This window comes from Uloborus diversus, chromosome 3, assembly GCF_026930045.1.
Source record: "Uloborus diversus isolate 005 chromosome 3, Udiv.v.3.1, whole genome shotgun sequence".
NCBI classification, from domain to species: domain Eukaryota; kingdom Metazoa; phylum Arthropoda; class Arachnida; order Araneae; family Uloboridae; genus Uloborus; species Uloborus diversus.
The window spans coordinates 170738689-170810777 of NC_072733.1; the positions used below are offsets into that span (position 1 = coordinate 170738689).

The 72089-nt window shown below is 33.1% G+C and overlaps 1 protein-coding gene across 2 annotated transcripts; it reads right to left on the minus strand.

Moving 5' to 3' along the window:
• Positions 1–2156: 2156 nt before the first annotated feature.
• On the minus strand, positions 2157–48938 carry LOC129219284 (inositol-trisphosphate 3-kinase B-like). Of its 2 annotated transcripts, XM_054853618.1 has the most exons (8): positions 48493–48938; positions 44373–44475; positions 32105–32245; positions 28567–28694; positions 17623–17772; positions 13337–13438; positions 6302–6373; positions 2157–2747 (listed from the first exon to the last, which is right to left on the minus strand). In XM_054853618.1, exons 1-8 carry the CDS (start codon positions 48631–48633, stop codon positions 2541–2543), a joined length of 1044 nt encoding a protein of 347 aa, XP_054709593.1. In that variant the 5' UTR covers positions 48634–48938; the 3' UTR covers positions 2157–2540. The 2 variants fall into 2 exon arrangements, with proteins under 2 accessions (XP_054709593.1, XP_054709594.1); XM_054853619.1 differs by lacking the exon at positions 6302–6373.
• Positions 48939–72089: the final 23151 nt, after the last annotated feature.

A 72089-nucleotide genomic window follows, 5' to 3' on the forward strand; every position in this document is an offset into this window, starting at 1 on the left:
AATATTGAAGGTTAAAGGTCCTTAGACCCCTTAAACAAGTACAGTCGATTTGATCTACAATGCGATTCAACTAAATAGCTATAACACAAGTTTTCCTGAGTAACGAACTTCAAGCAAATGCGAGTTCCTTGCCCTCAACACTAAAATATTTTAAAGAAGTGGCAATGCATATCAGCTTCGCTATTGGCTACTAAATATTGATTTTAAGAATGGAGTCGCCCCTTTAGAGTCACTGATAGTTGAAGTTCCCACACCATACTAGTCCTAACATTAATTTGTTAGTCTATTAAATAACCACTAAGCATTTTTTACTTCTTTTTTCATTCCAAACATGAAAGTTGATAAAATACAATGGGCACCTTAGTGCGCCGTTTTGTTTGCTGTTTGTGAAGATGGAAAGAAAAAGTTTCTGTCAGTTAAAAATGTGTGTCAATGGTAGCATGACCATTAGGTATGAGTGAATCTTCTATGGGTACAATTAAAATTTAAGCAAAGGAAATCCATAAAAAATCAAAATTAGTATCAATATTGAAGTTTGTAGAGTAAGGTCTAAGCTAAGTGTAAATGTTATGAAAATGGAAGCTGCTCTTGTATTGTGGATTAAAGAGACCAGGAAAAGGAGCATTACCATAAATGGAAATGCAATGAAAAAAAGGGTGATGCAACTGTATGTAAAAATACATAGTCCGATCTAAAAGTAATGAGTCTCCCGTTATATTCACACATGCACACCCGGTAGCTCACTCCGATTGACAGCGACGGTGGTGGTTGTTGTTGTTGGCTTTACAGCGTCATGCAGGTCAGTTGCTTCCCAGCTTTTGGGGCAGTACCATCAGCTTTAACAGTAACCCCATTATGGTGGTGCATGACAGAGCGATATGGAAAGTTTGTCAGAGCAATGCAAAGAGATCAAATTTTGCTTTCTGTTTCTTTCCCAAACGTTTGCAATGCTTCAACAAGCGTTTGGGTCTGAGTGTGTCCTATTCAGAAGTTGATTAGTGGCACGAGGCCTTTCATAAAGCAGGGAAGTGGTGACCAACGAACCCCAGTCTGGACGCTCGTCCTCGACTCGTATTGACGTGAATGTGAAACGAGCATTTGAATTTTTTAACACGGACTGGTGTTTGAGTCTCTACCAAGTAGCAAAAGCCCTTTACTAATTGGAAACAACGGTGCAACACACTATTACAGAGAAGTTGCACATGCAGAAAGTCTGAGCAAAACTTGTGCCGAGAGTTCCGATTGAAGAAAGTCCGAGTCAACTCGCATGGTGCCCTATTTTTCCTACAGTCTAGGCTTGTGGCCATCTCACTTATTCTTGTTTCCACTACTAAAATCAGAGCTGAAAAGAAAACATTTTGACTCTATCAAAGACATCCAAGCACATGTCAAGGCAGCCCTTGCAGATATCTCGAAACAAGACTTCAGGGATGCCTTTGAGTCATGGAAAAGCTGCCTGCAGAAGTACATTGTTGCAGGAGGTGCCTATTTTTAAGACTATTAGGCAATTGTACTGATCAGCTCAATAAATCTGTCTTTTTAAACCAAGTCTCACTACTTTTGGATTGTACCACAGTAATATTCGAGTGCAGCAAATTATTATACTACATGTTGTACGTATCATACTGTTTTATGTCTCTCCCTCCCATTGATCATTTGATTTGATTTTGTGCATCTGGACAGTATTTAAATTTAAATAAAACTTTTTTTTTAATACAGCAAAAATTCAGCTCCATATGCAAAAAATGGTAATGCTTAGTTGAGGAATCTTTTATGGCAGTTTAAGGGATGTTTATAAGCATCAAAAAGAATTGGGAATGTTTCTAAACAATTCGTATACATAACCTTTTCTACAATGTGAAATTCCAACTTACACGAGGGAGCTTTGAATGCATCCCTCATGCAAGTCGAGACTCGACTGCATGTGGAGCTATCTTTGTAAGAAAGAGATGTTCCATTGACAATCATATTAAACCCTTAATGCACCCATTGAACCAATACCCAAACCTGTTTCTTTGCACTAGTTTCAAATTAAGGTTTCTACTTTTCTCTTTTTTAAGGAATTTTTCAGAAGAACACAATGCCTCCCCAGACAGACATAAAAAGAAACAATTTCTTCTTATGTATCACAAATGAAAGACACAACTACTGGCACTTAAATATTTTTTTATTTGAAATGTTATGCTGCACAATGCTGCAAAATTTGTACTGCAGAAGTTTATATAGACAGTTTTGTAGAAGAAAATAATCTTCCTGCAGCAAAAAAAAAAAAAAAAAAAAAAAAAAAAAATCAGTGAAAATATACATCTTAATATAAATTATGCCCATATACATGGAATAAAATTAGTATACAAGATGTGTCAAAAATACTTTTCAATATATATAAATATATATAGATGTGTATAACAAGTTTAAATACTTTTCATAGGATAACAAAAACAATATTACAAAGTTAATATAGGCAAAATACATGAAGACTTGTTCAGCATTCAAAATTGGTTCGTTCTAAACAAATGATCATATACAAGATGAAACAATATTTAGACAGCTTTCTCATTCAAAGTTTTAAAAATGCTTAACAAATTTGAAATTCCAATCAAGTAACCATCTTCATGATTACCCACTTTCCATGGATCTTGATGAGAAATGTGTAAATGCAAAGGTAGAGGTACAGTTTTTGCAAAGTCAATCAACCATATATTTGCATTCTGTTTATCATGAACAAACAAAAGTGAACTTCCAATAAACTAAAATAAAGTTCAAAGTAATTGTTAAACAACAATAATTTAAAACAAATTGTTAGAATTAATGTAGATAGTCTAAGAATTTGACAAAAAGAGTAGGAAACATACATTATGCTTATTATTTTGCTAGTTTTATGCAGGCCAGCTTTAGTTTAGTTTAGACTAGAACACTCGTTTTCGCAGAGCTTTGAAATATTGCTGTACAGTGGTTTAAGTTAATGAAACCACTAACCTATTAAAGGTTTACCTTTAAGCTTTTAGGATAGGGGTGCACAACTTTTTTCAATAAAGGGCCAGGCACACTAGTAGAGAGCTGCAAACACCTGATGTTCATTTATGAAAAATAAATCTATATATTTGAACTATTTAATTCCTTTTCTTAAGCGAATTTGTTGAAGATGATGAAAAAATAACTTGATTAAAACATGAAACTGCAAAAATATTGCATATACACACAATTCAGAGTAAAAAAATAAACCTTTTTCAATGCAGAAAACATTTTGAACTTCTGATGCTAAGCAGCCTTTTTTCTGCCTACTATCAGAGGCTCAAAATTTTGCATGCACCAAAAAGGAGATTATGTTAATGCAATATTTCTGTAATTTTGAGCTTTTTGTTTCATTTTATCACTTATTTTTCATACATAAAAGTAAAAAATTTCTTCCAACAGTAATATTTTCATTTTAATTTAAGTACACACTAAAACATTATCAAACCCAATGATGCAAGACTAAACTGCTATTTAAAAAAAAATCCCATCTTATTGAAAGACATTTTTAGAATTGATGTAAAATAAATCATTTTGTATATGACTATAACACCTTCCTGTATAACATAAAACTAAAAAAATGCAGTAATAAAACAAATTTATAATTATAAAAAGGAAGACCTGTAAAAATCTCAAACATTTAGACAGCAAAACTGAAAAAAAAATTCAAACATTTTATTCAATACAATTTAACGAAACTAGTTCTAGCAAAATATTGAGTTAAAAGGTAATCCAAGAAAACTCACTGAACTGCAAAGACAAAATTCTATTATTAACTAGATACTACACCAATATTTAACAAAATGAAGAGTTGGCAAAAAAGGAATCATGCTGCTAAAAATGACAAACCTTTTACAGTTAAACCTCGTTTCAACAAACTCAGGGACCTTTAAACTGAATTTTTCTTAACGGTAGTTCATCTTCTCCGAATAATAATAAATAGCGTTATATGTAAATACATAAGGATGGGAATCGCAAATGTACTGTAATTTTTGTAAGAAACACAGCATCCTCCAAAAAAAAGTGCATTGGGAGGAAAAATCTCAGAAGCATTGCATTGCCATAATTGTTGCAACTAGGTTTGCAGTGAACCATGATATGTTAGGGAATGACTGTAAAAAATTGACAACCTACCCTTTTCCCATAAGTTAATAACAACTAAGAAAGGAAAAACTGTCTGAAAAAATTGATGAAATTTCGGAAAAGAGAAACATTTATTAGTACAAAAAAAAAATCATTGGTGTCAAAGTCTGATTCTATCAGTTACGAAAAGATAATTGCATAAGAGTTTGTAATTTGTATCGCAGTCATCCATACCCCAGTCAGTTTCATCACAATTCTAATCTCGAATATTTGAAGGGCTGGGAGCAATAAAATGGCATTGCATGAAGGCCTGGGTTACCATGTTATTGCTCCCAGCCCTTCATTTGAAGATAAGCTTCCCATTGATTTCTTATTTTCACTTTGAAAGATTTATTGACCCATGTTCAGCAGTTGCAGTGTTTTGGTCGATATTTCTGGTTTCATTGCCAAAGTGGTTGCAGGTCTTCGAAGCAATTCTTGACCACACTTACCCCATGGGAGTGCATTGAGTACATGATGAGCAACCCCCTTGGATTGAAAAACAAACCTTTTCGATGCTGGTAGAACTGTCTCCAGCCAGTCATGCATAACATCCTCAAACATCCACCCTTTCTGGCTAACACAAATGACGATGCATTTAAGGAAATTCCCTTTTTTGGAATGGTCTTCTGTTTGAAGATGAGTGACTGTTTAAGCTTTTCACCATTAGTCTCACAAGCTATTATGCATATGAAGGGGGGTTTTTTGTGGCCAGTAGTTATAATGAACACTGTTTGTACACCTGTGTGATCAAATCTGATCAAATGTACAGTCAAATGTGAGCGGAACTTTATCCATGTTCAAAATTTGTGAGGGAAGAAATTTATTTTCAATTTTTTCTTTTTTATAACTGTAGGAATGTTTCCTTTCTTCCTTCCAAATCACTCAACAGTTTCTGCTCAACTGTAATTTTCATTCACTGAAATTCTTTTCCATCTCATATATCTAGCACTGTTGCACGCCCCTATTTTAAGATAAGCAACCTACATAGAGCATGTACATGGCACAATTCATCCATAAACGACTTTATCACTGATCATATTACTGGCTGTGTACCTATTAAATTTGTTTAAAAAAATCTTTATATGCTCCCGATTAGCCACAAAATAAGGTGGCATACTAACCGCAGATAACTGAATTCACGGTTAATCGGCAAAGTACGTAAAAAATAATACTACTATATGCAATAGTTTCAGAAAGATGAATAAAACTAATATATTTAAACTGCAGCTAAATGATAATATTGTAAAAAATGTATGTAAAAGCTAAAAAAGATAACTTATCATTGCAAATGAATAAGCACAAATGCAAACAAATGGTGCTAACAGATTAACTGAACAGATTGAGCCAGGTTACATTTAAAATGCAAATGGAATAGGAGGGGAATTGTGTTGAACAAGACTGGTCCGGTCACTCGATTACAAGAGCAAGATGTGTAGATCTAAAAATTAGTGAGTAGTGTAGATTTAAAGCAGTTAATAGTGTTGATGCAACACTCAGGTTTCAAGTATTCATGTTTTGGTGACCATGGAAGGTTTGATGCCATTGGAACAAAAGAGGAAGAAAGAAATATAAGAATGTCAAGAAAATAACTTTGCACATGTAGATAAAATGTGTGCATTTATTTACATTCAGTTAATCATCGCTGAAGTTTTCTGAATGTGTGAAAGGATGTGGATAATCAGGAGTTTACTGTACTAGTAGAGTACACTTATTTGCAGATACTAACGAAAACTTCAAATTCTTAGGCATCAGGAGAATATTTTAGATCAAAAATTTTTATCAGTGTTTATAAGAAAATGTTGTAGCATGGATTCTGAACCAACTAGTCACTGAAGTATTTTTCAGTCACCCAGGTGGTCAATTGCCTAGAATTTGTGTGACCCTGTTCCTTAAAATTAGTCTTAAACATTTTATATTAACCATAACTTTCTCATGAAATAATTCAAAAATTCTAATTAATGTTAGAAGTTTGTAAAGCTCAAGTTTTCAAAAAACTTTCAAAGATAGAAATAAAGATGGGATCTGATTAGTAATGTAAGAAACTGTTCTTAATATTAAAACATATTACATTATATTACGGAAAACATGTGTTATGCTTTACATCAAAAATTATAACTTTTTTTAATTCAATACAAAACAAAAAAATCAGTAAGGAATTGTTCACCTCATGTGATGAAAAAAATTCCGACTTTGCTAATGCATCATAAATATTCTGCATGCGTAGATAATATTTATTCTGAAAGAAAAAGAAAACGAGTTAGAAGAAAAAAATAAATTGCTTTTACAATCCAGTCATATTCATCACAACATTTCCTTTGCAAACTGTAAAAAGGAAAAAACTGTTGATGGCATGCATGCAGAAATTAGCTCATAGTTTTAAAAAGCGAATGCAAAAAGGATACAAAAAGGAAATTTTACTGATAGCAATTCAGAGCAAAAGAAACACGCAACAAAAATCATAACTTGTGAAAATTAATCCTTAGACAGTTATTGGTATTCCCATGCAATCATGGAGCACACATGCCTAGGTATGAAAAGGGGTTTAAATTGTAGGAGGAAAGTCTCATTTTCAAAGTTCCCAACTTGGGAAACTCTCTATAAAAATACATGCAGTCTGGATTATAAATACATAAATCAAGCTTAAAATATTCTATTTACTACATGTAACATCTTGCACATTAAGTTTTCAAAACACTTTGTATTTTTTACAAGCATTATTGATTTTTTTTTTTTTTTTTTTGGTCACTCTAAACATTTTTTTAACAATTACCAGACAAACATTATTCTATGCTGTCTCCCCCCCCCCCAAAAAAAATCAGCAATATATTTTGAGCTATATTTCATAGTTACAGCACCTGATATAATTGTCAAAACTTTAAAAGCTGAAAATAAGACTTGCATTAAGAAACTTGAATTGTTTCTTAGTCATCAAATCGTTTTCTTAAAAATATTTTATTTCTTACACAAGAAAGTGGCATAACATCAGAAACATATTGCTATCCTAAAGATTTTTAATAATTAGATAAAATTAAATTTCATTAAAATTATTCTGAACTATATCTTTAAAAAGACTGGAAAACATTAGGGATAAATTTTACATATGAGGCAGTGAGAAGAATAGGGATGTAAGTGGAAATTTTCAAGTTTTGAGTAAAACAACTATAAAGATAATGTCCTAGGTTGGCTTTCACAGATTTTTTTTTCTAAATCATACTGTACAGCAGCACCTACTAGGACTAATATCTTGCCCAAAGACAGAGGAGGGGTCCATCTCCCATTTGTACTGGTTATTTCCAAACTTTTAATTTTGCCACTACATCCCTTTGCTTCTCACTGCCTCACATGGCTTTAATTAGCCCAGATGCAACTTGATAGAAATTTTGAATAGAGCACGGCAAAAAGATGAAAGTGCAAATCCTCAGCAAAAAATAGAAAATGAGTTGAAGATAATAGTTAACACCAGGGCTAGAAAAAGCATTAAAATTTTGCATGCCCTACTGGGCATGTTTGTCTAAAGGCCAATTCATATTTTGACTGTCACGTCTGCACACTATGTGTTGACGACGTGATAGACGGGGGAGAAAAGTTGCAGTTTTCATACTAGCTCCGTTCGATATTTATGTGATGGTGTTCACCCGCTAGGGGTGAAGAGCGCGCATCTAATGCGAGCTAATGAAATCGCATATTTATCCCGGGTTTTTGTTACTAGTTTTCTGTTTTTTTGTCGTTCTCCTAATAAAAATGGATTTACAACAAGCTATGAGTACTGTTGCTCTGATTGCAATAAACCTTTTGAAAAGACATTGTTTGCTTGTCACGAACGTCATGCCAGCAGTTTGTTTTAAACCTTCGGAAGAATTAGGGGCAGTAGGAATTAAAATGGCCGAACAGTACCGGTAAGCAAGAGGCGTAACAGAAAATTTATGAAATTTCTGCCTACAACATTTCTGTCAAAAACATTTTTTCCCTTGATCGTTTATAGAATTTATAAAAGAAAGATTAAATGTTCTTTTTAAAATAAAAAAGAAAAACTTGCTGGTTGAAGTTTTAGCAAAAATGTAATGAGAGTTATACATAAAAAAATTATATTTAGTCTGATAGGAATCTAGGCACGCAACAGATGCGAATTTGACACGATACTACTACAATAGTGTTGATATTTCATATAAGTTCAAGTTTGAGTACTCTTCATCTCTTAAAACATTAAAAAAAAAAATTTTTTTGGCCTAGTGTTTCAATCATTTAGTAATAACTGAGAGTTATGATTAGATCCCCAATTTTGATAACCTAAAAAATATTTAACAATGTGCTTCAGAACTAATTTTTTTTTTAAACAGCAAAAAATGCCCTTAAATATATAAACATTGCTCTTTAAACAAAGGAGTTTATCTTGTATTTAAACATGGATTTTCCCTTAAAACACCATTTATTTCTTAAATTTACATACAGTTGTCTTAAAATATTTATATTAAGAAATTTTGATACAATTTTTATTGAAGTTGGAAATAACTGATAAAACAACCCTTATTGTAATTCCATAAGGAAGTCCTTCCCCATGTTTTAGCACTGTTTTAGCCCCATTTTTTTGTAATTCTGGAAAAGGGGGGGGGGAATTAACATCAGTGAACTGAGGAAGAAGTGTCAAGGAAGGGACAACCTCATTCTTCCCAAATAAAACAGTTCTAAAAAGGTGAATGAAAACTCCTTTTGTCTCATCCTCTCACGAAGTCGCTTTTAAGTTATTTCTGCTAGCTTTTGTTATGTTATCAACATCTTCTATAATGATGGACAGCGATAATCTTTTACTCGAAAACTAAATGGTGCAACTCCGTTGAAATGCTTTAAGAATGAGTAAGTTCTATTGAATTTATGTATGATGGTGCTAATAATTAGAATGTAGGGTAGAATCAATTTTTTTCCTTATGTTTTTTTGCATATGCCTTTTTTTATGAGAAATAGTTATAATATTTTTGTCTTATTTTAAAACTCCCAACACGTCCTAAAGAGTTTTAAAAAAAAGGTAACGTTATTAAATTTCAGGCCTTAGATATGATTATTTTATAGCCTTAATAGGCTATATGATGCAGTATAGCCTATTAAAGCTCTTGCACCAATAAATTTAATACAACCAACCTACGATATTGATATTTACTTACAGCTTAAATTTGAAAATTACACTATCGGAAACATGAGCATCAAGCATGTGTTTTCAGTTTCAATCGACATTTCTAGAAAAACACCAGGAATACATTATCGTGCATTATCATTTAGTATTCAAAGCTCAAAATATCTTCCGAACAGAAAACGGATTCTTTCAAATATCAAAAATACTTATGCAATATTTTTACTCAATTTATCATGCCATTTAAATATACATTTTACAAATTATAGAAATCATTAGCTTCTTTCCTCTTTTAACTATTTAGGATGATCGAAAAAAACTTTTAGCTTCTACAATTTGTTGTTAAAGCTGACCGAAAGCCCTGGGCTTGCCTTCTGGATGATGAACAGCGTACGTGCCTTTCTCTCCTTCCCAGAGCCCTGGGAGTTGCCTCTTTCCGAACCATTACTGGACATGACTATCTACAGGCCCATTTACATAAAATCAACCTGGCAGATACATCTCTCTGTGTGCTCTGTGAGGGGACTTCTCCAATGACAGGGGAGCATCTTTATAGTTGCTCCTCTTTTCATGATATTCATAATGGTGATGACTTCCAGGCCCTAACACCCTGTGAAGCCACTTCATTGTTATACTGGACAGCAAGACGCTTTATTTTTGAAAAAACAATGGTGGGCGTAATTAAAAAAAAAAAACAATTTGTTGTTGGTCTCCTATAAATTGCATAACTAAATTTGTTACAAAATAATTTGATTATTTTATTTATCGAGAAGTTCGAAAAATATGACAATTTTTGAAAGTGTCAGGATATTTCTGGCAAAATAGTACACATTACATTCATGAACAGATGCATGGCAAAGCCTATTTCAGACTTGCCAACCTTATGAAAAGAAAAAACAGGAGATCCAGTCAAAGCTTTAAGGGAGAAAAAGGGATATTTTAAACGATGCTATAATAAGTAAAAAAATACTGTTATAACAAGTATTTATTTGATTTTTTCATGAAAGAGAATTCACTCGTATAATCGCTCTTTTTGTTTGTAGATATTTCTATTTTTTCAGACATCGCTAAAGATGAATGTTAAACTACAACGCACGCTGTAGATCAAGATGAAAACATGCGCCGCAGTTAGCATGCGTCTGAAAACTGAACGATACCGCGAAACGGCAACGGCGCATGCGTGAGATAGAAGTGGAAGTGTGAACGTAGAGTTAAATCAAAACACCATCTACGGAAGCATTTCGGTCAACACTCCGAACGCACCCATCGGATGTTTGCCGCTCACCTTGCGTTCGACGAACCTCACCGGTCGATCGGTAAGTAACCGGTTACTAACCGCAGCATTCTATGATCAACCGGTTACCGCATCTGTTACCATTCTAAGCAGTTGATTGGAGCACGTGATCATTAGCTGTCACGTGATTAACTGACCGGTCGTGCTCGTCGAACGTGAGCTTGCTCTGCTAGCCACGCCATTTATTAGGGCTGTGAGTAGCTATTTTAAGGAAGAAAATTAAGTTCAATTTTAAAAAAAATAAAAAAAACCCGAAAAGAATTTAAAAAAATGGGAGAAATGGATACTCAAACGTACAACCGGGAGAATGGAGTAAAAAACGGGAGTCTCACGTGAAAAACGGGAGAGTTGGCAGGTCTGCTATTTATTCAAATCCTTGAAAAGTCCAGCAAATCTTTAAGGTAATTCAAAATCACTAGGATTTGACAACTTTTGAAACTAAGTGCCATAATATAGAAGGATAGAACTTGTTTTGAATGCATGACCATGATAGATTTAACTTGTATGTACAAAAAAACACAAATTTCGTGCGAAACTAGCAGTAAACAAAATGAGAAACAACCCTGCAAAAGTAAAAACAGCGTCTCTCCTGTGATTGGAAGTCACATTCGCTCCTCGAATCAGAGGGCCGTCAAAACGTGACCGCAGCCGTGCAATTAGGTATGCTGTCATGGCAACGGATTCTGAAAACCAGTCTGGCAGCAAAAAAAATGGGACGGACAGAAAGGTCAAAATGTGAATACGCCATAAATAATACATGCCTGAATAAAATTCATATGCCCAGTTTGTTTTTATTGTATATTAATAAAAACATTTAAATTTGTCATATAGCATTAATCACACAAAAAAATAATTTAATATATTTATATCTGTGTGTGAGTGAATTAAGTATTATATTTACATAAGTTCTAAAAAAATTAGTTTAAATAAATAGTACATAATGAGTCATTGTTAAAATGTACAAAATTTAAATTACATTTCCAACGCAATTGTTGATATGCATGTCTATCAACATGTCTTGTTTCATTGGTGGTTAACAACCAGTGTTTGACTGCTATCAATAGCTCGAAACTCTCATACTCCACACCATGAATTGCTAAACTGTTAATAGGTTATAAGGCAATCCCTGTAGCGGTAAACGAAAGTACAGTAGAATCTCGATAACTCCAAGTTTATAACTCGAATATTCCTTTATCTCGAAGTTTTCATCGGGTCCCAAACTCTTCAGACTGTTGTGAAAACTTCCCATAACTAGAAAGTTTTAGATGGTCCCTTGGAACTTCGAGTTATCGAGAGTGACTGTATTCTCTTCACATTCGATTTAAGGAAGATCACTTGCTGACTTTGCCAAAGATTCCCAGTGATTTTAATGGGACTGCTGGAAATAAATTTTGAGCTAGTGTAAGGATGTGGTAATTTTTTAATAAAATAATAAAAAATAAGGTTTTGCGAATAAATATTTGATTAAAAGAATACATGCCCAGGTATGTAAGGGTAAAAGATTTCTGCCTAATCCAAATTTTTACATGCCCGGGCATGTCAGGCAATATAATTTTCAAGCCTGCTCAATACAAATTTGCAAAAGTAGTAGAATTGCATGACAAATAAGAATTAGCAAATAATACAGAAGCAATTTGAGATTGCCACCCAAAATCAAAACAATAATGTATAATACTTTAACCCTACACATAAAAGTTAGCAGGAAAAATTAGCCCAGATTTTAGCAGGGGATTTTCTAAATTTAAGAGATAAATTTCTAAATTTTTATTATTGCACAAAAAATAAAGAGGCAAGTGAGAGAAAGAACTATCACAAGACAGCAGTCGTATTTTAAAGGTTAAAATGTTTTCTGTTTATTTTAATATTTGTATTTTGATCAGAATCCACTACGAGTTTAATGTCATCATCATAATTTTGCCAGACACATGAAGCTGCAAAGTGAGTAAAAAATTTTTACTATTTCTCTTTACTCCACTATAATCCATATCTTCTTACATCAGGTTAAATTTTAAAATAATAATAATAAATTAATAATATAATATATAATTAAAACATTAGTGCTAACTAAATAAGTGCACTATTGGCAATGCAAATAATGTAATATTGGCAATGCAACTAATAGCCAACTAAGATCACAAGGAATAAAAATAAAAGAATGCAGTTGGGGATACATGTGAGACAGAACTAAACTCATAACTATCAGAAAAGAAATTTTGCAACCTGAATTTTACTACTGTCAAAGTAAGTCAGGAGGTGTATCTTCAGGGTTACTCAGCTGTGCTATTAAAAAAGAAGTTTTTTACTCTCTCTATCCTTTTTTTAAATTAGTTTTTACTGTTCTGAGACCTGAAGCATTTATTTTTCACAACTCATAGGTTGCCTGCAAATACCATGACTGGTCGGTTGAGCACATAACAGCTAATGACATCAGTGGTTATTCATCAACCAATGCTTCATTAAACGCTTCCAGTTGATAACCGGTTACTAGCGCAGACAAATAACGCACAGGTGAAAAACACTCATTATTGGCCAAAAGTGTCACAGGTTTCAATCAACTAGCTTAAATTGCGATCAACCGGTGAATCTACCAGTGAAGCTACAGAAAAACATCAGTAACAATCAGTTTAACTGGCAGCTCTCATAGAACGCTAGTTAGTCACTGGTTGACCGGTTGCATTATGAAAACGCAACCACACACTCATCATAGATTCAGCTAGAAGGGAAAAAAAGGAGAGGGAAGTTGAAGTTGAATTTGAAATTATGAGAAAAGCATTAATGCTCACAATAGCTGAAGAAAATCCATCGGTGAAATCTAGAATAGCAGCCATGACTTGTTCTTTGGTTTTGGTTCTTTTAAAATCTCTACTGGTGGTTCCATCAGATTTCTAAAGTATGAATATTAAACTAATGATTAAAATATACATATATGACAGAAATAAATCCATAAAAAACTTGGAAATTTAAAGTAAAGCTAAGTTTTTTGCTTACTTATATTAAACAAACAATAGGTTGGGGTGAAAAAAAAATACCAAACTCAGATTATCGGAAATGATACTACCTACCAACAAATGAGGAGTTTACGTTCAAAACGGATTGTATCCCCTTTTGAAAAAAACATTTATTTTTCGTTTTCAGAATCTCTCATATAAGCCCTATCGACCTATGAATTTCTTCTCAAAGTGGTTTATATTTACCGTTAAAAAATGCATAAACATTGGTTTTTCCTCCTAAACGGTGTATATCCATCCCCTTATTTTCCACCAGCTCTTTTGCAACAAAGTAGAACTAATGCCTTTATTGCCGGTACCCACTCATTCACTTTCATAACAAAAGGGCACATATCCAAATTTGAATTTGCTACTTTTAACTCAAAAAAAAAAAAAAAACTGACAAACAAAAGAGCGGAGCGAAGCACTGGCTGAGCATTTCAAATCAAGCGTGATACCTGTCCGTATTAAGAGATCGCAGCACCTTGTGCAAGTCTTATCAGTTAGGCAAGCACAACTTCAAATTGTGATTACAGAATTAATATTAAACAATGAATATTACTATTAAATTAGTATTAATTAATCTTTGATTTGGGATACTTTAATACCTAAAACGTTGTTATTTGAATCTGCTCGGGTAGTTTTATTGTTCATACTTAATTGGATGGAAGGTCCCTTTATTTTTGAAATGTACAACGAAAAGAATAAAGTAAGTAGGAAGGAATAAAGTAAAGGAAACATATATATATGTATTAAAAAAATTGAATATTTTGTTTCAATCTGAAATTTATTTCTGAAGAAAATGCATTTTTTTTTTTGCAAAAGAAACTATTTACTGTTTTACATCAAAAAGGAATATATCCAAAATAAAACTGGCAATTTCGGTCTGGTAAAATTGAGGAAAAATTCCTAGACTTATGCCAATAGTCACTTGTTATTCTTTCAAAACACCGTGAGAAATTTGAGATTCTAAGCTAGTGTTTGTGCATAAAACGTTTTTTCGTTTTGTCAAAATCATAAAATTGGAAATAATCCGTTTTGAAAGTAAACTCTTCAAATGTGGGCTTGGTCAAATGAATATTTTTGGAAAATATCTTTTTTTTTTTTAAATTTCACTTTTTGGCCTGTAAAAACAGCAAAAATGTTCAAATAGCTGCAATATTTACCAAATCTGCAATATGTACGAATTGGGGTATGAATAGCGTTACTAGTTAAAAATAGATTTTATTCTTTAAGGTATTTTGATGCTCCTTTTTTAAGCATTTTTTTAATTTCTGAATTTTTTTTTTTTTTTTTTTTGGCATTTTCTCTTTTTTTCACTGAAGTTGATGAAACATCACACATAAAGGAAACTTCAAAGAATCTTACACTTTAAGAAGAATCAACATTTATTAGGTCTTGCTCCGGAAGAGCTTTAGACATTATCAAGTATATATTGGTTTACACATCTAAGAGAAACACTATAAAGACTACACTATAAGAACTAGTTCATATCAGTTGCAACAGCTCCTCTATGTCTATGGGGGAAAGATAATTGATTGATGCAAATTTGATGCTAAGTTATTACATATAGCTGGATATAATTTGTTCAGACAGGATAGAGTAGATAAAAGAGGTGGTGGGGTTTTATTTTATGTAAGAGAATTTTATTTGCAATGAATTGGTCATAAATGATAAGCCTACTGATATTGATATGGTTTGGCTGGAGTTGATGAGCAGTAAGGGCAAAAAGCTATGCTTTGGAAACATTTATAGGCCACCTAATTCAAACCAGGGACAAGATGAACAGATGTACTGTATTATTAGTGACATGTCCACTAAAGGATCCGTTATCATAATGGGGGATTTCAATTTTCCGGGTATTGATTGGAATAATTTTTATCTTGGTAATGGCAAAGAGGAGGAATTTTTAAAAGTAATTGGTCACTGTTTCTTAGATCAAGTTGTAACTCAGGAAACTCGAGAGGAGGTGATTTTGGATCTAGTTTTTTGTGACATAGGAAGTTTTGTTCAGGGGTTGTGTGCAGGGGATCATTTTGGAGATAGTGATCATAACAGCATTAGGTTCCGGATTAAACAAGAGCGCTTTTTTTTTCTTTTGCAAAATTAGCAGATTTTGTATAAGTTTAAACCTCTAAACTTCAAAAAAAGTTCCAAACATTATCGTTGGAAATATGCTGCGTTATTTTGATTTGAGATTTGCTCTTCCAATAAACAATTTGTGAAAGATCCGTTTTTGTTTATCAGAATTTTGTGAAGGGTCCGTTTTGGTTGGTCTGGATTTTGTGAAAGGTCCGTTTTGGTTGATCAGATTTTTGTGAAGGGTCTGTTAACGGACCCAAATTTCCTCTGGCCAGACCCCTGCCTCTATACTTCTTTTTTAAAAAATGTCTTTATTTCTCCCAGGTTTTCCTTTAAACCATTATTTTGCCATTAAAATTGCTTTGTTCAAGGTTCTATATCATATAAAATATTCCAGATACTATTTAAAAATTTAGTATGCTCAAAAACTTTCCATAAAAAGTTATAGACTTGCAAGTAGAATGATTATGCTTCCTTGCATACTTTTTAATATTATAACTGTAAGCAACATGAAGAAAAAAGTTATTATTGCAGTAAAAAAGTTATTTGTACCACTTTTTTGAAGGTTTTTTAGGAACATTTTAAAATATTTTAATTAAGATAGTTTTTTTGTTTGATAGTGACTTATTTTCTTCCATTTTAGGCTGTACATTATAGTGACGATATATTTTATTTGAGGCACTAAATATCATGTTGTAATCACAAAGATTACTCTTGCTGATGCTCAATGCGCAGAGATAATTCAATATTAAAAAATGTCGATTTGAGACAAACCCTAAGTCGGGACCAACTTTCGGAATTTTTGTGGATAACAAAAAAATTTTTGGAAAAAAAGAAAAAATATGTGTCTTCTACAATCAAAGAAACCACTGTAAAATTTTTAGCAAAATCAAAATGGCATGTATCTGACTTGCCTTGTTGGTTTTCTATGATTTTTTTAAAATGTGTCAAGGACTTTTCGGACACCCTGTATTATTTATTTTTGCTTTCATACAGTATATTGAATGCATGAACATACTGAATTTATAGTAAAATGCACATTTACTGCTTTTTGTACTTTAGCAAATTAGGATCCAATTCCAACATAGGGGGGGGGGGGGGCTAGAGATTCTTTGCAGTGACAATTCCAAGCATACTCGGCCATCTAAATAAACATAATAAGCCAACTAAAAGCAAAAAAAAACTTCGAACTTTTAAAATAATTGAAATAGTAACTGGATTCTAAAATATTGAAACTTCAAGCACAGCAAGCAATTTTTCTCGAAAACATATGTTTAACTTGACATGCTTCCAAAACATAGGGTTCAATTCATACAAGAGGAAATTTTTTAATTCAATTAGATATTATGGATTTTTCAAAAAAAAAATGATAAAAATAATTTTAGTCTACAAATAACCAAAAGGGGATCAAAGTTTCATAGACCGTTAATAAGGGAAGAAATTTCAAGAAAAAGTAAGTGCTTAATTCACTCAAAATTGCTTTTTAAATTCTAGTAGTTCATTTCTGAATTCATTTTACAGTTGGAAGAAATAAGAAGCAATGAGGAATAAAAAGCAAAGATATGTGGACGTTTTAAAAGTAATTGTCAAATTCTTCAATCTACTGAAAGATAAATTAGAAGAGAAAAGAATTGTGATTAATACAGCAGAGAGAATACAGCTTTTCTTAAAAAACAGGAGTTAATAAGGATTGTCCAAACCCTGTTATTAATTTATCATAAAAGGCAATTGGTAAAAGATATGCTTTTCCTTTTCTTTTTGGCTTTTAGAAGTAATGCATATGCTCTTTTTTTTTTTAACTTTTAGGCACTCTTCCTGCAGGCATTACGAAGAATGAGTTATACTCTTAAAATAAAATTATTCTTAGAAGTTTAAAGGGGTGACAACTAAATGCAAGTATTATTTAGCAGGAACAAATTAATTTTACTTTTTTTCTTATCCGATTCATTAACAGTATGTTTAATAGCTTAATTTCTAAGTAAAATATGTCTGTTTATTACCTTAATGCCTTCAATACGAAAGCCTAAACTAGAAGTTGAACTGATAGTTTCTCTCCAAACCATGTACCTGGGTTTAGTGATAGCTTTTAATCTGTGTTCTTCTTCAGTTGGTTCATTTGAGTCAATTTGAATCATCTTTTCATACATATCCTGAAAAAGAAAACAATTTAGAGCTCAACCATGCTTCAATAACAAATAAAGTTATCATGGTCATCACAAAAGGCACCAGGGTCCTGAAGAGGGGGGGGGGGGGGGGAGAAATAATGTATGTAAAACAGAAAATTGAAAACATTTAAAAGAATGTGCACAAAAGCGTTTAACTTCGTTTTAAATATGCAACACATTGATATAGGACCTGAAAGAAGGAACCTGAACAACTAAAAATATTTAGTAGAGCTAAATTAATTTGATATGTCAGGCTATCCAAGCAATGTAAGCTTAATAATGTTAACACTTTCAGGTCTGAGCTATTTCGACCGCATATCTCCCTCCAGACTGGGGTTTTGTAGCACTTTGCATGATTTTTTAAAAAAAAACTTGGAAGATGTATATTTTGGTAATTTTTTTTATTACATTATTTTGAGATGTTTTCTTTCGTAATGAAGGATCTATTTGAATGAAATAAAAATCAATTTTTAGTAAGAAATTAGCAAAAAAAGCATGTTTGAAACTAAAAAAAAAAGTTCCGCATAGGAAAGCATTTTTAACCAACAAAAAACCATTTTAAGTTAACATAGACTGAATTAAAAACATACCTAAATCTTGAACAAATATCTGAAAATAGGTTTAATTTGCAAATAAACAGTTTTGATAAAATTTGCTGTAGTATAGTACATTTCAAAGCACAAATTCGAATTTAAACCCCAATTTAATCACGTTTCATGTAGTTATTTCTGCCTGTTAGTGCCATCTATAATTTTTTTCTGAAAGTAAAAAGTTCGTAGATAATATATAAAAAGGCTAGAAATGTACATAACTCGTACTTTTATAGCTAAGAGAGTAAATATTGGGCCCCGAGAGAATCTCGGGCTTAGTTAACTTCACCAAAAACGGAAACCCGAGTGACGCTCGGGCATAGACCTCTAAGTGTTAAAGGTTCCGGTGCGACTTCCAACTTTCTTCAAAGGATGACACAGTTCTTGACAAAAGCACAGGAGATTTGTTTACACTATGTACAGGAAAGATCGTTAACTGCTAAATCAATTGTCAGCAATTAAGCAAATATCAATCAACACCATAAACTCAATGGTTACACACATATTTACGTCCAAATATGCAAAAATACAGCTCAAAAAGCTTCACAAAACAGAGCAATACATGCTCTCCAGCGTACCACTGCAACGATTCACCAGCAAAAACTAACTCGAGACTGACTTTTTATCATGCGGGACGGCTATTTATAGACATTGAAAGGGAACTCTCAAATATTCCACAAGATTATCGAAAATCGTAGACCGTTATCTTATTTCTTTCTATTCACAAACTTTATTATTCAGAAATGAGGGGACCGTATACTTCAGCCGAATGTACAGGGGTTGTATATTCATTACAAGAAACTATTTACAGGTTATGTCACTACAATAATTTTAGATGAAACATAATTTAATGAACGCCAAATTTAGCTAGATTACGAAAAATTAATCACAAAAAAAATTACTATTTACAGAATTTGTAACAATAACTTGAAAAAGCATAATGCATTAAGAATGGAAAAAATAGAGAACAAGACGTTTTATAAAAAATATTGAATGGAAAAGTGTGCTCCTCATTCAGGTGATAGAATAGCAAGATGCAACTGTATTTGCTTTTTACAAAGAAAAAAAGTCAAAAACAAACATGCATTCATTTGAGAAATCATTAAAAATAAAAGTCAAAGGGATTTTACTGCAGAGTGAATGGTAAAGTCTTTGAGTTGTGCTGATGTGAGTATTGCAGGCATGTAACCATACAAAGGCTAATTGCCCTATTTTGTAGAATATAAGTACTTTATACTTATGTAAAAGTTCAGTTCTACTCTGACTCTAGAGACTTATGTGATCATGCAGTTTATACAATGAGACAGAAAAAGCACGAAATAATTGTTAAATATAAGTTATGTTTTGTCAAAAATTAAAACAAATAATGAACCTACTGTTTACTAAAACAACTTTTCTCTCAATTTTAAAATACCTTTTTTTTTTTTTTTTTGAAACAATGAAAATAAAACTACTTTGCTTCAGTTTCTCCTTAACTATGAAAGTTAGTGGAGCAGAGTGACTGAAGATCTGTCATCAAGGGTTTGTTTAGCACAGTAAGTAGTTCTCATCAATACTAGCAATAAATGCAAGTCACTTTTCACCCATACAACTTGTTTTTGCTTCCCAACAAGCAGGGTTGCTATTTCGACCACTTTTTTGTAAAACATCCGGGACGCCGGAAAAAATTGTACAAAATAGACAAAATTGGACAAAATGAAAATCAACTTTCCACATATTTCATACATAAATTTATTGTTATGATGTAACAAATTTAGTAATAATTCTAATACATTATGTAGTCAAATTAAAATAGAATGATTGTATACTTTAGAATTTAATAAATCCAAAAAAAAAAAGTGTTACACATTGGTGTAGCTAATTTTAGATTATAATTTACTTAAAAGTAAAAAAAATTAACAAAGTGAATAAGCTATTGAATGTGATTACATTATTATGTATTACAATAATAGAAATTGAAGACCTCAATGGAACAGTCAAATTAAATGCTTAGAGACATACATACAAAGCAAAGATATTGTCTTGAAAATTATCAATGAACACGAGAATGAAATAGATATAGTATACATAAACATAATTAATAATATTTGGTTAAAAAAGAAGTGAGACATCTAATTGCTCTTTTGAAACCCATCAGTATTTCATAGGATATACTACAAAGAAATTTCTTAAGACAATTGCAGACGTAACTAATTGATTTTTGACACATTTGAAAGCTGCCAAACTTAAAATGCATAACAAGTTTTTACAGAAAAGATTTGATAACTGCATCACTCCAGCTCACATTGCATTAGAAATACATGGGTGAAAGACTTACTAGTGACCAAGAAGAAATAGCGAAAAATTGGCAGAATGACACTGATAAAACATGGGTTCCCACCTTGGGGGGGGGGGGGGTTCAGACTGTGACATTGGAATTTTTAGGGGGGTTGTTTTGAGGGGTATTTTTGCCACTTTTAGGGGGGCTCTTGCATTGGGGGAGGATTTTTGCAATATTAAGGAGGGTGCCCCCTTGCCCTTAGGAGAGGGGGCACCCCTGGATAAAAATCTTTTGCTGATGCTTATTACATTTTCTATTAAATCATCTCCGTTTCTAGTGACCAATGTATACTCACTCGTATTTTTCTGAGGCAATTATAAACATAATCAATCCCCAGCAGAATGGTGGGAATTACTAAAGAGAACAGATCTTTAGAAAATACTAGCTTACTAAATGGTGTTGCCTGGTGGTTTTCAATGCAACATACCTTTTGGATAATCAAATGAATGAATTCTATCTAAATGAGTATAAAAAAATTGCATTCACACCACTCTCAATGCTCAAATCTTCAAAAGACTTTAAATAGCACAGAAAATCAAGCATTTGGCGATAAAGTAGCATTAACTTAAAGCGAAAAAGTATGAGGCATGTTGTCTGGGCTCTGTAGTGTCAACTGTCTGAGGTTGAATCAGACGGGTGGTACATAAATTGTCTTAATGCAAAGATAAACTATTGTCTTTTGCAAATCTTGCGGGACAACCTTTTACGTGATGCTTTGAAAGAAAAGGGTTGTGCTGCCTTTGTAGGTTTTGCTTTCCCCAAGACATCAAAAAAAATGTAACAGTACTTTTCACATACATTTTATTTGGAAATAAATCATTGAATGTCTCCTTAGAAAGAGTTGTGATCTACCAAAAAATAAAAGTCAATACCTATTATCAGGCACAAATATATATACAAAATAGTCTTCTTGGACACAGTTAAAATATTTTCAGATTAGTTCAAAATCATACTCAATGTCCAAAAGCTAAACAGACAGTAAAGAAAATAAAGATTTCAATCAGTGTTGTTAATAGACTATAACACTCCGTTTCACGGATTATGTGGCGGTGCTTTTCGAATGAAGGTATCAAGTGTTAGGTTATTTTGTATGTTTTCAGGAAAGCACATTTCACAGAAAAAGTTTGCTTAGTATAAATAACTTTACAAAATGTGTCTGCTCTCTCTTTCCATGGTGATTTAGAGACATGCCATAGAGTAAAATTGGATAAGTGTAACATGCGTAAAAGGATACATGTCAGCTGCATTTTATTTTCTTTTATTGATGTCAAACTTCTATTTTTGTAGGTAAAAATGCCAGTCAGACAGTAATATTAATGTCTTGTAACGATTTGAAATTAGTCCAGATTTAAGTAACATCTTAAAATTTTAAAACCTAATACTTGCCATAAATGTTCTATGTAATATTTCACACTAATGCAAGTAGAGAGAGCATGTATTTAAGTTTGTTGCTCTAAACAGAGTCTACATTAGAGAAGGTCGAAATTTTAATTTATAGAGACACAGTCGTCATGAGAGGTGGGAGTAGGTCCACTGACTATATTACAGTTATTATTTTGAGTTATGTAAAACATTAAAAATGGAAGTAGGTGGACGCGTTCTTATGGAAAGAACTATTTTAAAACCGTCAATTAAACTGCGTTATAGAGAAAGAAGTAAGCGTGAGCATTTTGGTCACTATCCGTGTTAGATTTTGTTTTTAATTATTTGCAGGCCGGAAATTAAAAAAAAAAACTTCTTGTCTGTATTTACAACTATATAATAGACAAATATTTTGTTTTATTTTACAGAATCTTGTTGCATATTTTGTTCCCCTTATCCACAGTTTAAAAGCAAACGAAATGTATTTCACATTTTTAAACATAGTCTAAAAATTTAAACTAAAATGATTCAAATTTTGGTCAGTAGTCACTATCAGGGTGGCGACAGGAACTGGAAAAAAAAGTACCCTGACTTTTCCCTGATTTAGTTCACCAAATTTCCCTGATTTAAGTTATCAATGATAATGGCTTCCTTTCGTTGCCCTACCTGAAAAGCATTGCATATTAAATAAAATGCAGTGTTTAGAACAGTTTAAGCTGTTAAGTATAAATATATTTTTAAAAGATGCTCCTTTTTTTGGTAAAAATAGTGGTATTAAATTATCGACAGAGAAATATTGTAGGAAATCTTAAACAAATACTTTACTTCCAGGAACCAGTTAACATAAGAATTCTAAGAAATTATTAAAACCACTCTTAAAGAAATAGCTAATCATGATAAAACTAAAACATTTAAATGGAAATAATCTTGCACTGCATTTTCGAGCAGTATAATTGTTGCTGCAAAAATAACGAGTGATAGTTAAAGTATAGAAGTAATGTAGTTTTACTTACATAAATAATACTGCCCTGTGCTGGTAAACGGCAGTATTTGCAGAAATTAGTTTGAGATATTTGAAGAAATGTGTGGTGGATTCAATACTAACAATAGGAAAATGTTGGAATTAGACATTTTTTCGAACCTCTTTTCCAACGGAAACCAAATAAGCGAGTATGTACAATAAAGATATCGTACAATAGATGAAAAAAATGAAAAAAAAAGAAAAGAAAAATGTGCAGTTACTGCCCTTTACTTGCACATGGCAGAATAGATATATTTATGTAAAACAAACTGAAATCTTTCAACAACTAGTCATATTGAGCTATTCCCTAATCAAGAACTTAGGTTTTGATGATGAATACAGCATTTTAACTATTAAAAAATAATAAAAATATTTACTTATGTACACTACTCAATTTCAATTGTCGAAAAAAAAACTTTGTTACTAAAAAGTAATCTAACAACATTAAAATTCAAAAACAATTATTATTTCAAAATGAAGACAGTTTTAAAATAAAAGTTTTAAAGTCTGAAAAAAAAGAAAAAACTCTTTGTAATCTGAAGTGACAGTGAATTATACCATGGCAAAAAAAAAAAAAAAATTGATTTTCAATCGAAATTCAATTTTAGCAATTAAATTAAAAACTCCAAGTGATAACTTTTAAGATTTTTTCAGCATTAATTTAAAAAACAAAGGTTTTTTCTTGAAATCATGATAACAGTATACTAATTACTTCAAGACAATGGGTGAAGGCAAGGGAGCTGAGTCATTAATTACAGCTTCCTCTTTGCCTGTAGGGTTGTTTATTTTACGTAGCTTGGAATGCTTGGAAGGAAAATTCAAGCAAGGTAAAATAAACAACTTTACAGACACAGAAGCAATCTTAGGAAGCTCATTCTAAGATTGAATAATTTGACCTTGAGGAAAAATGATGTACAAATATGCGGCACTGTATAATCGCACCTCATTAATTTTACTTTTTTAAAATAAATAATTGGCGGAAGGGAATCAAAGTATTTCATTTTGCACAAAAAATTTTTTCTTTATTTGATCAATTTTCCCTGAATTTTAGTTATTTTTTCAAAATTCCCTGATATTTCCCTGATTTTTCCCTGAGTGAAAGTTCCCTGACTTTTTCCTGATCTGTCGCCACCCTGACTATCTGTGCTAGTTTTTTTTTTTTATTATTATTATTTGCAGATCATGAAATTAAAAAAAAAAAGTCTGGTTTGTACTTACAATTGTATAATAGACAAATCATTTGTTTATATTTTACAGAAGCTTGTTGCATATTTTGTTCCCCTTATCCACAGCTTAAAAGCAAACGAAATGTATTTAAACGTTTAGAAATGTAGTCTAAAAATGTAAAAGTTAAATGATTCAAAATTTTCTAATCCATAAATTTAACTCAAAACTTGCAAAAAAATATAATTACTAGGAGGATCACTAAAAAAATGACCAGACGGCAAAAAAACCTCTTAAAAGTTAAACTGTACTAAACGTTTCCTTGCCTAATATATACCAGAACATTAACAAATCATGGTAAACATACATTAAATGCAAAAAATTAAACACAGCAGGAATCTTTTGTTGTACAAGTTTCCTTGGCCAGATTTCCTCAAAGGGAAAAGAATTGCATTTGCACCAAAGCAGAGCTAGAAATTGAAAATTGATTTATAATATGATGATATTGGAACATGATTCAGAAACAAGATAACTGATGCTGATAGAAAAAGAAATAATTTATTCACTTTCTAAAAAGCAAGAGCAAACTGATTCTTTCTATAAAAATAAAAAAATTTACATCGCCCCTAAAACATGGATGGACAGAAGCACTATTCAAAGAGAACCCAAAAATTCCTTTAAATTAGAAATTCAGAAAGATTATTTTAGTAAAAAAGTTAACATAAAATTTCTCAGCATCGTTGTTACATCTGTGGTAGAACTACTATCTCCCAGAAAGTACAAGCGGATTCAGAGGAACTTAAAATTTGTAACAGGGTATCATTCAATTTCATGATAACAAAAACCAACATTTGGTACAGATAAATATCCATAATTATATTATTTTCATTCTCCCTTGAATTGATATTACAGGTTTATATCATACTAGCTTACTACCCGGCGTTGCCCGGGTGATTTTCAATGCAACATATCTTTTGGATAGTCAAATGAATGAATTCTATCTAAATGAGCTTAAAAAATTACATTCACATCGCTTTCTAGGTTCAAATCTTCAAAATACTTTAAATAACACAGAAAATCAATCATTTTCCGAAAAAGTAACATAAACTTAAAGCAAAAAAGTATGAGGAAAATTGTTTGGGCTCTGTAGTGTCCACTGGTACGTTGTTTGAGGTTGAATCAGACGGGCGGTACATAAATTGTCTTAATGAGCAAAGATTAAGATTTAATCTTTTGTTTATATTTTACAGAATCTTGTTGCATATTTTGTTCCTCTTATTCACAGCGTAAAAGCAAACAAAATGTATTACCCGTTTTGAAACTTAGTCTAAAAATTTAAAACTTAAATGACTCAAATTATTCTGATCCATAAATTAAACTCAAAACTTTCCCCTAAATATTGTTCTTAGTCCCCCTCCCAACAGCAAGAAGAATTACATTTGTAAGTGAAACCAACCGAGCAAGTAACATAAGCTATCTATATCGAAAATAGTTACATCTCAAATGCATTTACAGCACTTAATCAACAGCTCTTATGACTTGTTGTTCATGATAGGAAACGGAAGTCTCACTGAAGATTGCAATCTCTTGAAGTTTAAAAAAGGTCCATTGTGGTTACATGTGAGATACAAAGTGTTTCACCTTATCCCTATACTGTTAAAGAGAATTTAAGCTATTACAGTGATAATTTTCCATTCATATCTCATAGCACTTCTTCAATGACGGTTGAAATGCTTAGTGGTAACTACAAACTTCCAATATTTTTCGATTGTTTACAATAGCAGTTATCGAATTGAGCTTTGTAATTAGGAATGTAGCTCTGTTCAGCTTATTTCACGATGAAGAAAAAACTTCATATTGTGGCGCAATATTTCATCATGCCTTTTTCAATAGTTGTTCTTAGTCCCCCCCCCCCCCCTCTGTGTCAAAAGTTTCATCATACCTGCTAACAGATTTAAAATTATTGCTTGTCGGCAAAGATGCTTCATCAGGTGTATTATTACTAAAGCGTTAAGGTAATATACAATTTCAAATGAAGAAATTTGTTTATTTAAAAAAACATAGCAATTTTTTGCACTTTAAAACAAATTAAATTTAAATTAATATTTATTTGCAATTTTTAAAACTTAAAACTCCAACCCTCCCAAACTGTATGAATTCCGCCGAATTATATTTCCGTGTGATTTTGCGGATAAAATAGGTGCACAACCTTTAATTTTAGCACATATTGGCAATCCTAGTACGGTAGTTTATGTGCATGTAAAAAACGTCATGACCATCCCCCCTCCTTCTAGAAAAATAAATTCCAGATACGCTACTACGCACAAATACGATTATTTTGCAATTTGTTTGAGAAATTGGTATTTTTTACTCATGTTCTTTGTTAGCCTTCAGCGATTAAACTTAGTTGAACCGAATTATGTAAAGATCCGACATAAATCATGGAACAGTATAAAGAACATATGCATATTGGTTTTAAGGACCATCCAACATTAAACTGTTGAAGCTTGTACATTGATAATGAATGAATTATTGATACCGAACTAATTTTTTTTTTTGGGCTGTTCATGTGAAAAATACTGATCTATAATTTCGTTTTACCATTACTGCTATGGAAATACTAAAGCAAGTAAAATCGTCAGAGACTGCAATGCATTCCTGATTTACAGGATGCTATTCAAAAAAACGCTTATAACAGCAGCATTTCTTTTCCGTTCGGCTTTCTTGCCAAACATGCTTTACGCTTGTCGTTTACTGACTTCACGGCCACTGTTAAGTATACTTTTTGTGTTGATTGCATTTAAAATATCTCCTGGTGGTTATATGTTGCTGAGCATTTTCATTTGCTTTGAACCAAGGTTCACAAACTTAACGATTACAGTTAATCTTTGATGAGACTTCATTTAGGGCATTTTTTACAGGGTTTCCATTCAGACCAAACTCATAATAATATGAAAATTCGTTATGTTTAAAACAGCCTTTTTATCATTAAAAATATGAACTTTAACCTCTTTGGGTCTTTTTAAAAAAATTCCGAAAACCCGCCTATATGAATTCTTGAGCAACAATTTACCTTTGTGCCAAATTTGGAAGAAATTTGACGAAAACTGGATTTATATATGGAACATACACACACACACAAACATACATCCATTTACACACACACACACACATATATATATATATATATAGATAGATATAGATAAATGTAAGGAAAGCCACACACCTCCCCTTTGAAAGAAAAATTCCGAATGCGCTATTATGCATTACTATGATTATTTTGCAATTTATTTGCTTCATTAGTACCTTTAACCCCTGCTCTTTGACAGCCTGGAGCGACTTCTATTAAACCAAATTAGGTTATTGGTTATAGTTGAACCGAATTACTTAAAGATTCGACGTAAATCAAGGAATAGTATCAAGAAAATTTACATATTGCAAATTGGTTTGATAAGGATCATAAAACATTAAATTAAATTTCTGTTGCAAGGATGAAATAAATGTGGTTTTAATAAAAGTAGTCTAATGCTGAAATAGTCAAAGATTGTACATCAATATTGAATGCAATATTATTACCTTACTCATGTTTGTATTTTCTCAGCTATTAACGGGAAAAACTGTGGTCAAAAATTACACGAAACCTTACTGTTGTCGATTTCATAATTAAACAATATTTAAAAATTATAATTAAATGTTAGCATTAAAATTAAGTAGCACCATGAGAAGCATCAATGGACCCCTGGGGCTTCGTAGGTCGCAGTTTAAGAAACGACATACACCATCATTTCTGTTATCTACGACTTTCTTGTCAAACATGCTTCAATGCTCCTCGCTAAACGACATTGATGGCCATCGTTCAGGATATGTTTTGTGTTGATTGCTTTTAAAATAGCTCCTGGTGGTTATATGTTGATAACCGTTTTCATTTGCTTTGAACCAAGGTTCACAAATTTAACGATTAAAGTTGATTGTTGAAGAAACTTCATCTAGGGCAGTTTTTTACGGGCTTTTCATTTAGACTAAATTCATAACTATACAAAAATTCGTTCGTGCAGAAAAGAGCAATTTTATGACTCAAAATGTAAAATTAGATCTCTTTGGGTCTTTTTAAAATTCCGAAAACCTGCCTATATGAATTCCTGAGCAACAGTTTACCTTTATGCCAAATTTGAAAGAAATCCGACGAAAACTGTGGATTTGTATAAGGAACATACACACATACCCACAAACATACATCCATTTTTATATATATAGATTTCTACAACAATTTCTGTTCCTTAAACATATTATGAAATCTAAAATTGGGCATTCAAAAACCATACCTTCCTAAGTTTGGGATTTCCTTTGGCTCTTGCTAATTCATCTTCAGAATAGGTACGAACACCAATTTTAATGTCCATAACACAAGCATTTTCAAAATTTACAAGAAGATCATCTAGCTCAATATATGCTAGTATTGTTAAGAACAACTAACGTGCAGATAGTATAAGTGAGGCACAATCAGCTAAAATAAAATCTGAAAAACGATTTTGTAAATAAATGGTATATAATATGGATAAAATGGTATACCGTGAAATACTGTTTCAAAGAACTTCAAGGGACCAAAAATTTGGTTCGCTACAACGGGAATTATGTGGAAACCAAATTCAAGCAATGTAACAGCAATTACACTGGGGCTGAAAATTTATTTTATTGAAATGGAAACTTCATAAAATTGGCTTTCGTTATAATGGGATTTTACTGTATAATGGTATTGAGCAAAATACATAGACAATGAATAATAATTATGTGAACACAAAAAGAATTTAAAAAAAAAAAAAAATGCATACAAATCGATAACATCAAAATAAAAGATATGTTTTTTTTTCCAGTAAAGATCAAAAGTTTTTTGAAATGAACTCTAGCAGTAGTAACTTCTTTCCATACATTCCTAAAAAAAAATAACTAGCAAAGATTGCGTTTGTATACTGATTGTGGGTGTTCATTCATGTGGCTGGTGGACTTTTTTTTCATTTAAATCTTCCAAAAACATAATGCGGAACAAACAGTTGAAGTTTTTTTTTTTTTTTTAATAACACAGGCCTGTAATAAAAAAAAAATTACAAAATGAATAAGAGCTGAAGTATTTTTAAGTGCTGATTTTGGAAAAAATATTGAAAAAACGCCAAAATGTCTCATTTTTGTGAAACATTCAATTTTATGTCTATTTTTATGTAAATTAAACTTTTTTTGGTGGAGAGGGGCTTGAATTTTTTCTGACAATTTTCTACAGAGGTGAAATCTTAAACCTACAGTATACCCCTCTGAGACACTCCCCGATCCCTCTCCCTCCTCCCTCAACCAATTGGACACTTTGTACATTGAAAAAGAATGCTATAAAAACTTTCCTCTCGTAATGAACAAAATCAAGTATGCTGACCCCAGTTGGACCATTTGCAACGATTTGAAGGTTATCTCCATGCTTCAAATTCAATAAGGCGGATACACAAAGTAACCGTGCTTCTTTTGTGAATGAGACAGCAGCAATAAGGCACATCATTGGATCAAAAAAACAGAATCTGGAACCAAGCATGAAGAATGTGATTTGAAAAAGCTTAGTTGAGTCCAAAACAGTTTTGTTACCATCACTTCATATAAAGTTAAGACTTAATGAAACAGTTTGTTAAGGCTATACCTAAAGTTGGTGACTAATTCAAATGCCTGTGCAAGAAATTCTCTGGCTCATCTAATATCAAGTGGAAAGATGGAATCTTTGTTGGTCCAGATATCTGAAAATATATGAAGAACAAAGTATTTGAAACTACCATGACAGCAAAGGAGAAAGACGCTTGGGTTGCCTTCAAAGATGTCCTTTGTAAATATCTTGGTAATTGCAAGGGTCCTAACTTGAAAGGAATTGGAATGCACATGCTGGACAAATTTCAAGAATTAGGTAGCACCATGACTATTAAATTACATTTCTTCACTCACTTATGGACTTTTCTGCAGAAAATTTAGGATCTGTAAGTGAAGAACAGAATGAGAGATTCAACCATTGTCAACCATTTAATTTGTCAAATCAAAAACAATTTTTACTGCGTATTATCTTAATTTTTGAAAGAGTATATAACTTTTAAAAAGTTTTGTTTGCCTATTTCTGTCCTGATATTTTTGTAGTTCCAACTATATCTTATACGAATTCAAAATGCAGAATTTTATATCTATTTTTCAAAATTTCCTCCGGGATAGAAACCCCTGGACCTCCGAAAATTGGGAATATTGTATACTCCACTTAAAGGGGAGTCCTGGGTCACTCTCTTGATACCATAACCTCTTGAGGTCAATCCAAACAGGAAATCAGGGAAAACACATTAAAACCCAATGAACAAAATAAAAAGTATTGTTGTATGTATCAGAGGAAAGAGGCAAACATAGTAACGGGGAAAAAATAAAAAATTGCCTCTTACACCGCCAAGAGAAACGTTGTTCAAACTACAAAACTACAAAAAGGGGCTCCATAATACCATGCCTAAAATAGCTTAGGGCTCCATTAAGTCTAAATCCGGCCCGGAGTGTACCCTATATAGCAAAGATATAAATTTATACAACAAGCAGTGGCAGATCTAGAAAAAGACTGGGAGGGCAAACCTCAAAGCAGGCCATTACTTTGAGTTTTTTGAGGGGAAGGTGCAAGGGGTGTAAACTCAATGCAAATTCTATTGGAAAACTGCAAAAACCATGCCCACTTGTATGTAAATATATTAATTTTTTGGAACCAAGGGTGGTAAATGAGCCCACTGAACCCCTAATGATGGGCCTGCCATAAATAATATTTTTTAAGGACATTCACTAACTTATAGTAAGAAAATACTTAAAATAATAATTCTTAATTTAATAATAAATAAATAGTTAATAAAAACAGATACACATATCACAGGAAATGTTCATTTAAAGGCTTGAAAAACTAATAGTATTTTTTTAGCATATTCCCTTATTGATAAAATTAATTCTTCATTTCTTAGCATACAAATATTTTCGGGCCAGTTAGCCTCTTTTGTTCCAAAGTGGATCATGTTTCTTTTCAAAGTGGTCAAAGCTGTGACTTTGCAGTGTGCAAAACAAGGAATATTTAAAATAAAGAAATAAGAAGGAACATTTGAAATTTACAATTCATGGTCAACGTTTTGTGTAAGTGTGTGTGTGTTTTTTTTTTCATCTTCCATTTGTATTGGTTATCTCCAAATTTTTAATTTTGCTACTTACATCCCTTTGCTTCTCACTGCCTCATACGTGCTTGAGTGAAAGTTACATATTTTCAAGCAGCATCAATAATATTTCCTGGAAAGAAGTTAGACTCTAGGTAAAATTTGAGAACTACTTTTTGTAACTTCTATATATCATTATTTTGCTTATTAAAGTTTATATCTAGCTAAAAAATATGAAAATCTAGAGGACAAATATGTATATTATTCAAAGGAGGTTGGTACATTCCTCAGGCAAAAAAGACTGGAAGCATGGATGCAGGCATTGCGCAACATTGCTTAGCACCTGCACCATGCAGTTATGTAGGGGGGGGGGGGAACTAAATAAAAGTCTGGTTACTAAAATGTTTAGTTTGAACTAAACACTTGAATAATCTGACACAAGGTGTATACTGTAACTTTGGCCAGCTTGGGTGAGGAACCTGTAAAATATGAGAGATGAGGATAACTTATCTTTCAGAAATATGATAATTTAAAAAATAGGGCCCTTGAGTATTTTTTAGGATTTTGGACTATTAATTAAGACTTTTACTAGAGTCAATGTAAACCACACTCAAAATTGGCCTTTTGAGGGCTGAAGGAACCCTGATATATTATATGAATAAAATAAAAAGGATACTTTCATCTTCTTGAACTATTTTGCCTTTAAATGCAGGAACATATGGTCGAAGAACATCTTTCATCAGCTTTTCAAAACAAGATACTTCAGTGCTATTAAATTTCTTAAAGATTGTACCATGATGTCCAGCTCTAAAATTTCCTATGAAAAAAAAACTTTCACGTGTTGCAATACTGTGGTTAGTCAGAAAACATAAATTAAATAATACAAGTATTAAAAATAAACTTAAGAGCAAAATTTGTCAGGTGGCTAGAAAAAAAAAATAAAATACAAAGAAAAATTTATAGGAGTGACCTGCAGCGCAAGTTGCAGTGATTTAATTTGTTGGTACTGATTATGGCAAAGGGGACACTTTCAAGAAGTTTAAAAGATTGTGGATGTAACCAACATATAAAGCTAATGTTTTTAGAGAATATGGAAAACTATGAAATCAAGTATATAGCAAAATCAAAGTTTTAGTGAAAGTTATTAATCAAAATTATTAATGACTTTGAAGACATCATGTATGAATCCTTGGTAGCACTGGAGATCATAAATAAAATTATGCACCACTAAGGCTAAATGGTGCTAGGTTATACCTAGATAAAAGATTTATTTTTAAAATCCTGAAATGAAGAACTCCTTGGCTAAAACAAAGGTTGCTTATAAAAACCAACTTTTTGTTTAGAGATAACAAAATAAAGCTTGGGTAGTATGACAAAAACAATCAAATATGTCTCTTCAATACTAAATTCAAAATAAAACATATGATCAGTTATAGTTTTTTTTTTTGAAGTTTTAGAAATTAAAATTGAATAGTGCTGTTTAAAGTTACAAAAAAGTGCAGAAATTTGGAAATTCTAATGCTCCGCTAAAACTACACAAATGTCAAAAATTGTTAATAGTGACTCAAATTCAGATATTTCCTTCCATTCATTTTAGCCGGTCCAAAAATTTGAAACTCAAATTGGTCAATTTAATTGTGAAATATCATAATTGTGTGTGTCTTAATAAAAGACACAAAGGAGACTGCACATTTTGCCCGTGTCCTTTGTCAGAGGTATTTGAATTAATGTATGCAGTGTGTTAACTCATTTTATTTTTATAATAACTGTAAACTATTCAAACCATAGAAAGATTAAATGCTGAAGATATTTCATGTTTATTGAATAAAATTCAATTATTCAAATTTCTAAATTTTATTACTTTAGTAACTAAAATTTAATAAAGAATTTGGTAAAAGCAAAGTTTTGTAGCGTATAGAAATTTTGAAGTAATTTGCAAAATAATATGCTTGATGTCATAAAACTTACACTGCAATACAATGTAAATTAAATTTAGTGTTCACATTATAAGTTTTCTATGCAAAGTTTATTGGTTACTGTGTACTATCCATCGGCCTACTTGAGTAAATTACTGAGACGGGAAAGCATGCTTGTAAATATGAGCAAGAATCTTACAATACATACTTGCTTTATTGCACATCAATCTCAAAATTTTTGGCTATAAATTCCCTAGAGGAAAAAGTGAACTTTGATTTTAAGTCAATTCACTATTCTTTTTCATTTACCATGTACGGGGTGTTAAATTTTAACCTTCAAGACCTCTATTCTTGCAACCAATAGTACTGATGCATACTTCCATTTGCAAAAAATGCTCAAAATCAGACACAGAGTTCATATATTGAATTGTTTGAAACAAATATAAAAATTAGTCAAAAAATACAAAATCAACCTTTTTATACGAGCCCTTGGTCCCCTAACTTATATTTAGGGAAATAATCTCCATTAAAATATATTACTTACTAACACAAAAAACCTGACCCTTGTGCGATCAAAACAAGGAAATATTTAATTTCAAAGTTTTAAGAGACCATACTAAAGATGAGATTGGAACTTTTTGCCCTTTCAGAAGAATGGCTTTGTTGAAATTAAAAATAAAAAAAAATTATATTTTTCATTGCTATTCAAAAATAAATGCAAATGTTATGCCATGATACACAAAAACACACTACAAAAACTTGAACAAGTTTAAAAACCACTCTATGCACATATATTTTTAAACCCTTATTAACTGCTATATTTTCCCCAAAAAGGTGTTATTGACGGAGAGTCTAAAGTGGTTTAAGTCACAAAACGTGACTGCGTTTCATATCTCCGTGAATGCGTGAATATTGGTCGTACTAATGTTAAACATTTTGCAATGGAATTATTTTTCAATTGATATTATTTCTCTAAACATAAGTTAGGGAACCTGGGGCCCATATAAAAAGTTAAATTTTGTATTTTTTCACTCATTTTTATTTTTGCTTCAAACTTTCAATACCTTAACTCTGCATCTGATTTTGAACATTTTTGCAATTGGAAGTATGCATCTAGGAATAATGGATGCAAAATTAGAGGTCTTTCAGGTTAAAACGGAACACCCTATATACTTTCATATAAGTCAATCCCCTCTACTTTTAGGAGGAAAATCAAGAAAAAAAATCAAAAACCCGCACATAAGTCAAGCTCCTACTTTCTGAAAAATCAAGGACGTTTTGTTGCTATTTTTGAACACTAAACATTATAAAAATGAAGAAAAAAAATGTAATGAACATTCTTATGGTAGAAAACATCCAATTAAAAAATATTTGCACAAAAAGGGTTCACTTCTGCAATTGCGATTTTTGCAACGGGTTCAATTTTGTTGTTGGAGGATTTTCAAAACGATTGACAGTTTGGTGTCCTGACTTCTTCTGTTCAATTTAATGTTTATAAAATTATTTCTTTAGCATTGCGTAAGCATGTAGTGAGACATTGTTTTAAACTAAATTCATTACATTCAGTGCCCTTTGTTATGGTTGTAAATTAATAAGCTTTTTCTACTGTTTTAGTTAGCTAGCTAAGTAATGGAAATTTCCTTTTCCTGACTAGAAAGTTCGCATAAACTTCACCTTTTCTGTACGCTTTCAAGTAGCTTTTTATTTTTTGTGCAGTAAAGAAAGTAATGATTGTTAATTAAACATTTAGAAATTAGTGTTTTCCTGAACTGCTCATCTAACATTTCAAAATTTCAGTGCAGTTTGTCAATGCAGTTCAAAATCTCAATGCGGTTAAGAGCAACTCATGAGTTGCTCTTAACCCTAGGGATTTAACTGCTTTTTATGTGCAAAATATTTCTTTATCGTAGTTAGCAACAGTGTTAATATTATAATTGAAGAGTGAACACTGACAAAAATTATTTAATTTTTGGAAACAAATTACAGAAGGTTTTATAAAGATAACAATCAATGAGGAAAACAATAACTTGCTAAAACGTTTCTTGGAATTTCTAAAATCAAAGCAAAATAACTCACAAATAATCACTAGGTCAAAAAGCTATAAATTGTAAGGAATTTATACCTAGGAGAGTTTTAATGTTTATAACAACAAAAATTTTCAAATTGTGTCAGGTCTAATGTGTCAATGCATTTGGAAATCATCCTGTTACGATTTTTGATACTTGTTGCTTTTATTTTGAATTATTATCAATAAAATTGCGCACTGTAGCCATATTAGAGTCATTCCATATCAAATTGATGAAAAAAGTACGATTTTCAAGCTGATCCCATCTGATTTTTCTAACATTTTGTACAGAGATAGTATTTGGTAATAAAAGTAAAAACTCAAATTTTTAGATTTTTAATACAAATATTCTTTGATTGCGGGTCATTACAAAAAAAAAGAATTTTGGTAGATCGAGTAGCTTTTGAACAAACATAAATTTTGTTCTAATTGCACTACATGCAAAAACTTGATACCATTTCAAAGCTCTTAAAACCCGCTTTGAGATGATATATTACATGATACAAAAATGCAATCTTAAATTTTGAAGGTCATTCAAAATTACCTTCAACCTTGAATATTTTTGAAAGTTACTTTAAAAATCTGAAAATATATATTATATACACTATTGTGTTCTTCATTTGTGTCAAGTTTCATGTTGGGAAAATTAGGGGATCGTCAATAATTTAATGTTTCATGCAACAGATGTTTGACGATAAATTGAAAAATAATGATACAGCAACATTTGGCAGACGATAAATTAGAAATGTAAAACATTTTTTAAATTATATTTGCTCTTTTTTAAATATCGTCTGCAGATTGACTTACAGATGCTATTTTCCCTGCCTGCGATGGAGTGGTCCTGGGTTTGAATCCCGGCTCGGGCATGGATGTACTTTCTCTTTGTGGTTCTTGTCCTTCTTTTGTGTGAATGTGTTGTTATGCTGTGAATGGTTGCCTACAGGGGCGGCATTTCAGCATTTCGTTTGGGGGGTCGAGTTTTTTGAACATGAATTTTCTCAGTACGGTAACAGGAAAGGATAATAAAATGGTTTTAATGTTAAGAACAGTAAAGCAATATTGAAGTTGAGACACAAATGTTATCTACTATAAAATGACTGACCTGATTGAAATAGTCAAAAAACAATGGAAGCAATTCACAAAACAATTCTTCTTCCCTTAAATTTCACTTACTATAAGTGCAATATTTTTTTCTTCGCTTTCTATTACCGATCTACATAATATTGAACAGACCAATGATAAATATATCTCATCAAATCCTGTCTCAATTTCTTGAGAAGCTGAATTGATCATTTTATTTAAAATAGTGATTTAATATTTTGACTAAAACTTCATGTGGTTTAGTCACCTCTTCTACATTGTCATACAGTAAAAACTGTTATGGAAAGTTCTGTCACAAAGTTCTACACTTTGTTCAAGGGCTCAAGCATGCATTAGTGTGAAAATTACTAAGAGTTTCAAATGTCAGTCCAAGAATGAAGTAGGACTCGACCGATGCATCGGCGCCGATGGTTCAACAATTTAGCCATCGGCATTAGCATCGGCGGCCGATGCTAACTTGCAGGAAACATCGGCCCATCGGCCTTAAAAACATCGAAAAGCCGATGGAATTGGCCGATGTTTTTGAAAAAAAAGACCCTCGTTTTACTATTTAATGCAAAGTAAAGGGAATTATTTTTTTCAAACAAAATTGTTTACTTACATTTCAGTATGAATTTCTATTTTAGTCACCCCTGAAAGAGTTTTTAATACTGCATTCAAGTACCAAACACGTTAATTATTGCGTTGTTTCTAGCGGCTGGGTGTACGTATGTATCTCTCATAAGTCATAACTAAAAAATGGTAAGCTGTAAAAGGCTAAATTCTTGACTGTGGGAAGTGCGCACGTTCCAGTTGTGACCTTCCCTTTTTGTTTTCGATCGGGTGTACTAAAAAGCCTATTAACTGATTTTTTGTGGCTATTAATTACTTATTTCAATGCAAAACTATTATAACGTCTCAGACTGACGATCATTTGGTGATATATTGCAGAATTGGAGACCATGGAAACAAATATGAGAAGGCCAAACCGGTTTTGTTTCATTTTGTTCGATTCCCGTTGAACCGACGGTAATTTTTAATTTTTCGATGTTTGTAATATGAATCACAGTAATGCAGTCTTTTCTGTATCGCTTCGGCGGAGCTACAAGTTTGGGGCCCGTCGAAATACATTTTGGGGCCGTATTTCTCTATCACAAAAGTTGTAAAACATTTATCGAAAGCATTTTTGTAACTCCTACGGTGCCCCTATGGTTATGGGGCCTTCTCGCGCAATTGCAACATTTTAAATCCGCCACTACACGTCAAAACAAACTCGGGTGCAAGTTTTAAAAGGGTTTTTCTGCTCAATGTTTATTATTTTGACCTCTATTTTTTACGACTATTTTTTGTATTTCCGAGAACAATTGCGTGCTCCTCCTCCCACTTCCCCAATTTCTGAAATTAAACTAAAGTTGTACTTCTGAGTTGTTTAAAACTAACACCATTCATAAAATTAGAGATTTTTTTTTTTTTCAAGTTTTATCTATTGTTTAGGAAGAATTTAGAGCATTAGAAATTGATTAAAGACGTTTTGAATGGTAACATAATTCGGAAAACAAAGGGATTTTGATTTTTTTTCTTCGGAAGTGCTGAAGTAGATTCAGAAACTCTTCCGAGGCGTTGATGGTAGCGGTTTTGTACTAAAAAAAAATTAAGCCGAAGTTGGGGCCGAAGTTTAACATTGTGAGTTACTCCATAATCAGAGGGTGACCCCCTAATCCGCCCTCGTCGTTTCAAGCATTTCTTAAACATTTAGCGATTATTTTGATCAAGAAATGTCATTTTGCGTATTTTTTGTACTTGTTTCACCAATATTTTGTAATGCGTCACCTTTTTTGCATCATTAATAGCGATCGATTTTTTTTTTCTGTTGTAACTATTTTTATTTATTTATATAAAATCAATGAATAAGTTATTTTCGTTTTCATCATATGTTTAATAATATGTTATAGAAAAGTTCAAAGAATTTTCTACTATGCAATTTTTTAAATTTCAGAAAATTATTGTTAAATTGAAAAATTTAATTTGAACGTGTTTGTAGTGCTTCATAAAAGATTAATCAATCAAATTGTTCATTATTGCGTGTGCAAACATCAAATCAAGTAGTATATATATGTATTCAGTTACTAACTTGGTGTAAATATTGAGTTTGTTTATTGTAGCTGCGTTTTAAGAACCTCGCTCATTTCATGGCTATTTCTTTTTTTCCGCAAAATTTATGTCACTGTTATATATTTTATGAAAAATGCCAACTTTTCTACTCATAAATTTTAAATAAGTATAAAAATATTCCTATTATGATTTAATATTGTAATTTATCTGTTGCCTTTTTTGTTTAACTTGATGACTAAAAAATGTCTACGTTCAATCTTTCCACTTTAATAGCGTGATTTGTTGACGGTTTCATAGTTTTTTTTTTTTTTTGAACAATTAAACAACATAATTTAATGCTTTTTAACTATGTTTAGTTTACCTAAATCCAAACATTATTACAATAATACTAAAATCTTAGTTAAATGTTCAATTAAAAAAAAAAAAAAATTGGTTAAGACTGTCTGTTTGTTTTCCCTCCATTTTTTTGGGGGGGGGGGCTATTGTTCTTTGTCTTTCATCATACAGCAGTCAAAAAAGGAGACGCATAACTACACCCTTTACAGATTGTACGTAGTACGATCCAAAAGTTCAAGGGACAAGCTGAAAAAAATCTTACCCAGAATAGTTCACATTACCGAAGCACATCCACTTACAAAAGGTCATCTTGAGGGACTATGTACTTCTGTCAGTGTTCATATAACTTTTGGAAAAACTCCTGGAAGCCATTTTTCGCTACCTTCTGTGATGCAGCTTTATCTTCTCCTGACGGAAGAAAGCGGCGTCCATGCAATTTTTTTTCTTTTTTTTTGCTGGGAACAGGCAAAAGTCACACGGAGCTAAGTCCGACGAAACGTGATGTTATTGGTTTGTCATATCAGAGTATTGACCAATCGAACCGTGCATCCTCAACATGAAAGTCGCCTTCTTCCCCACGATGAAGTCAAAACAGCAGCGAAAGAGGCCTTACAAGAGGTTGCGATAAATGTCTTCCAGGAGTCCTTCTAAAAGTTATACGAACGGTGTCAGAAGTGCATAATCGTTCAAGGTGACTATTTTGTAGATAGATTCACGGTAAATATTTATACAACTTGTCCTCGAACTTTTAGATCATACTACCTACGTATGAGTTTTCAACTTACTATTTCATAACGTTTTTGAGTGATGTAAGTTTACGCGCATGAAAACATCACAAGAGAATTTGCGATAATTAACTAAGGAGGCTTTCAAAATGGATATTTCGGTCATCTATATGTTCTTAGGTACATATGCATGTACATATGCGCAGAAAAAACTTGTGAAGTTTAAATTGGATGATCGTAAAATAAAAATTTAGGTCTAAATCTGATTTTTTTTGGGGGGGGGGAGGATTACAATTCCTTATTCGTAGAAAGGAAGTAAAGTGAAATGAATCACTAATCATTTAAATTCCTGACAATCTTATCAATTTATTTCTGTTAGATATTTTTTTTTACCATCGGCCAACAGCATCGGCCATCAGCAATCGGCCATTTGGAGGAAAACAATCGGCCATCGGCCATCTTTGAACAATCGGCCCATCGGCCAAAAAATGCCATCGGTCGAGCCCTAGAATTAAGGTTAGCGGATTGAAATTTTTGTGATAGAGTGTAGCATATTGTTCAAAAAACGCTCCGCAGTATAAATAAAGTAAACAATAATTCAAACAAAGTCACACATAATAAAATGACATCAGATTTTCTATCATTGAAAAGGTCGTTTTCCAGTAATTCTTCTATGGAGCTTTTGTAGATTTAACTTTTGAATACCATCGTGTGTCACTTAGAGATTGTCAAGTAAAAAGCCTCAAGATATATTTGTTGATATGAAAGTATTTTTCGATGTGGGATGTTTTTCATAAAGAGCATATCTTTACAAAGAGTTTCTAAGAAAGCATATAATGCATCGAGTTGCTAAAATATGTTTCTAGTACAAAGAATCAATGAACACTTATTAGCTAAACATTAAGTTATAATATGAGCATAAAAATTTATGTAAAATGACATGGAGTTTACGCGTAAAAATTGCGCAGTCTAAACACTGTACGGGCATTTCATAGAAGATGCACCAGCATAACATAGAATACACAATTTTGAAATATTTAACCCATACGAAGAGATTACTTCTTTAGTTAAGGCAAACAATTATTCTCCACCTGTTTTTTTCTGTTCTTAAAATGCAAGCAAATAATTTTCTAAGTTATCTAAATTGAATTTTGCCATTTTTTTTATTATTCTTAGTGAAAAATTTGGGGGTGCAACCACCCCCTCTCGCTCCCCCTATTTGCCGCCCCTGGTTGCCTACCCTATTAACGTGTCCGTATGGCATGTGTGTATTGTGGAAGTCGGACTTCCCACCAAATTACGGTACAGTTGGAAAAGTGAAGCAGCGCACTCCAAACTGCCAGCCTCGCTGACACAAGACAACAAGGTTCTCATCCCGATGAGTTGAATCAACTTAAGGACATTGCCCAGCATTCACTCTACACACGATTAAATTTGTTGAGTCAACTCGGTTCAATTTTAACAGCGTTGTGGGGTATTTTTAGAAGAAAAGTTGAATCTAGGAAGTTGCTTTATGTGAAGACAATGGAATACCCCAGTCAACGAGTTAACAAGCAACTGTTTTGAAAAGTTGATTTAACTAACCACCTCGTGTTTATAAAGTCCTAATAGATTGCTACAAGTAATAAAGTGCTTTTAGAACTTTCTTTATCTAAACATGTGATTGCATTGCAGTTTTAGTCTGTTGTAAGCAAAGGCGACCCAAACTTATAATTTTTAGGAGGTCAGAAATTCTTAATTTGATGAATGGGACTTTAAATTTCGCCAAATAATCATAATTTTGCATATAAAAACTCCAAATTTTGTCGAATGATGATAATTTTGCTGAATCATCAGACAAAATTTGTTGAATAAGGACATTTTTGGAAGCTCATATTGGCCTTCCGTGACCTTCTATCAGGGTGCACCTAGTTGTAATCCTTTTCATCTGCAATAACATTGTGTGCACTTGAGACTAGTTTTTACTCAAGTCAGAAACTGGAAGGAGATACAAAATTGTAGAAGCAGAATGTAACCTAGCAAAGCATTTTCAAGAAGAAGTATATAACTGTTAAGTCAAGTTTGAGTGCAAGGATAAATTGTATAATTATTTTATGTATTCTACTCATTGTGCATCACATTGAATGAATTTTTAATTTTTCTAATGGTGTATTATCAGCGCGATTGTGACACATATTTGACTTTCAATTGATCGCAATTGATTTTTGGCCACTCGGAGTAACATTAATTTTTAATTATGCATGATCCCAATGTTGTCCCAACATGAAACTTGGCACAAATAAAGAAAATAATAGTGTATACAAAATATATTTTTTTCAAATTTCTAAAATTATAACTTTTGGAAATACTCAAGGTCAAAGGTCAATTCCAATGACCTTCAAAATGAAAAATTGTATTTTTGTATCAAGTAATATATCATTTTAAATCTCTGAACGCAAACTTCCAAAATATATAAAGTTCAAGTTTCTAACTTCATTTGTTCCAGAGTTATGGTCAGGCAAGTATGAGCCGGTGGAGCAAAACATTAAAATTTCGACCACTTATATCTAAAAAACCACAACAGCTAGAGGGTCAAAATTTGTTTTTTTATACCACTTAATAAATGGGTATGAACCTGCAAAATATTGTTATAATCTATGAGCACTCACTTTTTAGGTGTGCGAGTTGACATGAAATAACCCATTACATTATTTTTTTAAAAAGATAGCATTAATTCTCGTTTGCGAAAATCGAGGAAAATTCCTGAATGTGGAAATTCCTGCATTTTCCGTGTAGTCGGATGTTCACTGTAATTACTAAGCCTTTAATTCAGTCAGATTATGTAAAATTATAGCAGAATGTGTAAATATTTACTTCTTTAGCATATGATTAAAAGAGTTGGACTAAAATTGGAGAAAATGTTCATGTTTTCAAGTATGTTTTCCCCAAGAATTGTGAAGGGAAAGTTTTTCTAAATTCTGCCCAGCATATAAGTCAACCCCTAACTTTTAGCCTCATTTTTTGCACTAAATTTCTTTTTTTCTTTTACTGTCCCTTAATGAGAGGCAAATACATGGAGGTCCTTTGTCAAGGGTACCAGGACCAGAGAAAATGTCCCTCAAAGGAAGTTATACAGAAATATTTTCGCAAATAACCTTTTTTTCTCTCTTTATTTATTTATTTATTTATTTATTTTTTTTTTTTTTTTTTTTGCATGCATTTTGAATTTACTATCTTTTTACATCCTCTTTCTTTTATCTTAATTGAATACTAGCTGCATCGCTCGGTTTTGCAGGATCTACCTCAAAAATAAATTTTATGTCAATTGATGTGTGTTCACAACCAGGGGGTAAATATGCAGTCGAACCTTGTAAAAACCGCCAACCTTAGTGACAGGCTGAAAGTTGGCGGTTTAACGAGTTTTCCCCAATCCTGCAAAACAGCATGTTGTCATGAATGAAAGCATGTGTTTTCCGTTCATAATGAACTCTGAAAGATAACAGCAGTTGTTTTTCCTGTAGCAGAGGAGGCTCGTACGAGGAGGCAAGGGGGAACTGACCTCTCACTTTTAAAAGTAAAGTGTATTTGCCCCTCCACTTTTCTAAATTCAAAACAAAGCATCGATCAAAAATGACAAAATTGATAGATTTACATATTCAAAGATAGAATTTATTCAATAAGGGTGTGTTATTCTTCCCCTGTTATTATTTCATTAAAATAAAAACAGAACGTTAGATGTAAGGATCAAGTTTTTACTGTGGCTGCATTTTTCTGCCCCGCATTTTGAAACCATGTCCGAAATTTTTTAAAGAAGGTGATTTAATCAAAAATATAAAACTTCAGTTTAACCATTTAAAAAAAAAAGTCAGCTTTAGGGACACCTGACACTGCTCCTAACCCCCCTCTTCACATACACACCTCCTTTTCTGGTGCTCCAGTTGTCTGTGTCCTGCAGTATGATGGTTCTTTGGCTACTCCCCCCCCCCCCCCACTCAGCCCAATTGGAAACTTATTCGCAATAAACTGATGCCTTGCGGATCAATTTTCATTCTGAAACACCCAAATTTGAATTATTTGTTTTTAAGATTGCTTGTGACACCTTTGCAGAACGAAGCAAAAGAACATGATGTTATAGAACTATGATACCAACTGGCATTTGCTGAAATCTGCATAGGATGTAATTTACAAGTTAAGACTCAACCCTCCATTTCTTATTTAACTTAGGACATTAATCCCTAAAAATTCCCATTCAAATGAGAAAACTTTGTAAAAAAAAAAATTAACACTGCCCTAAAAATACTAACACCCTAATGAAAAAGTTGAAATACAGCTAAAAGGGTCATTAGAATAAACTCAATATTGGTAAACTCTGGAGGTTAGGATTTGTAGAGCTCCAAAAGCCTAATTCTTTGAAACTTGACCTGCTAATATCTGCAAGTCAATAAGCTAGAACTGCATCTTTCAGAAAATTTGTCAACTGAAACTTCAAATAAGTCTCTAAACAATTTTATTTGGCCTTTTTAGACCTAAAAATATATCCAATTGCCCTTATTTTATATGTATATATTTTTTTTTCTTCTTTTTCAGATGAGCACTGAAAATATACTTTTTTTAAATTCCACATACAATATTCAGCATCAATTTGCTCCACTATTCCACATTGGAATATTTAATGCTGTTTTTCCAGTGTTAATAAATAAGTTTTTTTTAAGCATAAAATTTCAAACCCACCTTGATGACCAGCAAGCTGCACCCATGGGTATTTTTGTTTTTTGTACGTCTGTATGAAAGGAGTACAACGAACCAAATTTCTTACCCGCTTCCAAGCAGATGGCTAAAAAATATTAAAAAAAATTCATTAGGGTACCACAAATTAAATGTTTTTATCATTTCTTGAAATCTCATGTGGTTGCAACGGATGAACTTTTGTGACCTGAATGCAAAAAAAACTATTGTCGCAGTTGTGTATGAAAAAAAGTTCCTGCACCAACTTGTTTCAAGTTTAGCATTTTAATAAGTGTTTGTTGCTGTATAGTCTGTAGCAGCGAGAACAGTAGCATTTGAGATAGAATAGCGTAGTTCGTGAAAAAAAAACAGCTAATATAATGTGCTGATAGTTTGGAAAAACATTATTAAAAATTATGTGTAAGAGTTGGTTTTACTACGTTGTGGGGTCTTGGCGGAGTGGGATCCTCTTTAAATGACAGGCCTGCCTTGAGAGGCACGCTTCACAGATTAAGTACTGGCCTACACAGAGAACAAACAGCATTTGGTGTATAATTGAATTCTGATCAGCGGACAATGGGAAAGAGATAAGAGAAATGAACTGCTTTTTCCTGACACGTGACTATAAGTTTTAAAATTGGTTATTTCAATAAAATTTGTTCAGTAAAGCAGGATTATTAATGGATAATTTTCTGTGAAGCTTTAATAACTAAAAGGAGTATTTTTTACTAAAAGGAGTATTATTTATTCCATTAAAATTTATAAAAGTTGAAACATTTCAAAAAAAAGAGAAAGTTGAACGCAATAGCTCCGATAGGACTCATAATGTCAAAAAATTGACTGTAAAGCATACCTGATTAGCAGGCATTCAGGGGCTACTCGATAAGAGGTCACTGTGAACTTTCATAAACTTTCCTTTCCCAGAAAATTTTGTCTGACGAGTCTTTAAATTTCGAGTAGTTTTTTGCGAAATATTGCATTAAAAAGGTATTCTCATTAGATGTAGTGATGTGGGTAATTAGGAATTTCATTCGGAAAATCGAGAAGTAACCCCATCTGAATAGCATAAAATCGGGGAGCATCTGCATGTATTACACTAAACAGAATGATACTTACCTATCACGGTCTTTTGATTTTTTGAAGATGGTTCCGTGGATGTTGATGATGATTCAGTTGTTAAAAATTGCTCAAGTTCATTTGATGTAGAAGTTTGCTACATTTTCCCGTTTCAAGCCACCTCTCCATAGAGCCGCAATCGAATATGTAAAGAAAAGTATTTTTACCAAAATAGGAGCGCTCTTCAGGTCACCTTCTCTCAAGGAGACCAAAAAACCACATGAAATTATCTTTATTTTTGTCGGAACGTCCTTTTATTTATTTTTTTTTTTCTGGTCATCTTGCGCTTCTTTTTTTGTTGGTCTATCGAAAGTGACATCACAGTATCCAACGTTATGCTGGCTTACGATTTGCTTTTGAAATTGCACGTTAATTTTTAGACTCCTCCTCTTTTTTTTCTGTAACGTAACGCTTTTTTGGTCAAATTTGAGATGCCGCAAACACATTTGAGAAACCGCGCTTCGGTAAGGTACTATGAAGCCACGTGTTGAATAATGTCAAACACATGACACGTCTCCTTTCCCTTTCTACCCCAAACTTAACCTTTGACCAGCTAAGTGGCTAATTTTTGTGCATCCTTTGGCCAGGGTGTTGTTGCCAGCTGCAAAAAACCGAGATAAGAAAGAAAGGGGCCAAAGGCATATATAAGGGAGGGGCTGAGGGGGCCCGGGCCCCCTCCAAAATCTGGGAAAGAAAATTAAAGAAAGGTAGTTATTTTGGTTTTAATTGCTCGCAAATTATTTCCAAACTTTTAGCGACAACAAAAATAAATAAATAAATAAATAAAATAAAAATAAATGAATAAATATGATAGTGATAATAATTATAACCGTCAAATCAGAGGTTTTCGAACTGGGTGCCCCAGGAAGAGGTGATGGGTGTCACAAAGTGTCAATGGTAAGAATAATATGTATGTAAAACTAGACTAGGATGTCATGAGAAAATTCTAATTCTTTAAAGGGTGCACAGTGAATCGTTCAAGTTTGGTAACCTTGCATTAGAAGGATCTAGGCAATGGTGATCAGAAGGGGTCAGGAGACCCGTACCCTTTACTCAAGAAAGAACGTGTCTTAGGAAAGCGAAGTTATTTTAACAAAAGAAAAGCAAATAATGTAGGGGAAAAAATCTCAATTCTATCAAAAATAAAACTTTAAATTAAAATATTTTTAACAGATGCAACTTATCGCTTAAAAAATTAAGTTCCCCTCTCTTTCACCCCCATCCCGTTTTTTTTTTCTTTTTCTTTCTTTATGGTCAGTCTGAAAAGAATGGTTTTCAAAATGTTCCTCTCCTTAACTCTCGTCCCCTGCAAGAAATTTTAAATAAGTTACAGTTGTTCGGTTGGAGTAATATTGGAAATTAATGATCTAAAAACGCATTTCTTTAGGCGTTTTTTGGACATCAATTTCAAAACATTTCTGGAGGGGGGGGGGGTCCACAAACCAGCACCCTTTCACTAAGGTTACTACCAAAAATAGTTTGAAATTATGTCTTTAAGATTCCAGTTTTGAAAATTTTCGGAGGAAAAAACTCCCTAAAACTGCTCTTTACCTCTAAACGTCTCCAAAGATAACCTGAAATTGCGTTTTACCTTTCAGGGGAAGATTCTCGAACTCTTCCTTTCCAAAGATTGCCTAATGTTTAGAAAAAGTCTGAATTGCTTTTGAAATGAACCTTAAAATAAAAAAATTCAAAAGTTAAGACTATTGATCAGGTAATTGAGTCCAACACCTCCCATTTCTTTTACCCCTCCCTCCCTCCCCTGTCCCATTCTTCTTTTTCCTTTTTCCCCATACGTTCTAAAAATAAGAAAGTCAGTCTTCAAAATGCTACACTTTGTGAGCCCCCTCCACCTACTAAAACCAGCTTCTCAAACCTCGTTTTCAGGGCTTCAATGGCGAAAAATTTTTAGGGAACATTTACCTAACGCCTTGCTTTCTGAAAGCATCAAAGTCATTTAAGATTGCTTTTATGGAGCTTCAATTTTGAAGAATGGCACGAACCCCTAACGTTACCAAGTGCGGTCCACAGTCGCGCTTTTAAGACTTCAATTACGAAAAAGTTTCGGGCGAGTGTCCGACTGATCCCGTATGAAATCTGAAAATGAAAAAAACTGCAATTTCGACAAATTTAAGGTGGAGAGCATATAAATTCTTCTACCTAGTATCACTGAATATCTCCTTAAAACATCGTTCCCCTTCTTGCCCTTCCAACATCTTTATGCAAGCCATTCCCCCACCCCCCATAGCATTTTTTAGTCATTGTTTTTATTATCTAAACAAAACACAAATTGCTGAATTTCACTACTCGTACAGTGAAAAAAAGGGCTTCTGTGAAATCACGATTTCTGCACTTATATCTTTTTTCTGCTTTTTGACTACTGAAACGTTGACTTCCATATAACATTTAATTCTTATTTTTTTTGCCATCCTTTAAAACATGGTTTTATTTGACATCAATTTAGTGAATATTTTGTGCATTTTTGTTAAAATAAGGCAACTTAGGATGACTAATGACCATTTGTTTTCGATACTGTGCTCAATAAAATACAATGTCATGTAGGAAAGACGACAAATTGTAGTATTAGAAGTTCATAACACAGAGAGAGATTTATTTGTAGTACATAGCAGCTTTATGAAAACAGATAGTCAATAATACTTCCTAAAAGCAGTAAATGTAGAAATGTTTCAATTTTGAGTACACTTGCACTCACTACATATAAAAACAAGGAGTAACTTCTTCCTCAAAGTGACAAGATTCAACATTTAAAACATTTGAGCATGCAAGAGTGACAGAAACCCCAAGAAGATACTCTTTTAAAACAAACTTCAAAAACAGATGACATCAATAGAAAATATAACATAAAGGGAATCAATGCACAATATTATCTGACACTTATTGAACGGTAATGATCCGGTTGTATACCTTTCACGGCGTGAAAGGTAACAAATGTAAACATCATAATGTCAAGGACTACAGCGGTACTACTAGGGGAAAAAGTTTCACTAACCTTTGGAACTTGACGAGTTTCTTCAACTTCCCAGTCGCTGCTAAGATCATCACTGCTCGTTCCACAACCATCATGAGCATGATTAAGGGGTGTCACCGTTAACCAGGATCCAGCATATCCTCCATAGCTTGTTTGAGCCATGGGCCAGCCGTATTTTAGCTTTTTGTACTACACGAATGACGCCAATTACTAAATCCGTTCATTTGCCGAAGGACCCAGCGCGCCACCAAAACAAATCATTTCTACACCTAACTTTTTGGTTATAAATAAATGAAACAATGATGCTATGTGTTTAAACACTGCGCCCTTGTGTTATAGATGCCATCTTAAGAGCGTGTGTGACGTTTTATTCTTCCGGCACTTATAGTAAGAACATTGCGCACATGCTGCCTGTAGGGATAATGTGCAGCAGACCTGGAATACATATTCCTGCTACATCCGCAACTTCGCGCAGACTGGCGCACGGTTCCAATGAAAAATCGAGTTTAGCGAGTGGTTTGGAAACTTTTCAGTGTCATTTCCGCTCTCGCAAATCGAAGGACGAAAAATGACCTCAGCCTACCTCCAATCAAACATAATTTTTTCTCATAATATAAAAAGACAATTTTTGAAATTTCTTCTATGTTCAGATTTGAAAGTTTGAAGTTTCTTAAAGTTCGAAATCAACGAACTCCAAATTCAATTTTTTGAAGTAATCGGATTCGCAACTCCAACGAACTATAGGGGGCACTGCAGTCACTGTCTAATGGCGGAATTGAAAACTAAAACAAACGCATGTGGTAACGAAGAAAATGCTAAAAGTGTTGTGATTTTTGTTCGTATGTATGATTTTTTCGCTTTATTCATTTGAAAAGATTTTTCAAAGTCTTTTGGTTATTCTGACCCATATAGAAAGAGATTAGAAACCAAAAAGTATTACGAAAGTAAACAATTGATGCAGAACACACAGTAAGTTGTTCTGAAGCAGCCATCTTTACGATGTTGAATTCGGAATTCATAAATTTTTGGTTCGCTTCGAACGGCATTTTCATTTTGTACCGTTTTTTCTATACATTAGTACATATTAAGTTCAGTTTCGTGACATTTCCAGCATTTGTTGACATTTTTGTCACATAGTGCACATACGTGGCAGACTGTCAAGAGTAACGTTTAACACTAGATAATTTATTTCTATGACTATATGATTGGATATACAAAGAAATCATGCATTTAATTCATTCGTCATGGAAATGATTTACCTGATATGCGAAATCCTGTCAAGATACATTATTCTTTCACATAATTTTAAAACCATAAGCCTATAAACAGATTTTTGGCGAACTTTTATTTTTTATTGTTCAAATTCTTAACGTTCTTTCTGGATTTTTCAATCTGTTCTGCGATAAATATTTTCAAGAAAATTTATTTGCATACTGTCTATTTCAGTAGGATACTGTAGTAACAAAGGTTATTTAAATCATTTATGTGGAATTGGGTTAAGGAAAAGTGTCCAGTCAATGTTGTTAAGTTCGTTTTTTTTTCCATCGAATTGAAAAACTGATTCAAATTCACTCAGAACAAAATAAATAAAATGTGTACTCACAGTTTATATATGGTGGTAGTTTTCTTTTCAGTTGATTGACCATTATTTCTTTTTGCTTATCGAATTCTGTAATCTTACTATCATTTTATTCCACTCATGATAAAAATTAAAAATGGTTTAACTAAAATGCGAAAACTCGCCAAGGCTACTTTGCTTGCACAATACTAAAACTACTATAACCCTAAACAAATTTGGCGAAACCTTTCAGCTGAGAATAAAAGGAATAAAGTAAATTCTTTCTCGGTCAAACATTTTTCATTTTGTTCTACGATAATAAATTCAAGAAAATATTTTGCATACTGTCCATTCCAACTAAATGCTGCTGTAAAATATGATTAGTTAAATTAATTTAAGATTAAAAAAAACTCATATTCTTACAAATTCATACAAAACAATAAAAAATTTTACCTGGTATTACTTTATCCAATTTTGTTAATCCAGACTTTTCTTGTTTACGCTTCCACCATTTAATACTTTTTTGAAAGAAATAAGAAAAACTAACATTATTTTGAGGAGCTCGAGAATACTACTATAAGGGACGAATTAATTTCTGTAGCTGAAAGCAAACTAAGACTCATCGATTGCGTTAATAAATACTCAGAACAAACTGCCTGTGTTTACGTCAACAGACACACGTGATGCGCAACGTGGCAATGTTTTAGGTGCAGACGCAGTTTTATAAATCACCGCAAGGTAGCGTATTCGAGCGCTGGAGTTCCGAATATACGTTACTTTAGAGTTTCGGTTTGCATTCAAAAATAAATAAATGAATAAAATCTTTGAAGGTTTAAAATTTTCTGTTAAAAAGGGGGTGCGGTGTTTCACATGAAAATATTTTTTTTTTTTAGATTTTTTTTCCCCTTTAGTTAACAATGAAAGGATTGTAGTTTTACTTGCAAAAGCTTCAACTTTTCGCGGAAGAAACATATCTTAATCCAGTTTTGGTTTTGTTATCTTCAAATTTCCCACTGTCAAAAAAATATTATTTATTTATTGATTTATACGGTCGCTAAAGAGCTTCACATTCATAGAGGACTGCGTACAAAAGTGACTTGCCTCCGGACACTTACAGGAAAGATTTACAACAATCCAAGCAGCCTTGAATCTTGTTGTAATGTTGTTACTTTGTTAGTTGAAAGATGGGGTAAGATTGGCAAACAATATTCGCTGAACCTTGGAGGAGATACATTTTGACGATATTGGCCAATATTGCAGTAACAGTCTTGAGCCGTTATTGGTGTTACAGTGGGGTCATTCCATGCGAAATGAGCAAATCAGCTGTGGCTGACATGTCACAGATTTCAATGAAAATTTTTATTTAGGTAAACCATGCATATCTATGAGGGAATGCAAAGTATGGAAGTTTAAAAACTGTTTGTTGCTTTGTTATTGACATTAGAAGTTGATGCTTACGCTAAGCCTAAATTTTCGGAGTTCATTGCTGCCAGTTTGTGACTCAATAACTCCATAAGTTATAAACGTACACTTAAAAAATAAATATTTCTGCATTCTATAAACAAATCTCTATTGGGAAAAAGCAAAGTAAAATTTATTCGGATCTTTTTTTGAATCATAGATATTAACAAATATTGAAATTTTGCCAATTTACTTCAGATTTCAAATCACTCTTCTAGCTCTTTTAATGAAAACATAAGAGTAAAAATGATTCAGATTGAAAAACTATCTATAACTAACTATCTGCTCTAATTTAGTTATTGTTTATGAATTTCTTGAAGACGAAATCGTACTTTAAAAAATCGAAAATTTCATTTTTTCCTCTATTTCAAATGTTTTTTTGAAGATGAGGGAATGCTCTAAATTTACTCAAGTTTTTTGATGTAATATATTGGAGTGTCTTTTAGATGCTATTAAATTTTAATCATTGGTATCTTGCGTATTTTTGTTACTAGAGTAATTTGAACTTAGGAAAAATTTCATTAGTTAATTCTTTTTATTGTAAGTTTAGCAAAACTAACCATTTCTTTCGTGTTTCATTTTCTCAAAAGCATGTTTATGAAGTATTTGCTAAAATGTACATTTTTTTTAAAATCTAAATAAATGTTAGATATACTTGCTTTTGCATCATTGAGTCGATCTAGTGTTTTGAATTCTCGTAATTTCACATAAGAGTCAATCCATACAGGTTCCATAAAGTATAAACTATTCATTCTTGTTCAAATAGTTCTAAGTTATAAAATTAAAATAATTATTTTGAAAATTACAATATGTTTTTTCAGTATAATGTATTATATAGGGCACAATATACGTAATTTAATACGTAATTTAAATTACTTTTTTACAAACCAAATACAAAAAACAATATGTATAACATGCACAAAATGGGAAGATTGGGCGCCGACTATTGGGCGCCGCATATTGAGCGCCGGGAACTTTGGGCGCCGAGCATTTTGGGCGCCGGGAACTTTGGGCGCCGAGCATTTTGGGCGCCGGGAAGTTTGGGCGCCGAGCACTTTGGGCGCCGGGAACTTTGGGCGCCGAGCATATTGTGCCCAGTATTCCCGGGGCCTAAAATGCACGGCGCCCAATGTTTCCGGCGTCCAAAATGCTCGGCGCCCAATGTTCCCGGCGGCGAATTTTGAAACGCTCTCAATGCTTACGTTACGGTAGCTACCGGTTAGTTAACCGCGTGATAACTAATGATCACGTGCTCCAATCAACTGCTTAGAACGGTAACCGGTTGATCATAGAACGCTGCGGTTAGTAACCGGTCGACCGGTGAGGTTCGTCGAACGCAAGCATTCCTTGCGTTCGCCGAGCTCAGCTGGTAGCTACCGGTTAATCGATCACGTGACATCTAATGATCACGCAGCGGTTAGCAACCGGTTACTCAGTGGTCGACCGGTTAGGATCGCCGAACAAAACCAATTACAGTACATTGGCGAAATGAGAAATAAAAACGAGCGCGTTTTTTTAAACAGCATGGTGACCTGGATACATTAAAGCAACCTTGAGTAAAATGTAAACAGAGTCGCCCCTTTAAATTGTGAGGTAGAAATTGCAATGCGAAATATTGCTGTTTAAAGTTTTAGTTCGTTTTAATTTCACGATTTACTGTTTTTTGTGTTGTGAAATATTTCCGTTTTCGTAGGGTTTCTTCTGAATCTTAATTTAAGTCTGTATTGTTGTTATATTTGGAACCCTTTCCCCCAACTATCAATCACTTCTGAAGTGCTCCAAATTCAGAGTTAATTACAACCCAGTAAGCAAAATATCTTGCCTCAGTATTGCATAAAGGTTGACATGCAAGAAAAATCATCTTGCATTAATGCTGCCTCAATGTTGTTATGTTACTCCCTTTATGCTGTCAGCAGGCTGCCACAATATTGGCTGACAAGGTGTATGCAACATAATATCAGGAAAATATCAAGGTAGGCTGCTTTTGTAATATTGCATACGTATTGATATGACAGGATAATATCAAGATGTTGTCATGACAGCATAAAATCAAGGTCAAGACAAGATGATCTTGCTTTTGTAATCTTGCATACGTATTGATATGACAGGATAATATCAAGATGTTGTCATGACAGCATGAAATCAAGGTCTAGGCAAGATGATCTTGCTTTTGTAATATTGCATACGTATTGATATGACAGGAAAATGTCAGGATACATTGACATGACAGTATGCAATCAGCACGTTTGCAAGGTGTTTTATCTATTTATTTCTTTGTATTATTTTCACTTGAAACTCGAGAATTAAATTTCATTCTGTAATTATTTCTGTTATTCTTCAAGATAGTTTTCTAGCCTAAGAATATTTCCTTAAAGCTGACATCTGATCAGAAATTCATATAAAGGTATTAATAGTACTCGCAATTTAATTTAAAAAATGAAAGTTTCTTCGTTTTGCGTAATACTTGACTTATTTTATAAATTCATGCTTCTAATTGTATTATAAAGACATAAAATGCCTAGTTAGGAATAATTGCGGAAGTTTTTATAACACATTTAAGAATAAAGAAAGCAAAATAATAAATAAGTAAATAAATACAATAAAGTACATTTCTAAATGGATGTCAGCATTGAAAATATCCCATGGACAAAACACATGAATTTATCTTAAAGAATAACATAAATAACCATTGAATAAAATCAATCTTACTCATGAGTTTGAAGTGATAATACGAAATTCTGGGCTTCATGTCCTTCGTTTCGAAGTCTAGGGACGAAAAAAGTTATTTTCGGCCATTTCTAACATTGATCGCACATCGTCTGCGATATGACTTGTTTAGTACTATATTAATAAACAAATGCAGTTATCAGTCATTCATAAGTTATTCCTAAAACAATACTATTCCACACTAATAACTAAGCAACCAACTTAACGAAGCCTAAAGAACACAACGACAACGCCACGTGCAGCTCCTCTGAACCGACTGAAATCGTAGGTCGAAGGAGGAAGATGTGCCAGTAATTCGAGGGACGCTGGGTAGAAAGAACTGTGCGCATTCGCAAGTATCAACGAAGGTCCACCTGTTCTATTGTGTACTAATTACCTTGACGGCGACAGCATGAAATCAATACATCTTGACGGCGTCAATATGTATGCAATGTTGTTATTGTAAGGTAATTTCAATATTGATATTTTAAGATGAATGCAATGTTGCATACGTGTTGTTATTGTAATATTGCTTTTTAATCTTTATGCAAGCTTTATGCAGTATGAAACACGTCAATATTGACGCCGTCAGTATAATATCAAGATCTGTCAAGATTGATGCAAGAAATTTTGCTATTAGGGAATACAATATGAATAGCAACCCCTTCTGGAAGTTTTCCGGATTTTTTGCATGCCATGAATGTAAGGGAAAAAAACGGAAACGAACAAGTTCAAAGGGTGCAAGAATAAGAATGCACTAGCCAAGGGCACTCACTTTGGCTCCCCTCCCCCCTCTAACTTAACTATCACAGGTGCTATGAATTCAAAGTCAATTATACAATATTTGCTGTAAACTTCTTTGATAGGGAACATTTTAATATAATTAAGATTTTGGTGCAATCTGCAAATTGTTATCAATTATCAGTTCTTTCAGGCAAAATTAACAAGTTCAAAAAAAAAAAAAAAAAAAAATTTAGAGCTCTGAATATATTATTATCATTAGCATACAAATGAACTCGCACCTATTAGACTATAATGATTTAGTACAGTTAAGGAGTGACACAAGCTCGGAGCATAAAACAATCGAAATGGAAAAGCTTACAGTTCCTGGGGCCAATGACTACTGATTGCGAGTAGTTGGTGGTAGCCAAACGTGTCATTTTAATTTTTTCTAGGAAATGGGGGGGGGGGGGGGGATTGTGCAAAGGCTGACACTGGTCGCTCAAATTCTCACGAGCCCCACAGGGCATAGGAGCAGTGACTCAACATCTTCCCACCCATCCTTTCCCATTTTTATTTTTTTTTTTATAAAACTAAAAACTGAGACAGATGAAGGTGAAATTAAATTAAATGAAAAGGATTATAATCTTTACTGAGATAAAATGTATTTCTTAGATCATTAAATGGTAGTATTTTTTACAAATTTTCTCACGACATTTTTATTGTTAAAAAACTTTATGAAATAACCAAAATCTTCAACATATTGTTCAGAGAAAACCAATAAATTAAAACATCAACAACATAAGAGAAGCGCACTCAGATTGTATTTCAGTTACTATTCTCAAGCATATAAAAAAAAATCAACAGTCAAAGAAACTCATTTTGAAACAGCATGTATTATCTACCATGTGAAAGCGTCTCTTTCAATGTGAGTTTATTGCGAATGTTTACAGCAAGCAGAATTTTCCAAACATAACAACAATACAGACGTAAATTTAGATTCAGAAGAAACCCTACGAAAACGGAAATATTTCACAACACAAAAAACAGTAAATCGTGAAATTAAAACGAACTAAAACTTTAAACAGCAATATTTCGCATTGCAATTTCTACCTCACAATTTAAAGGGGCGGCTCTGTTTACATTTTACTCGGGGTTGCTTTAATGTATCCAGGTTTCCATGCTGTTTAATAGAACGCGCTCGTTTTTATTTCTCATTTCTATTCTATTCAAGAGTCACAACTGACTTCAACTGCATTTATGTCGAGGACTGCATACTAAGTGCCTTGCCTCCATTGTTTTTTTATATACCGATAGATGGCAGCACCATCACCGGATCGAGCAGTTAATGAGAATTTAGAACTAGTCCAAGAGCTAATAGCTACCTGGTACTAGCACCCCCAGAGGTATCGTTTCACTTGGAGGACATTGAGACCACGAGCATATTTAACGTCGCCCAGTCCCCTTTAATGACGACGGTGGGTCTTCGACCAGCAAGGATCGAACTCGAGGCCCTCCGCCCCCGAGTCCAATGCCTTACCGATCAGGCTACCACGGCCCCATTTCTCATTTCGGCAATGTACTGTAATTGGTTTTGGTCGGCGATCCTAACCGGTCGACCACTGAGTAACCGGTTGCTAACCGCTGCGTTCTATCATCAACCGGTTACCGTATTAATATGAAGCACGTGATCATTAGATGTCACGTGATCGATTAACCGGTAGCTACCAGTTGAGCTCGGCGAACGCAAGGAATGCTTGCGTTCGACGAACCTCACCGGTCGACCAGTTACTAACCGCAGCGTTCTTTGATCAACCGGTTACCGTTCTAAGCAGTTGATTGGAGCACGTGATCATTAGCTGTCACGTTGTTAACTAACCGGTAGCTACCGTAACGTAAGCATTGAGAGCGTTTCAAAATTCGCCGCCGGGAACATTGGGCGCCGAGCATTTTGGACGCCGGAAACATTGGGCGCCGAGCATTTTAGGCCCCGGGAATACTGGGCACAATATGCTCGGCGCCCAAATTTTCCGGCGCCAAAGTTCCCGGCGCCCAAAATACTCGGCGTCCAAAGTTCCCGGCGCCCGAAATGCTCGGCGCCCAAAGTTCCCGGCGCCCAATATGCGGCGCCCAATAGTCGGCTCCCAATCTTCCTAGACCGTAACATGCATAGTACTTGAATGGAATATTCAATTGGCCACGAAATTTTATTTTCAATTCCATCCCCTTTTGATTTTCAGGGGTCTAAAAATGTCATTTTTGTCATTTTTCCGACTTTTGAGGCGCTGTAATCTATAAATGGTGCACAAACACGCAGCAACAATTACATATTCTTTTTAGCGTGGTTCCAGTGATTAGTTTTTGCCGTATTTCATTTTGTGTTTCCGTCCCCTACGCGAGTTATCTCACTTCGAAATGAGTAAAATTTTTACATTAGACCCTGAACTTTAACCTGTTGCCGTTATTTTAATTATTAACTTACAGCTACGTAACTCAGCATGTAAGACTATCAATTTATGCACTTTAACATCAAAGCGTTAAAGTAATTGTCATAAATGTAATTCAAATAGATTTTGGCCAAAATGCAAAAATCTAAAAGTACCATTTTTGAGTACGACAAATCACTTTTGATGACCTCTAAAAAAACAAAGGTCCAGTTGAGAGAAAAAATAAAAGTGGTTTTAAACATTTTTCATATCCAGCTTTTAGGGATATGAATTTCAAAAAAATTAAAAATGGTTGAGCGCACAAATCCATCAAACCTGTATGGATTGACCCATAAAACACAAAGAAAATGCTATTTTTCTGAATTTTATTTCACGTTTGGAAATCAAAAACCAATTTTGAGTTTCTTCAAGCAAATAGTAGAAACACAGCTCTATATTCTTATAAAATTTTGAAGTTGTCTGAATTTTCCCTCATTTGAATTTTTGTGTGTATGTGATGGGGAAAATCATCATTTTACAAAATGGTACTAAGTTGAAAACTGATTTTGAAGACAAAGGAGTTAAAATACAACTTCAAAAGTAAGGTATTTTTTTTGTGATACTTCAGCATATTATTGGGTTTTAATATCATCAAAGCTAATGCATTCCTTAAAGATTGAGATTAAAAAATAAAATGCATAATTATGAGAAAATTGAATTATTTTCAGTTTTTGAAACTCGGTTAAAAGTTAACTATAATAACTTTGAAAATTTTACTGACATCAGATTAATTACCCTACTCCATAGATTGCAACAACATATAACTTTTATGTTTTCATTAAATAGTTATAATAAGATACAAGCCTTCAAAAATGCAACATTTAGCATTTATGAGAATGCTGTTCAATTTGACCAATTTTCAATCGCATGTAACTATTTAAATAAAAAATTTTAAGCAAAAATATTTTAGATTTTTTTATATAGGCATAAAAGGAACCTGTATACCAAATTTCATAAAAATCTGTTACCATGCGGCCACCACTTTTTTGCGAATTTTGCTCATTTCGTATGGAATGACCCAGTGGCTAAATAGTGGCTCACAATATGGACATTACCTTGGCTAAATGTTGGCTCGCAACATAGGCATTACTTTTGTTAAATAGCAGTTTACAATATTTGCACTAACTTGCCTAAATAGTGATTCACAAAATTGAAATTACTTTGGCTAAAGAGTGGCTCACAATATTCATGCGGGCACTGCTTGTACCCTTCGTTTATCTTGTTTGAATTTTCATACCAAAACAAAAATAATTTAAAAATCAATCATCATTTAAAGAATGTAAATTTAAATCAGGAGTTGAATAACATGAAAGAAAATAGTTCTCAAAATTCCTATTTTTTCAAAAAGAATTAATTTAATGTTTCCCGAAAACATTTGGGAACAATTAGCCACGTTAAAAGTTTTCCTGTATGAGTAGACAAACATAAACATACATTATGTACAGTCTGAGTAAAAACTTTAAGTCCAGTGCACTTTTTTGAGAAATTGGACACACCTTAATCTTAGGATCAAAAAGTCATATGAGTGATAATTATTAACCTTAAATACAAGTAAAAAAAGACAAGAAAATTTAATTGTAAGTGTTTCATTATCAGAAAATATTACAGATCAATATTTGAACCTGAGTAAAATCTTTAAGGCCAACATAAAAAAAGGCATATGAGGACAAAAAAATCAAATATTTATAAGCTTATGTGGGAGCCATTCCTTCAAATTACTTCAAATATTCTTGTTTTAATGAATGAAACTAGTTTTTGACAAAAATTCGGGATGTATTTTTTACCATTCATCTTCGATGGTAGATTTCAGCTCAATTGATGAAGTAAAATGTCTCTCCTTTTCATAAACTCTTCTTGTTAAGTCACCCAATAAGTTCTCTTTTGGGTTAAGATCTGGAGACTTAGTTGGTTATTTCAAAGTTTATACATTGTTTACTTGGAGCCTATTTTTTACACTGTCACTCGGATGGATAGATGCATTGTTTTGCTGATATTTTCAATTTTCTCCAGCAATAAATTCAGCATTTGGTAAAAGGTGACTTGGGAGGACATTTTGATATGCTTGTGAGTTAATTTTACCTGAAACAAACGCAACTGAGCACACACTATTGTAAGCAAAGCACTCTCAAGTTCTGACAGAGCCTCCATCTAATTGGCGCTTGTAGAATATTTCTTTTTCTTTTCGTAAATCATGCCAATAGTACTTCCGTCCGTTTGGTCCATCCAAACTCCACTTCTTTTCACTAGAAAAAATTATTTGTATTCATTGGTCATCCCAGGTTATGATTTCCTGGCTAAAGTTGAACCGCTCTATATTGTGCATTTTCAATAAATGAGGTTTAAGCAATTTTGCAGCATTAATAAAGTTTCCACACCTTCAAATTGTGTTATATATCGTTTTTGACAAACATTTAAACCTAGCGTCTGAATAAGTTTCCCGGTTGAGTACTTTTCAGGTAATGTAATTCGCAACTCCAACGAACTATAGAAGGCACTGCAGTCACTGTCTAATGGCGGACGAAAAAACTAAAACAAACGTACGTGGTAACGACGAAAATGCTAATAAGCCAAGTAAATTTTGTTCGTATGCATGATATTTTCGCTTTATTCTTTTTAAATTAATTTTCAAAGTCTTGTGGATATTCTGGTCCACGTAGAAAGAAACGAGAGTTCAAGAAGCATTACTTAACGTCAAAAATTAATGCAAATTACTTAGTTCGCAGTTCTAAGCAGCCATTTCCACTATGCTGAATTCGATATTTATCAATTCTTGATAAAACTAAATAATAATTGTGGCCTGACACGAATGACAATTAATGCTAGATAATTTAATTAGATGACATTACAAATTATTATCAAAAGAAGATGATACTTCTTTGCCTTGCTTGGCTAGCACTAATGGTTTTGCATTTGTAGCTGAGTTATTTTTCTCAAATTGCCGAATCGGTTAATTTAAAATTTTTCCTGTTTCGTATGTTTCTAATTTCTGAGTTATGATTTAATTATGTCATGCTATGCAAATCATCAACAAAATTCTCACGGATATATCGTGGTAGTTTTCTTTTCAATTGATCTAACATTATTTATTTTTACTGATCGAATTCTATAATCTTTCTACCATTTTATTCCACTCATGATAAAAATTAAAAATGGTGGAATGGTAAACCATGGTAAACATGCGGAATCTCGCCAAGGCTACTTAGCTCGCACAATACTAAAACTATAACCCTAAACAAATTTGGCGAACTTTTCAGCTGAGAATAAAAGCAATAAAGTAAATTCTTTCTCGGTTAAACATTTTTCATTTTGTTCTACGATAATATATTCAAGAAAATATTTTGCATACTGTCCATTCCAACTAAATGCTGCAGTAAAATATGGTTACTTAAATTAATTTAAGATTTAAAAAAAAAAACCCCATATTCTTACAAATTCACACAAAACAATAAAAAATTTTACCTGGTATAACGTTATCCAAGTTTGTTAATCCAGAATTTTCTTGTGTTAAGGAAAACTAACATTATTTTGAGAAGATCGAGAATACTACTAAGGGACGAAACAATATTTCTGTAGCTGAAAGCAATTTAAGACACATCGATTGTGCTAATAAATACTCAGAACAAACTGCCTGTAATTACTTCAACACACAGACGTGGAACGCAATATGGCAATGTTTTAGTTTTTTCGGCAGTTTTGTAAATCACCGCAAGGTAGCGTATTCGAGCGCTGGAGTTGCCAATAATTTCCAAACTCTTCTTCCATGACGCGAGGACAAAGCTTTAAGTTTTCTCGGATTTTCTTTTTACCCTAATTGTGTTTAAATCAAAGAAAAATGTTGACTTCAGTCTTCGATCTTCCTATTTTTTTGCAATAGTACGTCTACTTACTTTGTTGAAGGAAAAGCTTCAATCTGCCCTCTTTCTTGAACAGTTAACTTTTTACCTTACGATATCGTCACAAATAGGACAAAAGCTTCGAAGAAATTAATCACAAAACTGGAAGTTGAAGGGTTTCCACAATCTTGTTAACTGAGGTGACATTTATTACAGTATAAATACTTGCAGTTTTTTTTAAAATACTAGTGGCCTTAAAGTTTTTACTCAAGCTGAAATGCTAAGTTTGAATAAATCATTGCTTTTCTGGTTATTGCATGCTTTACAAATCCTCAGGGCCGATCCTAGGGTGTCGGCCGCCCGTGTGCAAAGACCTGATGTGCCGCCCCTGAAGAGCAATTTGCATGTTTTGACTATAACGCCCATATAAACCTATATAAATCTTTCTTCAAATTTCTGTATCAAGTTCTAATTTAAAAAAAAAGAAATAAAAAAAAAAACAGAAGAAGGATGAATTTATGTAAAAAGTTAGAAAAACACCTTAGCTACAATTTATATCTTTGAAGAAAGTAATAGGTACAAAAAATGGACTAGTCGTAAAAACGCATTTTATAGTATGACTTTGGTGACATCGGAGGAAAGACGGAGAGAAAAAGGGGGGGGGGATCGACCCCAGAAAATATTCGACATTGGTGTATGAAAAATAGCTGTAATTAATCTTTGGTTGTGTTTGGTTGCAAGGACAAAAGAGTCGGGAACATTCAAGGTCTATGGAGAAATTTTCAATATTGACGTCAGAAATTGCAATTTTAGGATTTTTTTCGAGACTTGAGGGGAAAGTAATGTTGGAGTTATTTCCTAAAATTCTTTGAAATTTGATGTTAAATTGCAGCTATTTTTTGTGACATTAGTTTAGAAAGGATCGGCGCTCTTCCAGAAAATTTGCTGAAACGGAAGTTTTAAACAAACAACTTTGGGTTATCTTTGTTGACGTTGCTGGAGGGTGGGAGATTAGGTCGTGTCCTATCGAAAGCTTTCAAAATTGAAGTTTAAAACTCAGATTTAAGCTGTCTTTGGTGACGGTAGGGGGTCTGGCATCTTTCCTCTGGTAATTTATCGGCACTATTGTTTCAAAAACACATTTTTCGCTAGATTTGGACACGATAAGAGAAACGGAAGAATATTCCGAACTAAGAGAAATATTTTTCGGAATTAAAATCAATTTTAGGCTATTTTTGTGAAGAAAGGGTTTTAGGGCTCTAAAAAGCGCATTTGTTTACTATCTTTGGTGACGTTAAGGAAACCGAGAAGCCTCAGCGGATCTATCTGACTATTTTTTGATATTAATATCTGAAAAAAAAAACAACTAAAAACTTGTCTCCGATTGATGGGGGATGCTGGATGCCCTAGCGCCGTGAAAATTTACGCAAGCAATCCGGAATTGTTTAGAAATGGAAGTCCCAAAATCGTATTTTCGGCATTGTTTGATAACGATGGGACAAAGAGCGGTTGGGGATTCAGTGTGCCCTCAAGAACTGTTTTTTGAAACTGAAGTCAATTTCAGGCTAGTTTAGGTAGGAAGGGTTTGGTGGCTTCACGGAACCATCTAAAAACGAAAGTTTGAGCCATAGTGATTACGTTGGAGAAAATGGGAATCCGCTGTATTATTTCCCCCAAAGTCCTTCGAAACTGATGATTGAAAAACGCAATTTTAGTTTGTTTATGAATACGTTAAGTGAGAGGGGGTAGGATTGGGGGCCTCTCTAGAGACGCTAATTCAGACCATCTTTGGTATTAATCTGAGGGAATGAATTTCCAGGGCCCTCTACCGCAAAAATTTCAAAAAAGAAATTCGAAAAATACCATTGAGCAATTTTTGATGACGTTAGGAAGGGCTGTCCCCAGAAAAGACATTTTGTATTTTGGAGCCATCATTTTTAGGCTATGTTTGATTACATTAAGGTAGAAAGGGTGAATAAGAGACTTAATTGGATCCTTAAAATCGGTGGTTCAACCAGCGAAATTTTCTGGAATTAAAGTCCTAAAAACGCAGTTTGAAGCCTTATTTAGTCTCGTCAAGGCATCCTTTTGTATCTTCGTTTTGGAGCCACATTTAAAATTCGTAACCCGGGGCAAGGGCCTTGTCCTCCTACCTGATCTGAAACCGGGCAGTTCATTCGTGATTTTAATAATTAGAAAAAATTGTTGTACAGGAGGAAAATTAAAAATTTTCGTTCGTTTATTATATATGTTTGACTCTCAGGGGAGTTGCCATTTTCCATTGTCTCTCCAGTCTCCACGAATCCACGACTGCTGAACACAGAATTTGTTGTTTGAAATACTTGCGAGAGTATCCTATCAGCATTTTTTTTTTACTTAAAATATGTCTTCATTGTTAAGGGTCAATAAAAGCTTGGGAGGCTGGGGATGAGCATTTGTGGCCTTTAGAGGGCACCCTTTCATGCTTTGGGGAGGGGGGGGGGTGGATTTCCGTCACTGCCCCTCCGTCATTGCTCTAACATTCCATTTTTCTTAATTTGCTATGCTGTTGGAAAATTGTCACCTACTTTGATAATTGAACATTTAAAATTCTGCATATTTATTCGACTTATTATCTCATCTTGTGAGAAATTCTTGATGAATTTTGCTTGACTAAAAGAACTATATGTTGCGGCCTGCGGCCGCCCCTTGCTTTGGCCGCCCTTGTGCGGTGCACACTCTGCACACCTACTAGGATCGGCCCTGCAAATCCTGTCTGTTGCGTTATTTCTTACCAATGAACATTAATAATTAATAATACAATAAAATCCCTTTAATTTAATTTTCCTTTTTTCAAAGAAAATTATACTGGCCTTAAAGTTTTTACTCAGACTGTATGTATAAAAAGTTGATATAATATTGAACAAAGGGATTCACATATATGAAATAACATAAATTTAAGAAAAAAAATGCACTTCTCAACCTTTTCTTTTTACGAAACTATTAATGCACCTCTTGTTCCATGAAAAAAAAACTTTATTTTCGCTTCAAATGTCATTCTGAAGTGTTATAAAAATATTTAGTATTCTTACATGACTCTTTCAAAGATTAGAAATTGTCCTTGACTCCCCAGTTCCACTCTACCAAAAAAAAAAAAAAAAAAAAAAAACGTATAATTTTTCTACTTCGATGTAAACACTTAATAAGTTGTGTTGTAAAATCTGCTTTTCATATAATTATGCTTTTCTAGTGATTACTCATGTCATGAGGCTAAACACAAAGCCGTAGTCAAGTGGGGGGGGGGGGGGTCATGACTGTCGACCGGATTAATGGACCCCTAAGCAATTTTCATTGGGGAATCTTCTATTATTTAGCTCCGTTTCCCGTTTTCACAAAAATGTCATATATATATATATTGTCGGTAGATCTAATAAAGAGGGATTTTTTTGATGAATTACCTTTATAAATTGAAATTAATTTGTGCAATACATCTTATCTTATTTCTTAATCTAAACTTTATAATATTAAAAAAAAAATTAAAAAACACTTTTGTATGTGAATGTGGAACACCAAGGTTGATACTTGATACGTATTTCTCAATGAATTTCACATACGAGCGCTGATAGAAAAACTCAAGCCATTGGTTTTAGTAATTTCTGAGTGTTGTTTCATGTCTGAAAGTAGAAAAAAAAAAAAAAAAGTAGAATAATGTATTCAGATGAATTACAACTAATTACAACTGAAAAGAAATATTCATTAGTAACAATATAAGTGCCAGAAGTTAAATAAGCTGATAAATGTATTATTTAGAAGTACGTAAATCCCATTGTCTCCGTGGCTGGCTTCACTGGCCCAGTACTGGTGCTTTATTATATTTTAAATTGGTAAATTGCTGCCCTTAGGCTAGGACTAAGGCAGAACTACTTGCAATATACCGACAGCCGAGTTATCACATGCAGAGACCGCAGTTTCGTCCATTTTATAGACTCATCAGTCCGGAATAGTGAATAACCGAGCTGGAGGCAGATGTCATCCCATTCAAGCTGAGAATTCCAACAAACTGGAAGATAAAGTAAATTTATCTCACCCGCGAGAGTCCGCAGCAATGGTTTGGTTCAACTCGTAAATTGAAGGCAAAGCTTGTATATTAAGCAGCCCATTTAACAAAGGCTAAGGCAGAACTACAAGCAATATACCGACAACCCAGCTATCACATCCAGCGACTGCAGTTTCGTCCTTGCTATGGACTCATCAGTCTGGAATAGTGAATAACCGATTGGAAGCAGATGTCATCTCATTAAAGCTGAGAGCACCAACAAACTGGTAGATAAAGTATCGGCATCCACCTCGGTAATTCATTGTTTCAATTAGTTTTCCAAATAAGTATGTAGTGTATATACCAGGTCTTGACTACGACAACTCATTTCCCATGAGTCACTTCAAGGTTAAAAAATCAACCTTTAACTAACATGATATTTTCGTGCTCTACTTTTCTGGTGGTGATATTTAATTCCAAATCAAGTAAACATTAAAAAATATGCAATGCACTGACAGCCCAGTTATCGCATCCAGAGACTGCAGTTTCGGCCTTGTTATGGCCTCATCATTCTGGAATAGTGAGTAACCGAGTTGGAAGCAGATGTCATCTGAAGCTGAGAGCACCAACAAACTAGTTGATAAAGTATCGGCATTCAGCTCGGTAATTCACTATTCCGGACTGATGAGTCCATAACAAGGGTGAAACTGCTGTCTCTGGAAGTGATAACTGGGCTGTCAATACATTGCATATTTTTTTTTATGTTTACTCGATTTGGAACTAACTGTTACCACCAGAAATGTAGAGCACAGAAATATCATGTTAATGGTTGATTTTTTAAGATTAAAGTGACTCATTGGAAATAAGTTGTCTCGATGAATATTAGTCGTTCTAATGTCAATTTTTTTTTATAATTATTTTTCAACGGAGATTATTTCTCTGAATATAAGTTGGGGAACCTAGGGCCCGTATAAAAAGTTATTTTTTTTTTTTTTGTTCGAACTTTCAATATCTTAGCTCTGCATCTGATTTTGAACATTTTTGCAATAGGACGTGTGCACCTCGGACTAACGGTTGCTAAAATAGAGGTCTTTGCCGTTTAAAACACCCTGTATATCTAAGTCGCTGTAGATCCTTAACCATTGATAAAAACATCCTTAAATTTCTGAAACATGTGAAAATTTCAGTTTTCGCCAAAATTGATGAATTTGGGGCAGCGATGCAAGTTCAAAAATCAAATAGGGCAAGAGAAATAATGTTTTGGTCAGGGATGGGTAAAAGCATAGAATCCATGGTATTAAAATGTGAAGTGTGTCAAAAATTTCAAAAATCAAATGTCAAAGAACCGCTAGAATCTCATCCAACACCATCTAGGCCTTTCGAAAGAATAGGTGTAGATATTATGGAGTTTGGGAACGTAAGTTATTTAGTAATTGTGTGTTATTATTCTAAATGGATAGAGATGGAGAGAATAAGTAACAAAACCATGGGAGAGATAAATAAAAAGTTAAAGATGTGTTTTTCAAGGTATGGAGTTTCTTCAATGGTCATTTCAGATAATGTACCATTTAACAGTCAAGAATATAGGACATTTGCAAAAGAATGGGATTTTGACTATAGCTTTTCTAGTCCTCGTTATCCGAAAAGTAATGGGATGGCAGAGAGAGCTGTAGGGATCGCTAAAGCTATACTCAGGAAAGCATTTGAAGAGGGAAAAGATTGGGTAGCTGGTATCATGGAGTATACAAATATTCCCATCTCGGGATTGAATCTATCTCCAGCTCAGTTAATGTTTAGTCGTAGACTAAAAACTAAAATCCCAATTCATGGCAAATTATTGAACTCTGAAATATTTAAAAATCTTGAAGGCAGGATTTCAAAACGAAAAGAAAAACAAAAATACTACTATAACAGAGGGGCCAAAAATTTAAAACCTTTTGAGGCAGGTAATAGTGCTAAGGTGTATGATTTTGATCATCACACATAGGAACAAGTCAAAATATTATCAAAACATAAAAAAAGGTCATATTTAATTCAAAATAGCTCAGGAAAAACTTTGATTAGAAATAGAGTGCATCTAAGGCCATCAGCAATGCCATTTAAAGTTAATACAGATGAAGATCAACATATTCCAGACTCTTTAACATCTGTATCTACCAACTTTAACAATGATGATGATGATGATCACTGTGTTTCTAATTCTGGTGCAACTAATAAAACAAAATCAGGTCGACTAATTCAGAAACTAAAATATTTACATAATTATATATGTGGTTAAAAATTTTCAAAGGGGGATGTCATATAGCTGTTGTGTTAACTGTTCATGTAACTAACTGTAACTGTACTGAGGAGACCACGTTGATTTTGATAACATGTGATGTTCGTTGTAGTTCGCTCTTAAGATCTGTGGATCTATGTATATATGTATAATCATGTAACCAAGTAATAAATGTTTGTAATGTGCAACTAGACTTGAGTGTCTATTACTAGATAAGACAGCATATAGAGTGTTTTTTGAAATTGTACTAAGTTTGTAGTGTGTTTTTGCATATCATAGCATAACATTTGGCTTCATTTTTGAATAGCAATGAAAAATAGAAGTACTTTGTTTTTTATTTCTAGATTCTGTCATTCTTCTGAAAGGGCGATAAGTTCCAATCTCATCTTCTGTACGTTCCCTTAAAGCTTCGAACTCGAATATCTCCCTGAGTTTTAGTCGCATAAATGTCAAGTTTTTTGTGTTAATAATATTTTTCAATGGATATTATTTCCCTGAGTATAAGTTAGGGGACCTAAGGCCCGTGTAAAAAGGCAAATTTTGTATTTTTTTACATATTTTTTTTTCAAACTTTCAATACTTTCAAACTTTTGAAAATTTTGCAATTGGAAGAATGCATCTGGGACTAACGGTTACGAAAATAGAGATCTTGCAGGTTAAACGAAACACCCTGTATATTAGAATGAGCAAGTTATTATCACAAAAACATTACGAAATATGAAAAGAGGAGATGAAATTCATTTCTTTCCCTTTTCTTTCGCAAAAGACCGAATGTTACAATAAAAAACTAAGCTTTACTGTTAATGTAAACATGAAAAACTTGATTTCTTTTTTATGCACTTTTTTTTCTCGTTTCTATTGTTTTAGACTCTTTTTTTCGTACCTATTCCAAAAGTGTTTACTCATCGAGTGTGTTGGCTCATCTGGAAATGCTTTTTCCTTATAAGGCGCTGATTCTAAGAGCATTTCATTTTTCAAGTAGGCATAGATTTATAATTTGACCAAAAGCAATCACTTCTCTTATGCTTGAAAAGTTATTAACTTTGTAATGCTGATTTGTTATTGCTAACTGAAAACACTTATATCAACATTTTCTCCCCCTTTCATTAACAGATTCTTAAGTTTCTCAAGCGATTCTAATTCCAGGTGGTGTTTTCTGAAACTTTCATTCGCTTCCCTTAAATATTTTAATCATTCTATTTATTGTTGTGGAATTTATAATATAATTGCAATTATGAGCTTGTCTACACTGGGAACACACATGACGTCCTTTGAAATTTCCACTTGAGGGAGTATAAAAATATGAAAAAACGATTGGTAAATATTTCTAGAATTGCTCAACTCTATTCTAATTCGAATCACTTTTTCAATTTCAACTCTCATCCAAATTATCCAAAGATTTCCAAATACGTCAGAACTTGATTTTTGGGAGTTTTTGCACATTCTGGGGAACTGTTCTATTCCAGTTAACGATTTTTCATCAATTCCGCATTTTTCTTCAGTTTGGCTTCTAATCTTATAATTTATTCTGGTTTACTGTTTTTTGATGCAACTGAAATCTCTTTGTCATTCTTAATTGTTGTTCTTGATCTTTACATTTTCTTCTTACTATTTTTTTGAAAATCAGATTTTGATATGTTTTGTTCATACATCAACTAAAATCAATTTCATTTCCTTCATTTTTTTTTTTTTTTTTTGAACTCTCTAAATGTTACAATTGTTTCGTTACATAGTTTTTTTCCCTTCAAGAAAAAAGTTATGCTAGTTGATTAAGGAGCGGTTTCAGTGTGTTACTTATGTTTTTTTTCTTGGAAATTTATTGCTTAACGGTTTTTTTTTTTTATAATAGGAATCACGTAATAAATTTCAACTCTAGATATTATTTTATTTTGTTTGTTTAGTTAATCTTCATTTTTTACTGTTTTAACTTTTGTTCAACCCCGTAGCTTTTCCCGAAGGACTACATCCGAAAGCTCATACTTCTTGCATTGAAGAAGGGATTCCCTGAAACCCCGAAACATGTGTCTGCAACCAAGTTGCTAATTTGTGCTGTGCCTACGTATTTCAACACTTTTACTTTGAGGCAGAAAGGTATTCATTCATTTCACATCACGGGATAGTTCTCTCAAAATATTGCTGCCCGTTAATTTTGCCAGAAAAGCCTGTTAAAGCGATTATTAATTAACTCCAAATCACGCTCTTACGAAGCAAATCAAGGTTCTATATTGAAATTTTGCAGTAGACATACGTAGTTACTGATTGTAAAGTATCGGAAGAAATGGTTGAATCATTTTAGATCTGCACGTTTGTCTTTGGTTTGTGCGTATAGAGAATAATTCTAGTAGGAAATTAACATTCGACTTTATTCCTTATTTTCCTTGGATTTTGCAAAGTTAAGCTATGTCAAAAATATTTTTGTCATCAAACTGTACTTCTTTATTGCTTTCAAATTGAATTTTCTTAAAAACAATACCATTATTACTTGTGCCATATGACAGAATTTTTTTTATTTATACTGAAACATATGTTCGATCTCAGTGTAATTTTACAGAGCAGGAAGCAGGCTTTCGAACATGAAATTAATCCACAGCCACATGACTTAAATTGGTGAGAAATCACCAAGTTTATATGTTTACCAAGAGCGGGAGATAAATATTGAGCTCGTAAATTCTCATAAGGGAAAAACAGCTAATTAAGTACCGAAATACGACACCAGAGAGAAACTATTTTGGGCTCATTTAACAAGTGAGAAAGAACTTCCTCGTAAGTGACGCATTTCTTTCCCTCCTTTAACACGTGTCCGATAATAAACCTCTTTAAATCAATGAGAGACTCCCAAGCACGTACTTAGCAACATATATTCTTACTAAAAAATGCAAGTCAACTATGTAACTAATTAAAGCTGATTTTTTTTTTCTTTTTTTACGTCCTTTTTCAAAAAAGGAAGTGTTGTATTCGCAAAAAAAAAATTTCCCTCAAAAATCGGCCTTAATTTCTATTTTGCTCACCCCCGAATGAATGTTGAGTTTTTTTTTTTTTTCGACCCGACCACACATGGATATATGCCCAGGAACGTACAGACACCCGAAATACCCATTTTGACGATACCCGAGTTAATTACAACGAGTTTTTCGTGACGTCCGTATGTACGTGCGTATTTGCGTATGTATCTCGCATAACTCAAAAAAGGTATGTCCTAAAAAGTTGATATTTGGTACGTAGACTCCCAGTGGAGTCTAGTTGTGTACCTTGCCTTTTGGTTGCATTCGGATGTTCCTAAGGGGGTCTTTTAAACCTTTTTTTTTTGGGGGGGGGAATCATTGTTAATTTCAATGCTAACTCAAGTGGTGTTATAATTTGTCAAACACTTGGCGATTTATCGCGAAGCTTTTGGCCGCCAAGTTTTGTCGCCAACTTGGCGAAAAATTTGGCATATTTTTTTTTTTAATTTTTAAATCTGGTTTTAATTCGGCCAATGTTGGTGATATTTAAAGAGTTAACCGCTGAATCACATTAAAATTGCCAATGATGGAGAAATAAATCTGTGTAGTTTTTTTTTTTTTTTTGCTTCGGTTCGCAAGAAACTAGGAGTGAAAATATTTAGTGTTTCCTTGCTTACTCCAAGGCGCTATTATCATTAAATTGGCGTAAAAGGAAGTCATGTGATGCACACATCAGCTCGTTTTCTCTTAAATTTAAAAGAAATGCCTACTACAATTTCAGATAAATTTCCCACCCTGCTGATAGGGGAGAATGAGGCATTGTGGGTGAATGTTCATTTTATTTGTGATAATGTTTGTGACATTTTAGTTAAAAAGAAAATATGACTAAGGCAACATTAGGCTTCCATTGCATATTTTTCGTAATTTATTCTCATTGTATTCCTTTACAAATTAATTTCCAAAATGCTCTGAAGTTGTCTGACTGTGGGGAACTGAAGCGTATATATGTCTTAGTTTTGTTTCAGAATCACAAGTTATTCACTTGATATTCGCTCGAAACGCATTTTCGATCTCAATTCTAAGATAATTTTAAGCATTTGACTATGAATAAAATTCCGAGTTTTTTTTTTTTTTTTTTTTCAAATTATTTGAAGTTCTTAACCAACTTCTAAATAAATACAAAGTGTATTGTATTTAGTTAGAAATCTGCTCGGGATGCAGTTTTCATCTGATGTACGCAGTGTTTGTAAGACTATAATAACTAGTCATTTGCAATACTTCTTTCTTACAACAAGCCCTTCAGTTATAACCCACCTCAGGCGGCATCGAGTCCCCGCAGGCGGCGATTTACGGTTGGCGAGAGAAATGAGCAAGGGACAGAGCCTCCTAGTTCATGTATATACTGTGTGAACTAAAGTAAAAGTAGGTGAAAACATGACAGTTTGAAATGAATGACTGGATGAAAACTTCAACGATTAAGTTTTAATGATGCAAATCATATATTTTAATACAAAAGTCGAAAATTATAGCATTTAAATATAATTAGCGTAATACACTTAAAACATTTTCTATGGAAAACCATACATTAGGTAATAAAAACTGCTCCCCAAGCACAACTT

Excerpts from the sequence above, each read along its gene's own strand:
- LOC129219284 (XM_054853618.1), bottom strand. The coding sequence starts at position 48,633 with ATGGCTCAAACAAGCTATGGAGGATATGCTGGATCCTGGTTAACGGTG. Across the intron at positions 32,246-44,372 it reads GCAGCTTGCTGGTCATCAAG|GAAATTTTAGAGCTGGACAT; the intron begins GTGGGTTTGAAA and ends TTTTTTTCATAG. Across the intron at positions 17,773-28,566 it reads GAAATCCCAAACTTAGGAAG|GATATGTATGAAAAGATGAT; the intron begins GTATGGTTTTTG and ends TTTCTTTTTCAG.